We start from the raw sequence: 52,692 nt of genomic DNA on the forward strand, positions 1-52,692 counted from the left end.
TATGTTTTATGATTTCAGCCCAGACAAAGTTATGTTTCTGGATTATCATCTCACTGAGGACAGCTTAACTCATCTGATCACTACCAAGAACTAAAATGTGGCAGCTTAAGTACAGGTCTGTGCAATAATGATATTACTATACTGGTGATTCTCTTCAGTCCCCCTTTTGAACACCACTTACTTTAATATATGTTCAGAGTGAAAAGGGTTAATGTGAACTTTGGGGGGGGGCTGAGCAAAAATCTGTCAGTTTTTCAGATTGACAAAATTTCATGTATACCTTTTGATGCCTGTGCACTGTATGTGTGTGTCTGTGGTAGTAATAATTTTGTTTCCGTTGTACACCGGTGTAACAACGTTCGAAATGTTTTAATCCGTATCTTGTGAATAGAAGGGGGCGGACAAACAATGGAGGGCCGTATAAATCCCTTCAAAATTCGAACGCACAAACACAATAGCTTAGGTGGAATAACACAATACTTAAGACAAGTGAACCCCATGACACCGGTTTCTGTGGTCCAGCGCGACAAGACAATCCGCTGTAACTAGGTGTAATTAACAGCAGGATACATCAGCCAGAAGGTCCCCATTGTCTGTTGCGGCGATAGGATTATAGCTTTAAGAGGTTAGAACCTATGCTAACGCGTGCCACGCGTAGCGAACTGTCCTTTTGTTCACTAGTTTGGCACGCGCAGCTGATTATGATTTTTGTGTTGCTTACAATTTGCTAGTTAAATTTGTTAACAGTTATTTCATCCAATATGAAATTTCCGCAGTCAAAAATTGAACTAAGTATTGTTTGTTTGATTGACATGCATGAGCGTCAGCATCAATCTGTCTCAAAAAATTCTTATTGCATTAATTTATAAATGTATAATTTATTTATAAACGTACTGCATTCAACTATTTATAAAACATGAATGATAATGAACGAGGAATAAGGAAAGAATATATTACTTATACTATACTTGTATTATAAAATTGAAATTAAATGAGGTGCATTGACAGAGGTGCAAGGACAATCTACAGTTACAGGATTAATTTCGAGGACACTTTAATAGCCTTGGTTTATAATCCTTATGGTAGTTAAACGACTATTATCGGTTCGTTAATTATAGGGATTTAAACCTTAAGCCGTTGGGACCCAGCAGCGATAAATACTACTCTAACTCGGCCTAAATTTACTCAGCTTGCTTTTAGCCACCCACTGTGAGCAGGACACCATCATCAATAGAAAAGTACTCCTGCACTTTCATTAAGATAAACAGGGTGATAAACCCGATGGGGTGAGCGGGGTGAAAATACCGGCCTTTGTGAGTCAGAACAATAGCAGCCCGCGGATTGCGTCGCGTATTTCTCGAGTTAAATGCTCTCAAATTGCCTTATACTGTTGAATAACCACGAAGAAAAAGATAATAACTGAAAGTCCTTGAATAATCCCACCTTTTTATAATACTTTTTTTACATTTCAAATGACGAACATTTTGCTGTTGCGAAACACGCTAGTAAAAATCACGCACTATCTTTCCTGACTCGTGTTTATTCAATTTGATGCACTATAAAATTAAGAAATTTAACAGTTATAATTACATCATTGTCAAGGTATTTAATTTCAATTTTGAAATAAATAGTGTATGTATCAAAACTGCATAAATTTTCATAATTTGTCTAGTCGTACACCATGATACACCGCAGTAGGGTTATAAGATTGCAGTCATTTTAATTATTCGTATGAGCGAAACGATAATGCAATTCTCATATCCGTTCAATAGCTTCCATTTGCGGAAGATCGTCAGCCGGAGATCGTTCTCCATCTAAGCGAGACGAAAAGGCAATTTTCATATTCATTCATGGGAATTGGTTCGCAAAAGAGTGTCAGCGATTGTTATTAACCTTCCCTTCCCATTGAAATTTATTATTTTATAAAATATTTTTTCACTTTATTACACTCCCACCCCATTTTGGACAGCCTGTATCCCAATCCTAGAAAAAAGGCTTGGTTCTGGGTGAAATGATGTAATGGAACTTAATTGAATAGCTGCAATGTATTTAATTTTAACTGATGATTTTATTACTGGTGAAAACTGAGCTATGATATTTGGCGAATTTATTTTATTCTTAATTTACATTTAACTGTACCTGGGAATTTTGAAAATCTGTGCTTACAGTTCTAAAAGGTCAGGTTACGCCCCTGATCCTTAACCTACCCCTCGCTGGTTAATTACTAGTTTACTTAACATCACAAAATGCAGTAGATGACTTTCCTGAAACCGCACTAATACGTGTACCAACAGATTTGCTCGCGGGGTTTATGTAAAGGGTGGTTGATTTTAACTTGTGTATAGGCATAGATTAGGTTTTGTGTAGCTCGTGAAGTTTATATGCACTTTTTCTCAAAAATGTGTTAACATGCGTGTGTTGCTAGACTTTGTTTTGATTATTTTCAGCGACACAAGTTGATAGAAGTCGTAGCCGCCCTGACGCGTAAACAAGAGTTGCAGCTCTTTGTTAGTAACGAGCTAATTGCACTCTTAACCAACCACTCACTGGTTAATTACTAGTTTAGTAAACAGTACAAAACGCAGTACAAAACTAAGATCACTTTCCTAAAACAGAAATAAGCTCTGCATCAGTTCATATATGCTATCTCAGCCATCTTCACTACACAAATATGAGTGGTAGCTGCTGTGTGTACAGGGTAAGGGGGTGGCAGTGAAACATTTGTTATAAATATAGATACAAAGAATGTTCGCATCCTTCACCCCCTTGTAAATAATTACAAAATTGTTTTGATATGTATTGTAAGGGTGGCGTTTCGTAATTGTTTTTATAATCTTGTCATTTCCTTTTGTGTGAACGTTCTTTGTCATGAAGTGCGTTAAGTTAGGTGGTTTTATCCTCGAATAGTTGAACAATTCACTGTCCATCTCATGCGTGTGACAGTTGCATTTTATATATATATTTGTTATAGATTTGTTCACAATGTATGTATATTATTTGGTATACGTTGCGGTGTACAGAATGTGGTCACAGACGTAAATATTTGCATCGTTATAGACTGGGCATCGAGATCTAGGTGGAGAAGGCAAATTAGGTTAATAACGAAGTTTCTGGCCACAGTAATTGGTGGTCGATTTCTCACCTCATTCTCTTCAACCAGAGGTAGTTACAGATAACCATTGCCTGTCTTTAATTCAGGGACAATAGTGCTGGCTCATGACAGCATTGATAGTTTCCTACTCTTTTGTCACTTCCTCTTCCATTGTCTGCTTTTATGTATGTCCGATGAATACCGATAATGACAGAGACATCAGCACGCATATAACAATACTGCTGTAAGGCTCAAAATTATCACAGTTTATGTAATTTTATTTCAAAGATCAACTTAAAGATTGAAAGCATTTACTACCAACACTCGAAATTTGTACAAATCCTTTTTTTGAAATGAACTTTCTCAAACGGAATGTTGAAATGTTGGTATGTGCTTTGTGGGCTGTTGATTGAGATCGGGTTCAGTCCCGTCCTAAGAAAAAATATGTTATAGTGATCCCTTCACAAAACTATGCGATATTATACTCATTTTTGCTTTATTCTTATTTAAGAGATATTATAATAACACCTGTAGGTGAAATAAGAATGTAGTGATGAAAAAAAAAGTAGGAGAGAAAATCAGAGGACTAGCGGACTCCTTATATAAAATAATGACAGGGAAAAAAACCTGATGTGAGAGTGGCCTTTGTCTTCTGTCTTTCTTTCAAATTTTACTGCATTGCAGATACTATTGTTTCTAACTTTTTTGTTGAAGAATACTGATACTGGTACGTGTTACTTTGGAACGCTTGACCCACGTAGCATCCTAGGGGTATTTAAGTTTTCACTGAGACAGGAAAAAAACAGAAGAAAAAAGTGAAGTGTTTCCTTTTATTCATACTGATGAATCTGTTATCTGTTTGCCAAAAATCATTTTTGGTTTGACCACATTCTCTATTGTGTCTGTCTGAAGAGAAAAAAGGATACAGGGTATATATTAGAAGCGTTTTACATGGGAGGAGGGTCTACATATTCAATTTACAATGTGTATGAGTACATGAAGAACAATTGCATTATTTTAAAGAAAGTTTAATAAAGTTTTGTTTAAATTAATACAAACGCTGGATAATTTTTACAGAAAGTTAATTGTCCTTAAATTGTCCTATATTTTATCAAATTTTCAGCAAGCAATAATCTGTAAAATGAAGCAAATAAAAACAAACAATTTAAACACTGAAAATTCTTATGAAAATTAGGCTATTTAATGGCCCTTTTATTACTTTATACATGGACATAATAAGTCCATGTTATGTCCATGCTTTATATGAAAAACGGACCTCTCGAACAAGCTTAAACGATGCCTATACAATTACTGTGATCATTGTCACTGTTTAGCTACCCGCCTATAATGCGTGCTGAACGACAGACAACTTATAAATATTATCTGTGTTACTGTGTAAATGAACACATTTAGTTAAATTATAACGAAGTCGGTGATTTAATCCATCCAACATATTTATATTTGTTCTTTCAAAACCAGTGTCAGGTTAACGCTAAATCAAAGCAAGCCTTGCAGACTGGTTTTGTTTAAACTGTCGTATATTAAGTAAAGCTAAGTAAAGCCTGTTTCTACTTCGCAGTGTTCATCCAGTCAGGTTAACGCCAAATCAAAGCAAGCCTTGCAGACTGGTTTTGTTTAAACTGTCGTATGTTAAAGGGACAAAAAATAGGATTAAAAACGCCTTTTTAGTGCATGGATTGCTTCTTATTTAACTTATCTGAGAACAATTGCTATGGGTAAAGCATAAAATGGCAGGTAAATGGCCTTAATCAATATCGAAAAAAAAAGAATCATATTCACCGTCCACTTTCGAACCCCGGGCGTCAGCCATCTTGACACAGTTTGAAATAACGCGGCATCTCGACTCAGATACGAGATGTAAACAATGCAGACAGCATGTCTCACTCGACTGCGAAGGTGAGCGTGGGCGAGAAGAAGAGGAATTGTTCACAGAATCTTTGCAGGTAAGCGGGTTATAGTCACTATATGTGTTTTAAAATGGGAAGGTGGCAGGAAATAAAAATATCTAGCAGTGGAAGTTTAAAAGCGTAAATAACTGCTACATTTCCTCGGATAACGCACTCGCAGTCCCCAAACCACTCGCACTGCGTACTACGTAGTTACATGAAGCGTGGTAGTGCACTTTGACCCTGAGGTATATAGTTCTGTAAACCAGGAGGAATACCGTTTTCTGCTCAATGTGGTCATCTACCAGTACTTGCAGACGAACCTCACACCATATTCCCGCAGGGGAATCCCATGAGATATACAATGTAACTCGAGTACTGTACTAGTTGGGATAGAGGGTGTTCTTTGTACAACACGTAACTCATTTGTAAATGTATTAATATTGTCAGATAAGATAAGATAAGAGTTTATTTAGCCAATTATAAAAATCGGAAATCATTTTAATTTTGGAGCAATATAAAGAGTAAAATAATAGAATAATACAATAAATAAATAAATAAATAAATATGAATATGATTATAAGGAATGAATATGATTACAAGGAATGAATTTTTTAGCCTTTCCTTAGGAGGAACTGGTTGATACACCCCTTCAAGCACGAAGGAGAGAACAGGTATGTTAATAATTTTAGCAATACACCAGGTAACAGGGGCGGATCCAGGATAATTTGAAGTGGGGGGGGTCCGCGGATGCAAAGCCGACCCTCTAGTTGCCGTGGGGTTCTGGGTCCGCTTAAAATTTTTGCTATTTTAGAGGGCGAACAGTGCCATTTGGTATGGTTTAGTACTATCGATTAGCTTGTCAAAATTCTAATTGCAAATGGGGAATATTAGTGTGATTTTTTTTTTACATCAGTTCTTTAAAACCATGTGTGATTATGTTATTTCTTCTTGTGGCCTTTATGATCTAATGCAGCTATAGCTATTTAAATTTAATTATTTTGTGCCATAATCTTCTTTATCAAAAGCTGGTTATCATGTAGTGATCATGCCCTCTAATTTGTTAATTTTTGTTAAAGAATAGTGCTGTTATGATAATATCAATACATTTTTTCTTTATAACCATTTTATGTAATTTTACTATTACAGTGCCTCAAGTTATATCTGGAAAACTCACACCAGGAAGCACTCCAATCTTACAATACTGCTTCACTTCAATGTCCGCGTGACAAGTTGTGCAAAAGACTGCTACAAAAAATATGCACTAATGACCACATAATCCACCACCTTTTACCAAAACTGAGTGAACAGTTTTATATTGTAATGCCCACGTATTTTAAGTGCCAAGACTGAGATCACAGAGAGCCTCAAGGACTTTTATTTTCTGGGCATTGTCAACTCTTCAATAATTTAAGAATTTTGCCAAATACATCCAAAGATTCAATTCTCATGCAATTCTTGAAAACTTTTTTAGAATATATTTTAATGTCGAACATGTTTTTCTAAGAACTAGGCCTTTAGTAAATTAACAACATGTACTATCCAACTGTTATTATTATTAACATATTGTTATGTACAAAGCATAAGCTGCAGTATCAATGTAACATTAACTGGGTAGAGATTATGAATGAAATAAAAGTTTAAATATTGAAACATCTTTTATTTATATTTCAAATATTTGGCAAAAATACAAGAATAAAGTTTGCTACATAAGTTTGGAATTTGGCCAAATCATCTTTATTATTACCTGTCACATGTAATGAATAAGATGTACACAGATTTTGTAAGCTAGAATGCATAATTATTTTCGTACTTATTAATGCTTTCTTCATAAATAAGCCTTCCATTCAAGCATTCACAAACTTTCACATTGTGCAGTACACTATAGTATGGTAACATTTTTGAGAGAGACTTATTAACAGCTGGGCTATCATGTTAAGAGTCTGATGTACATGCAGACCCATGAGGATTGCAGATCAACAAATTATCCCCCTCTCTGTCAGTGTATTGACTCATGTGAGCTGACACAAAAATCTCCATGCAAAGGGATGTGTCATGAGAAAGGACTTACCCCACTTACACAAACATAAATTGTTTCATCAGAAGATATTCACACATACTTTTCCAAGATGTGCAGGGAATAAATAGAAAGGTATAAATATTTCTTTAAAAAATACAGGCATGGCTTCCCTGCATGAATTCTAAATAATGGCTTTGTGGAGAATTGAATACAGGCACAAGTGTTCACTCAAACCATTTTTGTAGGTCTTAAAAGAAATGACATACAGTCACTTGCCAAATACAGAATTTTATGCTGGAACAAAGTCACAAAACTGCAACTGGTGATCTTACAAAATCTGACAACACACTGGTTTAAAATCAAGTTGAAGTCACAATATGCCACCAGTACCATATTCCATAATACATTTGATGTCATCTAGATTTAAGAAGTAAATGCTGGACCAAAATGGTTTATTCTCAATATCAGGCATATGACTTAGTTTTGGGAGGAAAGACCACCTTGATTTCCAATCTGTCTGCATTATAGCATACATGTCAGTGCTAGATGGTTTGAAGTCAGCAGATTATGCTTTGTCACATTGGCAAGATGAGTTCACTGAATATATCCTGTAAGCAGCACTCGAAAGTCAGGAAAAGTCTCTCACTATCCAACTCGTCCCCACTTTGGACCCTCAAGAAAAATTCCTCTTTTTTTGGTGGAGAGCCATGGAGTTCCTCTTCCATGTAAAAAACTCTTCTTCAGGACATCATACTGGCAGTTGTTCATAACCTTAAGGTCTAAAAAAGCAAATCAAAATAATAATAATAATAATAATAATTTATTAAGATTGCAACCCAGTGGGTTGAAGTTGTACATAGTGTTAAGAAAATTATAATGAAAATAAAGAATATTTGCTTGAATAAAAGTTAAAAGAGTTAAAAGACTGCTAATTGAACTTTAAAATTATTATACTTAGGATAAAAGACAACATAATACTATTGGAAATTTAAAAGTGCATATGGAATAAAAGAGCATCGGAATCTGTCGGTCTTAAATTGTGGCACTTTGTTACTATTGTTTGATCTTAAAAGACGATTGGATTGCTCAATAAAGATGTGATTCAGTTTGTCAGAGGATTCAGTTATTTTGTAAAAGAAAGTTTTGAACAGATCTCTTCATTTATATAAAGTACACATATTTGCCAAGTTCAGGGTTTCATCATAGTGTAGGTCAGGGAAAATAATCTTCAAAGCACGAGTTTGGTCAGTCTCTAAGAGTTTGCATTGCTCTATAGTTAGTCCTGGATGCCACACATGGCAGGCATATTCTAGAATTGAGTGCACAATACTTTGGTAAAGCTTAGCTCGTTTCAGTTGATGGAAGAAATAGAGTCTTGCATTATGTTTACATTATGTGTTGCCAATTTGGAAAAAAAAAATTGATAAAAGAGAAATCATGCACCTATAATGCCTAATATATGATGAGTGAATATCAGCTTATTAAAATTCTGCTTACTCTAAAGACATGTTTTAGTCCCATGTTGGATCATCAGGATCCTTTAATTCCCTCTTCTTCAGCATCTTCCTCTTCTTCCATCTGCACTTCTTCCAGTTCAGGCATCCCATAGGAAAAAGTTACCTTGATACTGCAACCAAAAAAAAGCAACAGTACATAAAATTAAGATAATCAAGTTTGAGAAAAATCATGTAAAAACATAACTGAAATAAGTATAAAATTCAACTGAAATAAGTATAAATGCCATTTTTCTCAATATGATCACCTTAAATTATCTAGACTGTCATCTTCAACTGCACTAGTATTAACTACAACTTAATTTTGAAGTTTCTTGATCACTTCATATTGGTTTAATCTCCGAAATACTGGTTGGACTCTAAAGTTAAAATTGTATGATCTAAATTATTACTCTGGACTATTTATCCATTTACAGATGTACTAAACATAAACATGCAAAATCCCCTTTCTGATTTATTTATTTATTTCTAATGTAAAAAGGAAACTTAATTGCCTTTAGAATATAAAATCAAAATACTATTCAAAGATATTTTCAATTATAGTTGACATGCCATTTAAAACTGAGTTAAACTTATATACAATAACAGCTTCTGCACAATCATTTTGGGATTAAGATGCCTAAAGAAATAGCATCTTGGTCATACGTCTTAATTACTGTGTTTTGTATGCCCAGATGTAAGAGGCACAAGAAATGTGCCCTTGGTAAGTCAACAATTCGCCCCGGCCATGGTAATGTACATGTAATGAAACCAGTATCTCCCACCATGTCCATTTCCATTTAAACTTTCTTTGCTGTATAAACTTACCCAAACCCTGTCAGAGTTGACATATGAGCAACACTTGTAATTCCTGTTATCGATACCACTCATATTGATTAGTTACAATTTCATGGCATATTTTGACAGACGAGCCTGACAATCGTTAAGAAATACAACGAACACACGTAAATAAACATTAATATCTGTGCTTAATAAATATTTTTACTGGTGTCTTATCTCAAACATAATTGTAAATTGTACTCACAAATCCAGTAAATACTTTGCGGCCAGGCGATCCTTCGTATCCATGGCCATCCATGCAAGCAGGTTAATTTTCATCTGCCTTCTTCCTCGCCGGTGTTTATTGTTTGCCTGTCGTACATTTGCTGATACACTGTTTTACGCGCATTTTATTTTTCTGGTGTTGACTTTTGTAACGAGTGTTTCCTTTTTCTTTTTGTTATCTTTCTTCCCTTCTTCGATGGAGTCTCAACTAATTCAGCCTCCTGTTCCATGTGCTTTCCCGGCAGCTTGAACTAGTTTTAACTAGGTCGCAATACGAGAATCTCGCGATATCCGGAAGTCTAGAGAGCTCAATAATGAAAATGGAGGTAGTTGTTGGTAAACCTCCGCTTAAGCGGAGGTTTTCTTTTTATTGTATTTTCCAAAAATGTTACAGAGCGATGGCAAGTGCTGGGAATGATAGATTAAAGGTTGGTAAATCGCGGAAAAGTACTGTTAACCTCAGGATAAATCGGGATAAATCAATTTTGGCGCGAAAATCCTCTTTTGTGTCCTTTTAAGTAAAGCTAAGTAAAGCCTGTTTCTACTTCCGGTGTTCATCCCAGCTATCATGTATAAAACTGCATGAAGGATAACAAGACTCCGTAGCGAATTAAGTTTCACAATGCCCTGTGCTTCAGGTTTCCAGAAGTCCCGTGTAACACGATAATATCGAAGAGTATGGCCTGAGAGTAATTCAAATATGAGGCCGTGTATGAAAGATTTTAAAAATTAGAAATTCAAGAATTTAAACATTTCACAAAAATCGCATCTAATTGTTTAGATTAACCTCTACTTTTATCGATCTCATCGCCTTGTCTCAACCACCTAAAAGAAATATAGTGCACATGAGGAAAAGTAACACGTTTACATGCAGGCGAAGGAGGTATACTTCAATATTAATCGCGAACAATATCAACAGCGACTAAAGACTGTTGCCTAGTCTTGTCTTTCACACTTTTACAGAAACACATGAAGGTTTAATAAAGGGAGTCGCGGCGCAATATCTATCTCTTTCTTTCGAACAAGCAAGGGGCTGACCCGAAGTAAGCTTTCTAAACTTATTTCCTTTTTATTGTATATTGTAATTATTCCGCTTGCTCGCCTCCATTGTCTTGTAAAAGCGACAAAGAATGTGTTGTATTCATACACAAATTGAAAGAACTTCGCATAACTCCTTTGCCTTGTTGCATAATGTCTTTCTCAAGGTTATAATCAGTGTGAAGAGGGTGTCTTGCCTCATTTAAAAAGGGAGTTGTTCTTCATACTGGTTGTTGCTTAACTTATGCTAACCTACTCTGTACAAATATGGTTTCAATAAATCGCCAAAATTATGACATTAATGAACATTGTGTATCAAACGTTAAATGATCGCTATCTCTGCTCCTTTTCCTTTGACAGCAACGTAAAAAGTGTTTAGGGAGAAAGTCACACAGAGACCCGACGTTGTTTTGTCTTTAGCATTTCCTCTTCCTTGTTTACTGCAATTACTGTCGTCAATTAATGAAATCGAGAAAGCAATTAAGTGACGGCACATTGAATATAGTTACTAGGTGCATTTCGCTGAGTGTTTACACGATCTAGCGATACATTTTAATGGCCACGCTGTAGTGTTCACAAATATAATTCCCAGACATGTAAATCAATTTGATTAGAGTCGATTGCTTGTGCACTCGACTCGTTTTATGGCCTTACCTGAAGTCATGTAACTTAAGTGGACGTGTGCAATTTGAATAATTAAAATTAGTATGTACCGCCAAATACTACAGCACAGAATCCACCTAAAGATAAGAAATAGGTATAAAAGACGTATAGAATTAATATCGGGGGACAGACTGAAGAAGACTCGAAGGTGACCGCTCGACGGAGCTATGGGAGACGGCCTAGAGCTTGGAGGCTTCACGTAGAACATGTAGTTAGGGGTCTAACTGTGGGTTTTCCTGTTGTCTGGGATGATAGGTGGTGTTTTTCCTCTTCATATTAGCCCTGATTGACTTTGTTTATTATCAATATTATTATTGTGGCGAGCTTGTGATTGGAATTGTTTCCCTAGAATTAATGCTTATACGGTATATGCATATAAAAAAAAAAAAAAAAAAAAAAAAAAAAAAAAAAAAAAGAAGTAATGGCAGATGTATGTTGAACGTAGATACAACCGAAGGGAGGTTTAAGTATGAAAAAAAAAAAAAAAAAAAAAAAAAAAAAAAAAGACGATGAAACTTTATTATAACGAAGAAAGTTTATTCTCCCTTGTGTCTTGTTTCAGGTGACAGTGAATGGTCCCTGGATCGCCGTGCCTGTGTCATCGCCTCCGACCCACCGCCTGCCGCGTATCCAAGGCTGAGGGTTTCCAGCGCTTCGATCCATTAGACCTATCCGTCCTGCGTCCTGGAACCCAAGTAACTATACAGCGGAGAGGGGTGGACCCCGCTGTTTTGCCGATGATGCCATTGAAAGACTAAACACTAAAAGACTCAAATGAATTTTAAAGACTTTAAAATATAAGGCGCTCATTTGCCCGGTTTCCAGAGCTATTTTTCCCTAAATTGATAAAGAAAGATATGAATTAAAGGGTTTTATCTCTGGTTTTCCTCCGGGCCTGTCTGTAACGTGTTCTTTTATTAACGTGCTTCGCTTTGTGTATATGTTGTAAATATAATGTAGAGTGAATGTCTCCAACGTGATAAATGAAAAAAAAAAATGTATTTTTTTTTTTCTGGTAAAAAGGGAAGGCGTGTAGTGTTCACAAATATAATTCCCAGACATGTAAATCAATTTGATTAGAGTCGATTGCTTGTGCACTCGACTCGTTTTATGGCCTTACCTGAAGTCATGTAACTTAAGTGGACGTGTGCAATTTGAATAATTAAAATTAGTATGTACCGCCAAATACTGCAGCACAGAATCCACCTAAAGATAAGAAATAGGTATAAAAGACGTATAGAATTAATATCGGGGGACAGACTGAAGAAGACTCGAAGGTGACCGCTCGACGGAGCTATGGGAGACGGCCTAGAGCTTGGAGGCTTCACGTAGAACATGTAGTTAGGGATCATCAACTAATAAACCATTAAACTGGTCATTATGTGGACTTGGGTTTTCTTAGCGCGACATTACGTAAATCTGACACGAACCGTGGAATTTTGAATAGCGTTATCCACTGAGTAAGTCTAAAACGTAATGTCCTATTTCGAGCCCACGCTTGAATTAAGCGTTCTAAATTATATAAGTTTAGGACATTCATCTCATACCTATATGTCAAGGTACATAATAACGCGTTCTAGTCTGATTGTTTAGGGGGGGGGGGGGCAGTTAGTGGTATTTGTATGTGTAGTTGGATAAAATAAAATAGTCCAGAATGGTGTGTACAGGTTTGAGAAGTTAAACATGAAAACGTTTTCGACTGATAATAAAAAACATTAGGAAAAAAACGAAATAGAATGTTTGGAAATTTAAACAGTTACTCTGGCGGCTTTGCGTCATGGCTATGAATCTGACATCGAATTTAGGCCAAAATATTAGTAAATTCAGAATTATTAGCTAAAATGTAAATTGCCCTTAAATGCCAGTGATCCAAGCGAAGGGTACGCTTTCCTGAAGGTAGCGGCGACGAACAGCGACAATATTTTTCTGAACAGTGAACTTTTATTAGTTACGTAAAGCCCCCTTTTCAACAGGTGTGTTTTATTAATTACTTCATGTTACAAAGTAAATTTATACAGGCAAAACTTTATTCAAGGAAATAGTTTCACGAAATGAACGAGAGTAAAATATAAGTCGGCACAAATATAAGTCATACAACAATGAGTCTGTATTTAAAGTATAATCCCTCCTGTTATGGGCCATGTCGGATTATAATGGCATACCTTGATGCAAAACAGTCTATCGTTTCTTCCACCACGAGTCCCTTTATTTAATGTATTGTATTACTCATTACCCATTTCATTTGACACTCTCTCTTTTTCTCTCCCTTCCCCTTTCTCTTGTTAGAAGGAGGGTAAATAATTAAGCACTCAAAATCTGCATCACCAATCTTCAGAAAAAAATAAAACAACGAACCATTGGGCTGATCCACAACATCTGACCCAGCAGAATGAATCATATAACTGCTAGCACAAATTTATATGCAGATAGCTATAGTGCCACTAAATACATAATCAGCTGCACGCGCGAAGCTGTTGAACAAAAGGATAGTTCGCTACGGGAGACCGTTTGTTTACATAAGTACTCTAAGGGGGCATGCCTACCCAGGCGACCAGGGGGATTATAAGGCTATAGTTACTATATGCCATCAACAATCGTTTAGTGACCCTATCATTATACACTCCCTCTATTGTATTTTCCACCCCATTAATCGCAGTGTAATCTTCAAATGGTCCACAGGGTAAATGTACACATTCTCAATACTAGTACGGTATGTCTGTTTTATCGCTATATGCGTTTATCATAATATAATAATATATTTTGATCACTGTGTGATATCTGTGTTGTAACTAATGTATGTGTCTCCATATATTCTTTATTTATGATATGTTTTGTGATTGTAGCACAGATGAAGGTGTGTTTTCTGGATTATCATCTCACTGAGGACAGCTGAACTCATGTGATCACTATCAAGAACTACAACATATGGCAGTTTCAGCACAGGTCAGTGCAACAATGATATTACTGTACTGGTGATTCTCTTCAGTCCCCCTTTTGAACACCACCACTATATATATATAGTATCTGGAATATTATCATTTTGTAAAAGTGTCACTTACTAGATCCCACTTAGTTTTATATGTGTTCAAAGTGAAAAGGGCTAATGTGAACTCATATATGGAATGAGGGGGGTGCTTGTGAAAAATCTCCGTCAGTCTTTTTAAGTCTTTATATAAACAAATTTTCATTGTTACATTCTAATGCCAGTGCACTAGCTGTCTGTTGTGACACAGTATGTGTATGTATATATTCTGATAACTGTGTATGTCTGTTTTGTTGCTGCAGTGTCTGTGTTTATCATAAAATAATAATATATTTTGATCACTGTGCTATATCTGTGTTGTTACTACTGTATGTGTGTGCATTTATTTTCATTAATGATATGTTTTCTGATTTCAGCCCAGATGAAAGTGTGTTTTCTGGATTATCATCTCACTAAGGACAGCTGAACTCATCTGATCACTGTCAAGAACTACAACATAAGGCAGTTTCAGCACAGGTCAGTGCAACAATGATGTTACTATATTGGTGATTCTCTTCAGTCCCCATTTGAACATAGTTATGTTTCTGGATTATCATCTCACTGAGGACAGCTAAACTCATCTGATCACTACCAAGAACTAAAATGTGGCAGCTTAAGTACAGGTCAGTGTAATAATGATATTACTATAGTGGTGATTCTCTTCAGTCCCCCTTTTGAACACCACTCACTTAAATATATGTTCAGATAGAAAAGGGTTAATGTGAAATTGAGGTGGGGGGGGTTGGAGCTGAGCAAAAATCTGTCAGTTTTTCAGATTGACAAAATTTCATGTATACCTTTTGATGCCTGTGCACTGTATGTGTGTGTCTGATATTCTGATCACTGTGTATGTCTGTTTTATCGCTATATGCGTTTATCATAATATAATAATATATTTTGATCACTGTGTGATATCTGTGTTGTAAGTAATGTATGTGTCTGCATATATTCATTATTAATGATATGTTTTCTGATTTCAGCCCAGATGAAGTTATATTTCTGGATTATTATCTCACTGAGGACTGCGAAACTCATCTGATCACCTTCCAGATTGAACTACAACATGGCAGCTTCAGCACAGGTCAGTGCAACAATGATATAACTATACTGGTGATTCTCTTCAGTCCCCCTTTTTACACCACCACTATACATATGTGACCCATCATGACAAAATCAGGGATAATTTTGATATTTATATATCTTTAAAAACTAAAAGATGTCCTCTGTAAAATGATGTAAATAATATTTCTGTACCTTTTAAATTGTTTAAGTTATTGAGGTTTATAATCGAAGGTATTAGTGGTAGCCATTTTGAGAGAACGGCCATTAAAAATCCACTTGTTTCTTTAACTCATTGTCCCCTACCGCCGTCATTTGCCGACAATGTTTTCTTATTTCTATCCCGAGCGTCGTCATTTGACGTCGTAATATTAATAGTACCCATTCCCGACTGCCGTCATATGACGGCATCCAATATGGCGGGCCCCTTGCCTAGCGACTTCATATGACGGCATGAGAAAGAAACTTTGATAGGTAGGTTTTAAATAGCTCATTTTCTGATTGGTTGTTGCTTTTCTTTTGGCCAATCAAAAGGAGAGTACTATAGAACAAAATGTAAACATTTTGAGGGTTGCGGGAAATCTACATATGGAGGAAATACAGAGTATTTTTCATGAGAGCTCTGGGTCTGAATTTTCGGGATTTGTTAGTGACAGTGAGTCTGACAGCAATAATTTGAGCTATATTTCTTTTGAATAACACTTTACAGACATAGTCTGAAAGTGAATTAGGCAGCATTAGTGAAGATTTTAGAAGAAGTCAGTGGGAAAACGATCTGTGGGAGGTGGACAAGGAGCTTTTCTGTGGTGAACTACCTGGATTCACACATGAACTGCCGGGTGACAAAGACGAACTAGACTTTAAAAACTGTTCTTTACTGATAAAATACTGAACAATTTGTTGGAAAATATAAATGCATATGCAACATACAATGACTCTAAGTGGAAAGAACAACTAAAAGCATGTCTAGGTGTCAGGGTTCATGTAGTATTTTTAAGTTGATGCTTATCTTATCACAACTGCATAATATAGATAATAAATATACTTTTTTGTAATCTGATGCTCATCTTTTAATTATATTTTGTAGAATTTTGTCTTTTTTTGTACCTGTTGATATAATCTAAAGAAGTATTATGATGTATATTTTATATACCGTATTTATAAACAGTTGTTGAACTTATATTCATTGTTCAATTTTTATAGACCAAATAATTCGGACTTGATCTTCCCCATTCAATAAATAACAATATTTTGAATATGTCCAGTTATAAAGAATTTCATATTATACCAATTTCATGCCTTAAGAACCCTGAAAATTTGGAACAAACAAAACAACAGACCTAGAAAAAGGCCATATTGAATTTCCTCAGGGATATAGGAGAGTGCTGACAGTGGCGCCACCACATGGTGGTGGCCAGATTTGGTGTTAATGGCTGTAGGGGATCGTGCAGCAGTCACTGCAGGGGACAATGAGTTAAATAATTTTCCTTAGCAACCATCCTTTTTATAAGGTAAAAATCTCACACAGAGTTTTTTTCCTTTTGGAGAAATGATACTAAGACAATTTATATCCACAAGACAAAAGCACCATTTTATTTCTATATGTGTGGTGATATGGGGGGGAGGGGGTCTTGAATTTAAACCATTCAGTGGAGAGAGATGGGTAACATGCATAATTTAAGCAATACCTCAGTAAACATATTCTTTATTACAATATTTTAAAAATCAGATACATTTTATGTGAAACAAACACTCTGATAACAAAATTACATGTGATCATACCTACATTTTCACTTAATACATAATCTTGTCTCTTTGAAATCCAAGTTGAATTTGCTATCAAAAACTGTCACTTACAGATAAATGCACTACACTTCATTTCATTACAAATCATAGATTTAGTGAATTTCGTTTGCTTCAAAGAGCTGTCAATGACAAAAACAGAGTATTTATTTTAAGAACAGTTGAAATATTTTCACACAAGTGTGCAACAAATGCAAAACATTTAAAAATGCTCAGGTCGGGTGACAGGCTGTAAACAAGATGACACAATTTCTTGGTTTAAAGCTAAGAGTAAAATACAACACATTAGCAACAGTTCAGATCAACACTGTCCTAATTTACTTGAGCCACATAAAATATGGAATTATGTCATACATGTACCCTTTCAGTTAGGGTTTGGGCAAACAACATCCTTTTGGTACTCCCTGACAAATTGCCTGATATTCTGATACAGATAAAGTTTACGTTCATAAGAAAGTCCAGGGGGTTCAATTCTCTCTGGCATATTTTGCAGCTGCGCATGTTGTTCTACTGATGTCAAGTCCACATGAAGTTCATCTTCAGCCAAAGATGATTTGTAAAAGACGCGGCCTGGGTTAGTGGCTGAAAACCGCATATGTGATATTTTTTTATCCCCGTCAGCTGCTTACACACAGGGTTAAAGTATGCCTGCCAATTGTACGTGGGAACATGTACAATGCCATTCTCCTGTCCAACAAGCTGAGGAATGTTCACTTTAGACACTGGTGTACTTTCTCTCACCACTGAACACAAATCATTCAAACATGACACTTCAGATCTTCGAAAACATTTCTTTAAGAGACCAAAACACCAATCTGGGGCAAATTTTGTGTGGCCTGGAGGCATAAAGTTAAGTGTAACCTCTGTGTGCATGCCTCTCATAACTCGCCAACAAAAATAATATAAAACATATCTGTTTTTGTTTTGACCTGAACAATTATCACAATGCAGGTGGACACTCTTCTCTCCCAGGCCAAATGTCTCAAAAAAGTGATGCAAAAAACTAATAACAGCATTTGAACCTTTAGAGCAATTGACACTTTCATCAATTAGATAATTAACCTGTTGAGGCAGTGCCTCACAACAGATACCGAATATGGCACATTTCCTTGGTGTTAAAAAATAAATTGGTCCTGGTTGTGCAGCATTGCTGGGATAATGCAACTGTTGGGCAAAATCAAAAGAATAGTGCGTAGTGAAATCTTGAGCATTTGGAGGAGTATGCTGCAGCTGACGGATACCTTGTTGTGCCACAGTATCCTTAGACTGCTGTACTTGGTTCCTGTAGTGCTGCCTTTCTGCATCAACCTGGCTAAGGTGCAGCTATTGCAGTTGTACCAATTAGCCTTTTTCATCTTTTCCGGAAATGGAAATTGCATTGTGGGTAGGGGAGCCCTGCTACGTCGAAACACTTACAGCGGTGCTTAAAACCATATGGCTGGGTTTAGGTGCTTTTTGTCCCGCTACTACAATAACAGTAAGCGAGATCGACACGTGAGGTTTAATAAGTTCCCAACAAACCCGTTAAAATGAAAAATCTGGTAGAAAGAAAGGAAAATATAGCAAGTTTGGATCAAAAGCAGGGCACTGCGTTTGCGCTGAACATTTCGAAGGCGGGAAGAAAAACTATAATATTAGGAGATCAACGGTGCTTTAATAAAAAACAGAAATGCTTAGTTAAACAACGGATATAACGAACTATCGGCAAATAGAACTCGGGGGTAAAAAATGCGAGAAAAAAAACATTATAAAGATTTGAAGAAAAAATTGAAGAATAGGCCGGGGCCTAAAAATTAAGAAAAGACTTCAAGCATGAGATTATGGAAAAAGAAAGTAAAAGCTTTGAAGTTTTACACGGGGATTCTACTTACAAAAAATTCAAGAACTTTCACGACTTTTTGTGTAACAACAAAGAAAAGTTTTGTATGTAATATCCTTTTTGTGTGTGTTTTATTGATAAGTGATCATTTTAAATGTTGTAGGCCCATCACAGGTTTTAGTCTCTAATAACCCTTAGCAGGGTGGGTTCAATTTTTTTTTAACGTGAGACGTTAATAAAATTTTCATTAGTATGTATTCAGTCCCGTATACGTATTACTGATTTGTACAAACGGGGCTCATATTATCAAGATCAACAGAGACATACGAAGAAGAAAGTACATCGGCTCTTGTTGAACGCGTTATCGGCGAAATAAAAAGTTATTTATTTCTGAACTCAATGACAAGAGAATTGGAAAATTCAATGATCATATTTTTACAAAAAATGCAGAAAAGCCTTTCTGTAAGCTACACGTACATAATACATGTATGGTAAAGACAAAATGGATAATAAACATAATCCAACAACGTATTTGTAAAGTAATACAAATATGCTTAGTATTAAAGTAGGCCTACGTATACTTAACTGTCTTAGGTAGTTGAAAAGTATGAAATGTGTGGGAAACACTTTATTTGAATGTTTTAATTGTCTGTGATTGAAAACGATGAAAAAACGCATAAAAACGTTTAAAAATCAAATAATTTGGGCTCTTGCTATAATTTTGTTTTTGTTTCAGATTGACAAAATTTTCATACTTGTCAGACCGAAAGGCTGACTTTTTTTACCTGTCGTAAATTTTGTACATATACTAGAGTAAGACACGGTAAACTTTAATTATCGTCTGGGAAAGAGTCGAGAATTCCTGTCTCACCTATTTAACACTTAAAAGGTTTTAATTACAGAGGAAAGGTCGTAGTTGTGGCCGCCCGCCTTACCGAACAATTGAACAAGTAACACCTGATGCCTTATCAGGTACCAAACGATTTAATCAGTTCACCGACGAACGATCTGCGTGTCAGTTTTACCTGTATACACAGTAGTTACCAGTCAAACAATGCAGGAAATCTTTTCATTTTATCACTTTAAAAATCTCTTAAGATATCCTTCAAACAAGACATAAAAATCGTAATGAATTGACACTGCCGGTACATGAGGTGATATCGCCACAGCTTGCATACAACATGTACAAAATTGTGAAGACGTAGGCCTGCGCACCTGTCCACACTCTTGAAAGCGGTGTACGAGTCTACTGGCTATTTTGATTTTATATATAAAAAATTAACGAGTCTCTTTCGCATAGGCCTATCTTTATTATCGGAAGCATTTAAAAGAACTCCGTAGCTTTAGTTCGTCATCACTATTGAAAGTGCAGCCAAGGCTCGGACGCTTAGGTGAAGTCTAGTTGTAAAGCGCATCGTATTTAAACAGAGAAAGAAAATATTTAATTGCTTGATTCTCCGTCCTAATAGCTGTTTCTTGCCTACAGTTTACGCATTTCTGTACTTCAGCCACCTTTTCAGTTTGACAGAAAGCAATGCACGCTTCATACGACCTTTTTATATGCGCACATTGTACATCATCTACACCTAGCATTGCAATGATGGAACCAGCAGAGGACCACCATGACCCCTGGGGCGCGCGGTTCCTGTCATGCGCACTTCGTATTTCCGCAAAAGATGAAAAAGGTTAATAGAAACTTTTCCTCCAATGGGAGGTTAGCACTTCTAAATATACGTGTATTGTTACTCTGACATTTCCAGCATAAATCTGTCATGGGCCGTGCTACAACAACATACGGGCAGAGCTATAGCCATAATGTGCAGAAGGTTGAACATGCGGCTTTCCGGTGTCCTGCAATATATAGAATATAATATACAAATATGGTAGACCTACTTAAGATGGTAATGCTATCAAACCAGCTGGCAATTGAGAGAACTTTTAAAATTTCACTTTCATTTTTCCCTTATAAAAATGCTGAAAAAATATTTTAAACACCTCTTGGCTGAAACATAACAGAATTTTATCAAATTCATCACAACTTGATAGTTTTCCACATTATAAAAATTATAAAGTTTATGATTGACTTGTTTTTTTTTTACAAATCAATGACTCTAATGAAAAACATTTGATTTATAAAATGAATTATATAAAAATGATATGTCAAAGTCTCAAAATACCTGCTCTGTTTGCACTTTCTACATAATCCCTGTACACTCTACTCTTTGGATGACTGGAGGGCAAGAGTAGGATGTCATCTCTTTTAAAACCTGGCCCCGTATGCACAAAAAATCCTTATCTTAAGTGAAAAATTCTCCTTAACTTCATAAGAAAATTCTTAGCTGAGGAAACCCCTTAAGTGGTATGCACAAAGTACCTTAAGAATTCCCTAAGCCAAGAATTTTCTCAAATAATAGGAATTTACTCAACTCTGTAGGATTTCTCTTATGTGTTGAGCTATGTTTAGCCTGTGCATTGACCAATAGAATTACCTGTTACAATAGCTCACACTGGGGAATTCCTGGGGAATCCATGTTTGAAGGAATCCTTTACTTGGATATGATAGGCCTATCAGTTATTATTAGAAGAGTTGAGGTATCAATTGTGTAGGCCAAGAAGTTGTAACTTCTTGTGTAGGCCTAGTATTCTTCATACTCTGACAGAAAAAGAGGCATGTCATCCAATCCCCAGACCCAACACTAATAATAATAATCCAGTGACATAATTACATTTTAATAAAAAGGTTTTATCTCTATTGGCTGATACATGTGCACCCATCTCCCCTATCGGCGATAATTCTGTAAAAAGGCCCCATAAAAAATATTAGTTTACCATCATTGTCACCTGCAAGAAGTGATTCAGTAGGGCGTATTTTTTGCTCATACAAAAACACATTGGATTTAACCAACGATGCCCTCCGGACCGTCATTACATACACTAAAACATGGAACGTGCCATGAGCAAAGCTAGTAGTAACATAAATTGCAGTGAGAGGCACTCCTAGAACAGGGAGAGTGTTTTTGTGCATGAGGTGCACATTTGATGGGGAAAATTTACATTATAATTTTTTTATGTGAGCAGAAAAAGTAATGCGGCCGGGGATGATAAAGTAACATTTTTTCATGGGCCCTAAAAAAGTACTCTTCCTGGTAAGCTTACTGCATGGTCTTCTGCATACTGAGCAATGAAGTGCTTTACATGGTCAGTATCAGCATGGGACAGGGAGGCCGTATTGGACTTACGTCCACCAGATTTCAGACTCCTTGGTACCAGACCATTTTGTTTGATGTGATTCTGAAGTGCCTGTAGGTGGTCCTTGCTCATCCTAGGAAAAAAATTGTCAAATGTTAAACAGTTTATCTTGTCACTTTAAACACATATTAAACACACTTGCGGCATGGAATGAAATTGATCTAAGCACTGCCACTAAATACAGATTGAAGTTTAATTCATTTATTGTGTGAAATGGCTTTCTTGTCCTGTTTTGTATACTGTTAATCTTCACATATCACATGAAGAAAGATACAACACTGTTTTATGAAAGGACAAATTCTAGGAGTTTTAAGACTTATGAATGAATGAAAAAAAATCCACGTTATCTTTGAACAGGCATGATGCAAAATAATTAACTGTGCTTATAACACTTAACAAAATTAAAAGAATATACTTATCAAGTAAACAATACTTACTAAAACTTACAAAACAAAACTGGATGCAAAATTTTCAAAAACAGTTACTCTGTAATATAACAGACAAAAACATCATTCTGCAAAGTTATTAAAAACATGAAACATAAATCTGCAAATTTAAGTTCAAACTAAGGATTAATAATGGTTTTAATACCAACAAACAATTTATGTAGAACAAACTCACTGATTGAAAGCAAAGCAAAAAAAACTTCAGCAAATTATGTAACATCCAAGCATTATTCAAACTTTTCTTTAGTTTAACTTACCTTCCAAGTAAATATCTAAATGCCACTGTAGAAACTTGTCTACCCATATAACTATATTTACATCTTGACCTCTGTCGAACTTTTTGTTCCTTCCTTCTTCTACAAACAGTAGTTGGCCCATCCTCAGGCCTACCCAACTACCAGACTCGGCACCTAAGGATCCTGAATTAACCGGTATATCGGACCACGCTACCCGTTTTCAAGGTGTGTGTCAGATCGCATTTCGGAGTATCATCCCCCAGAGCAAATTTTGTAGCACGACTGCGGGCTCATCCACGCTCGGCTGAACAACCTTAAACTGTACTCTTACTTTAGAGTACTCTATTTTATTGTCTCTATGGGGATATATGGGGACTTTACGACATTCGGTTTGAATGTTTTAACCACTTTTGACAGGGCTTTTTTGCATTGTATTAGATTAATGTGGCAGTCTAAGGTTCATCTAGGTGGCTTTCAAAATTATGCACCCGGTTTTAAAATCATATAGCGATTTTACGACAATCGTTTACTATCCAATCAAGGTGACAGCCGAGCATGTCAGGGCTCATCCTGTCGGTGTTCTGGCTGATACTCCGAAATGCGATCTGACACACACCTTGAAAACGGGTAGTGTGGTCCGATATACCGGTTAATTCAGGATCCTTAGGTGCCGAGTCTGGTAGTTGGGTAGGCCTGATCCTGAATAGAGGCACTTATCAGGCCCAAGATCAACATGTCCCTTGCATCAGTAATATTGACCCCATTATCTTCAACAACAATTTGAAACATTACATGAAAACAATCGATAAGAGTAATTCACCAACCCGATCTAACTCCAAACCGTCACCCCCTGGGCCTAAATTTAAAGCCAAATCTCAATGAGGTGGTGCCAACAATCGATAGGTGACTGTACAACTATGAAAACTACCCACAACAAAAAAATAATACACATTACCATCTCATTTGCCGCCCTCATTTGATTAAAAAGTTTTTATGTGCCTACCTCTGTCCATGTCTTGAAGAGACAAATGAATCGCTTCAATTTCTTCTAACGAAAATTGAGTTATACACCCACGTCTTCTATCCTCCCCCTCTGCCACACCAACTTTAAGGTTGCAATTACATGAAAATTGCAAGCGCATGTCTGCCTGATGCTCACAGTCTACACTTCCCTCCACGTGTACTATCTCGCCATTTTCCGAGTCACTGTCAGTATCTGAACATTCATGTGAATCGTCATGTGAATTTATTGGTTTAAACTTAAATTTGTTTACTGCCGAACTGTTGTTGCTGGCGGAAGTGGAGACATCTTTATGGAATATTAATTAACATATTGTGCTAGTTGAGATTCAGAGCTTTTTAATGATATGCGACACAATCGGGACCGAAGTGTAGTAAATACGATCTTGTATGACTGAAATTGAACAATTCAGGCAAAGAAATGGGTCACAAACATGGTGTATGTTACAAAAAAGCACAATATTTATCACTTTCTGAGCTGTTCTGGATAAAATGCTTCTAGCACATGCTAAATTAATGTTTTATAAACCAGTTTCTACCAAAAATGCAAAATCACCAAAATTGACCCTGTGCGTGATTTTCACCTGTATTGAAAAAAGGCCAGCTGCCACTTATCCCTGATTTTGTCATGACGGGTCACATATGTCATGTATGTGTCTGGAATATTATCATTTTGTAAAAGTGTCACTTAGATCCCACTTAGTTTAATATACCTGTATGTTCAAAGTGAAAAGGGTAAATGTGAACTCATAGATGGAATGAGGGGAGTGCTGGTGAAAAATCTCTGTCAGTCCTTATAAATCTTTATATAAACAAATTTTCATTGTTACATTCTAATGCCAGTGCACTAGCTGTCTGTTGTGACACAGTATGTGTATGTATATATTCTAATTACTGTGTGTGTCTGTTTTGTAGCTGCAATGTATGTTTTTATCATAAAATTATAATATATTTTGATCATTGTGTTATATCTGTGTTGTAACTACTGTATGTGTCTGCATATATTCATTATTAATGATACATTTTCTGATTTCAGCCCAGATGAAGTTGTTTCTGGATTATCATCTCACTGAGGACAGCAAAATTCATCTGATCACCTTAGAGAACTACAACATGGCAGCTTCAGCACAGGTCAGTGCAACAATGATATTACTATACTGGTGATTCTCTTCAGTCCCCCTTTTGAACACCACCACTATATATATATATATATATATATATATATATATATATATATATATTATCTGGAATATTATCATTTTGTAAAAGGGTCACTTACACCCCATTTCCATAGATTTTTAGATCGATCTATCCCTGTGGGGAGTCTCACTAGATTACTGTCAGCTTGGCCGGCTTAAGCGTCTGTCCCGCCTACTAAAAGCTGTAAGGGGGTAATTTACTATGGTGCCCACTCGGTTGACTGCAATTTAGCGTGAACCCCCAGGGGGTTAGGTCGATCTAAATCTTAATCTTTAGATCGATCTAAATCTCTGGGAAAGCACCCTAAGATCCCACTTAGTTTAATATATATTCAAACTGAAAAGGGTTAATGTCGAAATTTAAGGGTGAAACGGCGTTGGACGGAGACTTTGCTGCCTTGGCGGAGGACTGCGCTCTCTAAGTGCTTTTCTAGTTAGGTCATGTAATAAATAAAAATGAAATAAGACCAGATGAGAAAAAGGACGTGTTAATGTCACCACCAATATTGGTATATCCAGATATGTTTTGCAAGTTAACATTAACAACGGAAGCACCTACTTCTGCTATATGTTATATTTTAGGTCAAAAGAATGACAATAATCATGATAGGGTTATTGTGTTTGGAGGGAGATCTTTAAACAATGTGGAAAAGAACTACACAATTCACGAGTTAGAATATTTATCAGTAATTGAAGGGATAAAGCAATTTCTTGGTTGCAAAAGGTTAAACATACATCTGGCAGGCTTATCAGATGGTCATTAAAATTACAAGGCCTAGATTTTGAAATAATTCACAAACCTATTAATAAGACGTTACAAGGAAGACAAAAAAAAAACGTAGAAATTAAAGATGAGGATGCTATAATCTATTAAGAGAAGAGTTTACGTATAAAATTTCAAATGACTAGAGATAACAGACACAATAAATAAAATGAAAAAGGTATGCCAAAAAAAAAAAAAAAGGAAAATGTATAATTTTGGGAATACCAGCCATGCAGCTTAACTGAACCCTAAATGATATCCGGATATCTGTTTTGCCTATCTATTCTATCTCTTATGTTTCTTCTCTTTTTCTTAGATGAGGATAAGTTGAGCAGCATGCATTGTAAACCAAGGGTATTGACCTTCAGAAGAATGGCTCTATGGTTTCTCGCGACCATTAGCGTTGTGACAGCTTCTACAACAAAGACGGAGCAGTGCATAAATTATGGTGTTGAGTTCATACCGTTCTCTGATGTATTGTTTAATGTAGGCAATTGGTCTCATTCCTTTGAGTTAAAATTAAATTGATGTAATACCAACAAGGTTGACGCTTTGTCCAGATGGACAGATTGGTGACAATAAGATAATTAATCCACTTTGTAAAATATGCATGGATAGATGATGCAATACGCACTTTATCGACATTAAAGAATCAAACAATACGTGACTTAAGATTCACCCTCAAGACAATATTATATATGATGCCACGAATTAAGTTGCGAAGTATTAAATCGAAAACCAGAAGTAAAAGATCATTGTTACCAACAGGGAATTTATTTAAAATGCTGTTTGGAGTTTCTAGTGAGTCAGATGTTATGAATTTAAGAAATTATGTTGACAGTTTAAAGAAGGAGACAGTTAATCTGTTTACTAAGCAAGAGCATCAAATGTCCTTGTTTATCACCACAGTAGACAGTAGAATATATGGAAAACATGAAATCTGCCATTGCAGAAAACCATCAAATTGCAAAGAAATTAAGTTTTGATTTGAACATTTATGCTAAAAATAGTGAATTAGCAGTGGTTATGTCAAGATTATTTGCACATAAGGAGATGGCGAATTTTCAATTATTATTTTAATTTCAAAATTTATTAATAGCATGCATTCAGCTGACAAAAGGACAATAGTCATCATTTTAGTTCCACCAGAAGAATTAGGTAGGGTGCTTACCAGAATTAAAGACAAGTTACGTAAGATGCCAATCCCAATGAAGCTTATTCACTCTAATCCGAGATCTTATTTCCATCATGCTCAATTCACATACGGTTTGTACAAACGTTCATTGTATATAACTCTTCAAATCCCCGTAGCATCTAATCCACATGTTTTGAAAGTGTATGAAGTAATTACATATCCAGTTCCGCTTAATCAATCCACAAATCACGCATCTCAAATCCTCTACCTTCCCAAATATTTTGCAATTACAAAAGATAGGCAACATTATGCTATTCCTGCGTAATTTACTTGGAGACATTGCAAAGGTAGCCATTTTAAACTTTGCGTTATAATATCCCACTAATGTCTGCAACTCAGCCAGACTGTACTCTTACACTGTTTTTTAGAGATTTCAGATGAAATTCATCTGCTTTGCAATTTTCGATTCATTCACAATGCAATCAAAACACAGATAAGAGATGTTTTGATGAGTCAGTTACTTTTAGTTAACATAACTGACATTACCCTGAAATGCCCTAAAACGTCAACCTCTTTAAGTGGCTGTCATTATTGTGTCATTCAAATTCCTTGCTTTTGCAGTTTGAACTTAGACGGTTTTTATCTCCCAACCCGAGTGGCAAGTTGTCAAAACAACACTGAGATAACAAAGCTACATCCTATTAATTTAGGTTTGTTGCAATACTTTTATTCACCAATGCAAGTTGCCAAAATCGGAAGCAACAATTTATTTAGTGAACTTTTAGGTTTGAAATTGAATGTTCTTCAGTTATTTCAACATAATTTTTCCCATTTCCTTGCAAAAGATTCAGTTGATCATTTGAGCTTACAAAAAATGGCTCAAGCAGCAAAAAGTCAGGAGCAAATCTATTCTATGGCAGATGCTATTCTAGCAGACGAAATATTTCATTCGGATGATTCTTCTCAAATACTGGTTTGGATTTCAATAGGGTTGTCAGGCTTATTGCTCGTGATAATAATTGGCCTAGGTATCAGGGTCAGGCAATTGGCATTAATAGTGGCTTTGCTGAAAAAAGCACGTGGAAATGATATAGTTCCTACTATGCCGTATTGGTTATTAGATAGCACAACAAAAACAAATGATAAGCTGAAGGAACTGGTTATCATGGATTCAATGAAATTTCCTATTTTAATAATGCAAATTGTAATTACCATTATCTTTTTGATTTTCCTTGTGGAACAAATCAAGAGAAATTTTTTTAAATCTAAGAGAAATACTCTGGCTTTAGAGATTTCCAACAATGAACAATGTATATCATTGCCTATCAGAAAGCTGTCACTATGTCCAAAGTACTGGGTTTTTCAAAGTCACCAATCATACTTTGATATTTTAAAGGTTGAAGGTACCTACAGTCCACACCTAACAATAGATTGGCATTGTCTGCAAATTACAAACATTATAACTAATGAAATCGTTATTTTGGAACGAGCTATCCCATTGTCCATGTTCACAGCTTTTAAACTCAAAAAATTACTCAAGAGTGTATAATATGCATTTTTGCGCATTAAACAAGCTAATGCACTTGTCTATATTCAGTTTGAACCATTTGATCACAATGCAGATTAATTTTGTATCCAAGTTGAATTTGACTTGACTTGCTACATGTCTATAATTAACAAAATGCATTGATCTTTGCGAGGGGACTTTTGGTGTAAGAGGGTGTGTGTACTATCACAGCATTTTAATGACTCTATGATTGAGTTTTTCTCATTATTACTTCAATGATTTAAGAAACTGATCTATGCACATGTATTATTATTATTGAGAGTGTGCCAGACACACAGAACTAACAGGTTACCTAAGTCCTGATTTTTTTTGTAATCATTATGTACTATTTTATGAATTATGATAACATGATTATTTATCTCTTACATATGACTTATTAATAATCATTATATTTTGTGTTAATCATGATCATTATTATTAGCATGATGTATTTTACTTACTTTACAATGTTATGAATAATAATGTTTTTTAAACAATTATGATTTTGTAAATATGTATCTTATGATTTTTTAAAAAAATTATTTGATTTTGCAGAATCTGGCGAACTTGTTCATCACATTTACATTGATGACAGAACTGTAACCTTGTCATTTAAGCTTTTTTAGAACTTACGTAAGCATTCTGTATGTATAAATGAATTATACTTCAAACAACAAAGAGAACCGAATTTTCAGATAAGTTTTCATCTGATTTGATAAATTGTGTATTTTGTGGAAGGTTTGATTACCTAGACGAGAAGTTGGACTTTATGAAGTTAATTAGTTGTGCTCATTATTTGAAGATTATATGGAATATGTGTTGCATCAAATACCATTAGAATTTGGTAATTGGAATTTTAAATACATTGAGCATTAATGCATGCAGCATAGATTTTTGTAATGGATCTCTTAATACATCGCGAAAGCATGATTAGTTTTGTTAATGTACGAATTGGATATTATTTAGTTTTTGCTTAAAAAAATGAAAAAAAGGAGTGTATGTTGTAAAGTTTACGAATTCGAGGACAAATTCTTTTGAAGAAGGGGTGTATGTTGTAAAGTGAATGACTTAGACTTTCGCTAATTACAGTTAACAATTAAAACAGAATCATATGTGTAAAGGGATAGGCAGTTATTGAGTGCAAGTTAAATTTCTTTAAGTGTCAACAAGTGTAGAGATTGTTCTCAAAGTATAAAAGGATGGAACATTTCAAAGTCACATATAGTTTGATTTGATTGGTTAATTTTTCAATAGATTTGCACATTTCTAACACGAGTAAAACACATGCAAACTCGAGATGGACAAGGTCCAAGCTTGAGTAATTCGAATAATATTTTAAATATTTAAACTTGTCTCTCTGAAATTACCTAATAAAGAAATATTGAATGGTGTTTTGTAACATGAGAATAGAAAATTCTTTGGAAAATAGAGTATAAGTACTGGTGAAATTGTGTGAAAAATTGAAACGGTGAATAAATGTTTGAAAGCTCCAGATTGTCGTTATTGTCACTATAATATTACTGCTGATGTAACGTGAGGAAGCAAATACAACTCAGATATTATCTTTCTTATTATTTATTTAACTACTGTCCAGTTGTTCTCCCCATTTACATTATGCGCAGTTGTATAAATATCATAAGAGCATGTCAATCAACTAAAGTTACTCTACTAAGCACTTCCCATTCTTATTCACTGCATGCTGTCACTAACTAAGGATGTATTCCCAGAGATTTAGATCGATCCAGAGATTAAGATTTAGATCGACCTAACTCCCAGGGGGTTCACGCTAAATTGCAGTCAGCCGAGCGCGCACCATAGTTAATTACCCCCTTACAGTTTTCAATAGGCAGGACAGACGCTTAAGCTGGCTAAGCTGACAGTAATCTAGTGAGACTCCCCACAGGGATAGATCAATCTAAAATCTATGGAAATGAGGTCTAACATTCTAATGAGGCTTTGCGTGGCCACTGCAGCATGATCCACATTGTGTGACGCTGGTTGTGAGATGATGAAGAATGATGAAGAATCTGCATGAGTGCTATACTCTGGTAGTTGACACACTCCAAGGACCGATATGGTGATATGAACAGTACTGCCCTCTCTATCCAACTCGTTAATGTATGGGCAGGGGATGGACAAGGCTCTCTCTCTCTCTCTCAGTCCATAGGCAGAACACTGTAGACCCATACCTGCGTGCAGAGTATTCATATGCCATACACTTTAATTAAGATATGCCCAAGTCTCATTCACCTGAACTTCTTTTTTTAGAGTCACTTACATGTAGGTTATCTGTACCGGGCAGGTGTGTTATACAGTATAATTTATGTGCAACGCGTATGTTTTAACATCAGACACTTTTCTACATTTTATTTTTTATTTAACACTAAAACAAGGCAGCAAAGCTTCCAAATGTACAGACAAAAAGCTGATAATAATAATAATGCACAAATACAGTCAATTCTGATGCAATAATACATTATGCTTAACTGCAAAGTCAACATCGAATTATAATTATACACAACGGGTAGAAAGGATGAAAGTAAAAGCATAAGGCTTAAAAGGTTTCTCGTCAGATCTTCGGAATGGCCTGAATGGAGCATATTCTTCAATAAACATGTCCAACTAACGATATCTTTATCCAAATTCACAGATTAAAAGCTCATTTTGTTAATTTTTGACTTTAAAAAACGTCCTTTTTGCTTAGCCTGTGAGTTAATGAGCTACGTGGTCACGTGGCCCGATGATGACAATCATGCCACGAGAGGAGAGAGAGACAAGCAACGTGTTTAGCTGTCAAACTGAGCTGCATTGTCCACCTGTAAGATGACTTTTCTGGCTTCTGATGAAAGTCCATACTCATTCAAATCTCTTACCCGAGGGGTGTTAATCCTCGTGAAGCTGTGTAAAGTCATTTCCCGTCTATTCATTTCTTTTACTAGCATTTAATTATGGTTATCCCAAGTTGTATAAAACACTGCATTCGAATGACTTGAGAGTACTGTTGATCATTCCATATGAGGTCCATGTTATTTGTGAAATTCAATTCATTTTATTAAACCGTTGCACCCTATGGCTCATCGGAATGAAATGCAATAAAAATATAAAGTCATAAAAACAACAACAATACAAAGTTCTACTAGTAGTAATGATATAAACTCATCAGACTGTCGTTAATCTTAGCTTCGTTGCACATTTTAAGTACTTTCATAGATTGTTTAATTGTGAAACATAGTTATAATGGATAACAATTTCATTAGCTTGAAACCACTTTAATTGCTTTGTTCAAGAAATTTTTGATGTATTTCTGCCTAATAGTTCTATAGCAAAAACATTTTTAAATTCTTAAAGGAATAAAATGAACTTCATCCTCAATGTCATCTAAAATACATAGTTTACAGGTTCTTAATTTTTGTCTGTTTACCTTCCAGTTTCTATAGCTAGATTATGCACTGGCATAACTACAGTAGGCATATGCACGGATGCACTGTGCTCACAGTTTTTTTTTTTTTTTTTTTTTTTTTTTTTTTTTTTTTTTTTTTTTGCTACCATGATATTATTTTATATAAATTTAGTGTATTTTTCACGGAATATAAAATCCTCTGCGAGTTTAAGTCACCTGTATGTACAAACCTTCTTTATCTGCATATAGTTAGATTGCCAGTATATAGTTTCCTATTCAAGTTCAATAATAACTATGGCCATATTCTGCCAGTTTTGGGGATATAAGGGAAGAAAACCTTGCTTCAGTTTATAGTGAAAGGTAGGTCAAAGGTCAAAATCAAGGTCACAGATTGCCAGTTTATGACTTCCTATTCAAGTTCAATAGTTACTATGGGCATATCTGTCAGTTTTGGAGATATTCTTGCAGTTGGATAGCCCACGTGACACCTATGTGTGCGCGCAGAAAAAAAAACGCATGGGGGCTAACTTCTTAGCAACCGTTATCAGTCTGTGTATAAGACGTGAAGCAAGAGATAAAGATGCCAAAAACTTGCTGTATAGTTGGCTGTTCTTCGTAAAGTTTTTTGTAATACCTAATGAGAAATTCAGAACGGAAAAATGGCTGGCAGCAATAAACAGGGCAAGGATAAATAGCAACGGCAGTGTTGACAGATCAAAACTATGGTCGCTGTGAGGAAGTTCCTCTTATGTCTGCTCTTTGCACTTTTTAACAGGTTAGATGGGTTTTGAATTCTTTTTAAAGTAGCATATCATATTAATACTACATCTGTGGTAATGGCACCTGCTGACATGGATAAATCAACGATTTTATCATTGTTCAACTTCAAATAATTCGAGACTGTCGTAAGATTGTGCAGAGTTTTATTTATTTTTGTTTTCTTTATGAAAATTTACAAATCTTGCCAAGCTGACACTAACAGCTGTTGAAAGCTGTTTCTGTCAGATCGACCAGCTTCCAGTTAATTATTGCAAAGAAAGGTGTTCAGGTGCGCACCTGTGTGGTAATGAATACTGCTACCGTACTGTCTAGTTATAGATCAGTTAAGCTGTTAGTGTAAGGTCAATCAGTTTCCTATGAATTAGGGCAAGGAAAGGTGTTTTAATTAATGTTCACCTGTGTGATAATGATCAGTGTGAAATAATTTTGGGTTGACACCTTGATGACACAATTACAGACCAGAGCTGTGCGTTAAATAAGTCTATATCTGGTTCTTTTAAATTTGGAGTTTTTTTATGTCAAATCAAAACAAAGCTGGTGCCAAACACTTGAAATCTTTAGGACAAGTACAAGTTTTGTCATAATGAAAAGGCCAAATAATGACGAAGTTCACAAATTTTAACTGTTATGAAAAATGCAAATAAAAGTACAAAAAAGTTAGTAACAATTCTTTTTGTTTTTCTTTAGGTCTCAGAGTCAATGATCCTATACACCCTGATTACGTGCCAAATGTATTTCCTATCACGTGCTCGGGTGATCCAAAAGGCAGAGATGAAAGTGGATCGATATGAAAGGATTGTAAATCGCTCACAAACCAATGGTGAGTGTCTTTGTCACGAATATTACTTTAACAAGTATCTAGTAAGCTGTCTGCTGAAAAAAATGGTCACAAAGTGTATGAAACACATCAGCATGTTCACATATTGCTCCCTAGAATTAGCATCCAAAGTTTCCTAGAAAATTTTGATTAAACCCATATTGTCAGTATTCTATTGAAAGATTATATTGAAAGAATGTGGAATGTTTCTTTTAGTGCTTAATTCTTTGTACATTTTGAAATTGATTTTTTTTTAAAAATATCACACAAATTGCTTTCATCAATTCTAATGTCTGCTTTCCAGTTTAAATCCTTATTCTTCCATTACAGTTCATGATCCTCCAGCAAAGAAGAGATTGATGATGTCTGATCCCACAAAATGTACCATCACACCTGAAACTGCAGACTCCCCCAGCCTAGTAGAATCCTCAGATGATGTTACTGGCCACCCTTACAGTGTAGAAGATCTGTCAACCTGTGAAAATCTTGCCAACAGTAGAGATGAAACTAGGTGTAAGTAATATTGAATTTAAACGAACAACTTCATAGTTCATTTGTTGCAGATGTTATGGTTTTGGCCCTAAACCAACAAACCTATCCTTAAACTCTTTGAACAGACTTATGCCAACACATGATCCAGATGAAGCTAGTGACTTCAAAATTCCATTTGCACTTCTGGGGAGTCTGGTTCCAGAACACGCCTGGGCTTCTTACTATGTGTTAAAGGACAATAGTCATATAAAAATCCATTTCTCGAATTTTGAAGATTCAGCACTCAATCTATACACTAGAGGTATGTTTTAATCGATCCCCGCCATTTAAAAATTATAAAAACAATCTATTAGTAGTAAAAAAGCGTTTTAGTAAACCTCACCTCAATATGCATAAATGAAGCAACAGATCTGGGTCACGTGGTACTGTGACGACAATCACGATAAAGGTCTATGAGACTCAACTGAGCTGCATGGTGCATACAGACGGAGAAGTTAAGGAAAGTTGTGTTGAACGGAGCTGAGGAATTTTCGTTATGCCTCGGTGTGTTGCCGTGGGATTCACCAAAATTTGCAGCTCTTGTTGACAATCTTTCTTTGTCTGTGACGGTCTTCCGTGACTTACTTACTAACTTCGGTGACAATAGTTGCGATGCTCTAGATCATGGTCACCTCAGGTGGTTTAGATCATATCAAGAGCTGGTAGTCTTTCAGATTAACTGTCATCAGTTGGCAAACTTACTGATTGCTGATGCATTTTAAATGCATTGTAGTTGACCAAAAGCTCGTTTACAACAAACCTGTTAATTATGCACCGCTGCAATTCCCAAGCCAGGTAATAACAGGTATGAAACTCGTCTTGGTGGGCTTTCGTATTTTTCAATATATCTCATTTATTTCATGGGCTTATTTTATTGGTATTTGTAAATGACGTTAAATATCAATACTTAAACAATTAAGTTCAAACACGGTCGCGAACATTAATAAAAGAAATTGCTCTCTTGAAGCTTCCGTGGAAGAAAACGTGTTCAGGAAAAACAGGAAAAAGAGCGTTAAAGAAAAAAATGGGAACTGCTGTAATAAAATGGTTCGTTATCCTAATTTGTTTATGCTTTGAGGATTTGTTTCTGAAGATTATTTCATCTGAAATATTAAATAATTTAAAAGATTGTTTATTTTATAACTTGAAACGCAAATTCTGCGTCAGTACGCAATTTTGTTTTTTGCAAATTTGTAAGCTTATAACACCGTGCTATAAAGATCTACTCAAGAAAAAAATTTGCTTGGGTAAAATTGAGTACGGAATGAACTGGAGACACTTGGCTTGTCATTAAGTTTACACAAAAATATGTCAGGTAACTTTATACTGTCTTTGAAAGAGTAAAGATTGAAAGATAATTTTAGACAAACTTTGATGGGGGAAATACCTACAAAGAGTAATGGGCTATTTCGTCAACATCTTGTTGAAAATTTTACACTGCAATTCTATTCAAATAAGCTAAGGAACTAATTGCCAAATTTATACTCTCATCACATAACAGGGGGGTAACCAGACCTGCAAAAATTGTACGCACATATTTAAAAAAATTACAAGCACATACAGCAAAATGTAGACTTACACAAAACATGAAGGACAGCGTAATCACAGCAAATGTACCTCATATAGTAGCTTAATTTCCATTAATAATAAAATCATCATTTAAGTCAAAAATATTCTCGCGATTTAATAACTATTTTAATTTACCCAGAACGGTATATTTATTTTAAAGGCGGTTAACTGAAATATAGTTTTATGATTTGTTTGTGAAAATTGCCCATGTCACCCTGTTAGTTTGGAGGTCTAAGCTGGATCAAGTCCGTGTTAAAATTCCTATGAAGTTGTGCAGGAAAAATTCTTCCTTTCTTTCTCTAGCTCCTCGATAGACCTGGTGTTCAGATTTTATCTAGTACCCCCAGGTCTACGGGAGCTGGGCTTTGTAACTAACGCACAGGTAGATTTTTACCTGAGATAACTGGAGTAAAGCTTAGATAGAGAGTGCGTTCGATACAAGCAAGACAAATTGAATGCCATTTAACCCTCTAATTAAGAGGTAAAGGAAGTTCCTGTTAGATGGATGATTAAGATAGGACTTGTAAAGGTAACGGGCATTGTTTACCTCAGTTTAATAAAAGTATGCAAGACGGAGTGTCAGCGGTTTAATAAAATAAATTGAATTTCACAAATAACATGGACCTCATATGCAATAATCAACATTTCCCTTTACTCATTGAAATGCAGTGTTTTATACAACTTGGGATAACCATAATGAAATGCTTGTTAAAGAAATGACTAGACGGGAAATGGTTTTACACAGCTTCACGAGGATTTAGACCCCTCGGGTAAGAGATTTGTATGAGTAAAAACTTTTATCAGAAGCCAGAGAAGTCATCTTACAGGTAGACAATGCAGCTCAGTTTGACAGCTAAGCACGCTCTGTTTTCCAGTGGCTCGATTGTCGTCATCGGACCACGTGACCACGTAGCTCATTAACTCCCAGGCCGAGCAAATAGGACGTTTTTTAAAGCCAAAAATTTACAAAATGAGCTTTTAATTTGTGTATTTGGATAAAGATATCGTTAGTTGGGCATGTTTTCTGAAGAATATGTTCCGTTGAAGCCATTCTGACGGTATGAAGCAAATCCTTTAACTTCTCTTTGGCCTGAGATGTATAAAACCTGATATCTGCAACCTTCGCTGGCTCTATATTTTCTACAAAGCAGTTGTTCCACTGACACGCTGTATCTGTACATGCTGTAGCTGTGATTTCAAGCCTGACTGCTGCCTCTATCTTAAACAGGAGAGCTCCAGCATGGTAACATGTCTACCCTAAGCTGAAAAGTACAAATGAAATTCATGAGAGATGCCAAAGCAGCCAATTACATACAATAATAGTATCTTACTCCAATGCAAGTTGATAATTAATATCTAGCTTTCTAGCATAATTCACTCAATTTCTATCTAAATATGTATAGCAGTCTTTATTGAACTTACAGTGTTTTTTTTCTCTCAATGCAGCAAGTCACACTTTACATTTAGGATGATCACAATCCTAATGATATTTTATTTGTACATTAAGAAATTTGTATTGAACCAATATAACCAATATACGTAAATGTATGAAATAAAGATCATTGGTACTAGTATATGACCAGCAATTGTCCAAAGATTGTCACTCCAGCAAGTACTGTGAAGACATGAATTATGAAAATTTAAGTAATGACTTACCCAGCCATGCAGTCACAGTGGGCTGTAATAACAGCTCCAGTGCTTTTCACAGCCACCCAGGGATGATGAGGAGTTTTTGTAACTCTGTATGATGGCCTTACATCAGCTTTAAATATGAAATTTCCACTCTTTGTCACAAGATGGTACACTGTCTGGACCCAACCAGATGTGAAAAAGGTGTGTGCTTCCAGAGAACGGTAGTTGACCATGGCTTCTAGTGAGTACAACCCTGAAAGAAATTCCAAAATTTGTCAGTTTTTAAGGACAGGTTATTTAATGCTGTTTTATGAAAAGACACACACTCACTAATATACAAGTGCACAGGTTATTTGCAATCTGCCTCTGTGTTGCAGATTAATCTTGATGCAACAAAAAATACGTCTACATGTAGTCACCAACAACAAAGGGACAGCCAATAAATTTAAAAGTACTAACTAACTATACAAGTGCCTAATATCACTGATCAGGCAAGAGGATTACTTACTTTATAAATACTACTTAGGAATGTATAATTTAATTAAGCACTGTTCTATCTTTCTCCTCATCAGTTCTTTCTTACGATAGGTTGAATTAAAATGTATAGACAGTATTATTAATGCTTCACACGTTTGTTCATTCATCTCACTAAAACGCAGGCATGTTAACAGTCTCATTATTCAACTAATAAGATACATAAAAGTGTTTGTTTGACATTTCTTGCATCTTTATAACATTGTTAGTTGATTAAGTAAAAAAGTTGGTAAACTTGTTATCGTGTATTGTGTAATAAAGTGTCAAAAATGGAAATAAACTCATATCATTGCAGATTGTCAGATTCAATCATCCACTATGTTCAGAATCTCAGAATGGAGGAAATTGGACATTTAACACTGTTCTATTGATATTTTTCCCATCTCATCAATTTTATTAGTTGATCTAATAAAAATGGCAGTAAAACGTTTATTTTGTTTTATGTTAAAAATGTGTTAAAAATGGAAATAAACCCATTGCAGAACAGTGCTGTCTTGTTTACATTTTGGCATTTTCAAGGTGTGACTTTGAAGTTCCATGTGCCTGAAGCCTTATGCTTGTTACACATTTTATATACATTGGTATTACCTGTTGAGCATAATTAAAATTTGATGTTGAATTTGCAGTTAAGCATAATGTACTTTTGCACCAGATTTGACAGTAGCCTATTTTGTGCATTGTTATTTCCTGCTTTTTGTCTGTACATTTGACAGCTTTGCTGCCTTGTTTTTAAAGAGCCTTTATGTCACGTCTCCATTGCAGTACAAAGCGAGATAGCGCCTAACGACCGATGTAGCCCCCACGTGCACGCGGTTGTTTGTTAGGGACTATTTCTGGTTGTGACGTCATTCTGAGGGATAGAAAAGTTGCAAAGTTCAGTTCATGGTGAAAAGTAGATCAAAGGTCAATTTGAAGGTTACAGTAAGATTGCCAGTATATATCTTTCTATTCAAGTTCAGTACGTAGTAACTATGAAAGTATCCCTGCCAGTTTTGGAGATATAAGGGATAGAAAAGTTGCAAAGTTCAGTTCAAGGTGAAAAGGAGGCCGAAGGTCAATTTTAAGGTCACAGTTAGAATGCCAGTATATGACTTCCTATTTTAGGTCAATATTAACTTTGGTTGTATCTCTGCCAGTTTTGGAGATATAAATAAAGACAAAATGCTGCAAAGTTCAGTTCGTGTTTAAAAGTAAAAGGTCAATTTCAAGGTCACATTTAGATTTCCAGTATATGACTTCCAATTCAACTTCAATAGTAACTATCCCAGTGGGCAAAATATGTTGTTTTAACATTGAAACAATGTTGAACCATAACGTTGATAAGACGTTGGATAAACATATTGGATTTGAAAGTTGACTCAACCTCAGATAACAATTAACGTTGTATATCAACGTCAGATAACAACATTGTATCAACCCCAGTTGTTAGACAACATTCTTGCATGAAAAGACATTGAAATGACATGAGGGTAGGGTATAAAAGTATGGCCTTTAAGTTAAAATTTGACCTGTTCCTTCAGTGTTATATTTTCAGTTCTGAGTGTCGCTTCAATTAAATAACTCCTGTCATACACTGGATTTCAGTCTCCTGATGTTCAGATCCTGTCTCCTCAGCCGGTCACAAAGATGTAGGAATATTTTTTGCTGCTTCTACCTTGTGTGTCATCTAGCTGCCTTTTGTACCTGTCATCAAAAACTTCGTTTTTTATATATATATATATATATATATATATATATATATATATATATATATATATATATATATATATATATAATTTACTTGCACCCAATCAGTGTGGCTTGGTGGGAAAATGCCTGATCAATTTCCTAAATGTAAATTAATAGAAGATAATAATAGTGATTTTTATTCATATTGTAACTTACAACATTACAGTTGAAAGGAGCAGAATTTAACATTTTTACAGAGGAAAGTGCAAATTCATTTCATGAGGTTGTATGTCAATTACATCTGAGGTAGAATTTACTTGCAAAATAAAATTACTCTTAACACAACACCAAATCGAAAATTAATCAACTAACTTCCAAATACACTTCATACAGGTAATTGATTTAATTGGCCCAGCTCAGCTGTGTACAGTACAAATGTAGCCTTGACACTAATTGACAATAATGCTAACCAGGTATTAAAGAGGCAGGTGACAGCCAATAAAATCCGGAGAGCACTGTAATTGATAACAAATTACACCCAAGGCAATAGGTGAGTCTTCATTATAAAAGTCGAAACCCTGCCTGGGTATTTTCACACGTTTTAACAAATTAACACACTCTCCACCCAAACTTTTTGGGCACTACTTTAAATATATATGCAGTGTACATGCGCCCCAAACGTACACACCTAGGTCTTTGGTTTTCTACTGTTTTTTCTTTTATGGTAAAATCTGCACAGCTGGGTCTTCATTCTTTGCTGTAAAATAAATAAGTTTTATCCTTTACTTGTCCGATGAGTCTTGATTCAAAGCCAACTTGCCGTCTCTCCTCCCTTTAGGGTTTTTGTTCCTTCACCATGGATTGTTACCACTGCAGGCAGTCTGTGAACACTTGTAAAGTTATAGTTATCTTCTCTCGATCAAATACCCTGCAGTGATTCATCATTTTGCTCGGTTAAATATCAAAGAAAATACAGAAAACGAAATCTTAACTACAGACATGGCTTGTTCATGCGCAGCAGACGATTCCAGTTTCCCTCCAGTATGGCTGCTGTTTGTTTTGATGACACAGGCTCTAATGGGTCAATACTTCCCTTTTAGCCAACAAAGAAACAAGGATACAGAATGCAATCACTGTTTAGTCTCTTCATTTCTTATAAGACTGTGATCAGTTGCTCATCAAAATGTTTCTACAAATGCAGTTGAATCTCAAGAAAAACATACGTTTCATTTAATTTTTGGTTTGTGGTTTATTAAATATTATCTATATAATTTTATCTGTCTCTTACTGTGTTACTTGAACAAATGGATATTTGTTGAATAATTGTTTAATTCAGGTGATCCTAAAGAGTAGACAACATACGGAACCTGGCATGACAAGACTGGAACGGACAGACTTTGCTGTGAATATCTATAGTTGGTAGGTCATTGAAACACTCTCAAAGTGTACTAAAAAGTCAAGTACCTTTAATTTGTGATAAAGAAGTTACTAGAGAGTTTTTTCAGCCCACAAGAACTGTCAGCAACAGTTTCTTTTGTGAAGGATTCTCTAGTTGAAAGAGCTGTGCACAGTAAGACCCCATTCCCAGAGATTAGATTGATCCAAACTAGATCGACCTAACTCCCTGGGGGTTCACGCTAAATAGATGTCAGCCGAGTGGGCACGAAAGTTAATTACCCCCTTACAGCTTGTAGTAGGCGGGTCGGACATTAAAGCTGGATTATCTGACAGTAATCGAGTGAGACTCGATCCCCACTGGGATAGATCAATCTAAATGTCTGGGAATATGCCCTAAGTTTCAAAAGAGAACAAAACTAACTGCAAGGTGATTATATCAGTTATGAATAAGTGAATACCCAGATAGCAAGCATACGTTGGGCCAACGTTGGCCCAACGTTGCCTTGGTTGACCGTGCAACGTTGGCCCAACGTTGGGTTTCCATCTAAGTGCTCACTTTGGCCAACGGTTGGCTGAACGTCTTTTTAATGCCAACGCATTGCCAACGTATTCCCAACCAAACTGCGTTGGCCCTACATTGGGCCAACTAATAACCAACATTGGTTCAACAATTACCCAACCTGTAACCAACAGTGTATTTACGTTGGTTCTACTAATAGCCAACGTCAGTCCAACAATTACCCAACCAAACTGCGTTGGCCCTACATTGGGCAAACTAATCACCAACATTGGTCCAACAATTTCCCAACCTGTAATCAACAGTGCATTTACATTGGTTCTACTAAAAAACCAACATCAGTCCAACAATAACCCAACAAATAATACAAAAAGACAACAAAGAAAATTTTTATAAAATGTTATAATATTGTATTTAAACATTAATAAGTGTGTCTTATATCAATTGTTACATGATTCACATCAAGAAAAAATATCAACAGTCCTATGACTTTTCACTTATTCCTGGAGTCAAGGCATTTTTCTACCAGTAAAGTCTTTTTTTGCCTCATTTCAATTTTTAAAAATATTTTCATTAAATTAAATTTTAAACCAGAAACCCCTGTTAATGTCAGGTAAGATGCTTTTCATAAGTTACATGTCAAGTCTATAAAATCACAGTCTCTTCCTTCAGGCAAAATCTCAGACATTGTCTCTTTAAAAATCAAGTCAGTGGTCATATGAGTTCAATCTTTGTGTTTTTTCTCTCTTTCCTGTTCTGCACCTGGGTGATCTTTGGCAAAGCACAATTAGTTGGATGTATCCTCAATATATTTGTCTAACCAGTCACAGAAGAGTGTGCTGCACCTACAAATTTAAATATTAAAAACACTTGAAATATAATGCTAGAATTGGTATGGTACATAACATGACTGTACCTCTTCCCCCATCACTGTTTTCATATACAAACTAGTACTAGTAGGTGTGTATTATATGATAATGTCCCCACCTTTTCTAAGTTAGGCAACAGCCAATATCTTAACTATAAATGTGTGTGTCTTGTGTGCAGTAATTTATGGTGATTTATTTAAATTAGTTCTTACGTGTACACTGACAATGAATTCAGTTTTTAGACAACTGTAATGTACCACTAAATTCCACATCATTTAATCATTCCAACAACTCTATCACATAATTTACTGGCCAGCATTCTACAGACACATAAGAACAATGGCTTCCAAGGACTTTTAAGGCTCTAATTCAAATCATTTTCAATGATTTTTAACTAATGAGGGCAAGTTATACATGAATACAGTTATTTTAAAGTGTACATACCAAAGGAAAAAGGACTCATTTCATTTGAACTTTGTCTTTGTAACACATTGATGATGAAAAGTTGAAAATAAAAGTACAAGTAATGATGTATTAAAACGTTAGGTATACCCCAATCTGTGAATCATTGTCTGTATTCATGTCAATAAACTACAAAGTTTTAAATAATATTTTTACAAAGACAAAATGCTGAAATGCAAACCTTTTTCAAGCCTAATAGCATTTTCAAGTACTTTTCAAAGTTACATTTAAACTAGTCCAAAGTGCTGGACTAAATTTGAACATTTTTCACGGCTGTATGGATCCTGGTGCATCAGTAAATAATGGGAAAATACACAATTAAAAAGTCACTTACCAGTACATGCTCACTTCTTATCCTGTCTCTTTATCTCTTCATTTTCTAATTTCCAAAAAGATGTCTTCTTTTTATATCCAGAAATCAATGCTTTCAGTCGTAATTCTTGCCTCTTCCTTAGAACATTTCTGACCTTCTGGCTTAGATTTTTGAATTGGCTCAACTGACCGCGCGCGCTTAAGACTGTGCTATGTATAGTTATTTGACCTGTTTGAGCAGGCAGTAGGCAAACTGTTTATATCAAACTGACATTTAAGATAAACACCTGGCTTGTAATGAATCTGGTCCATTGAAAGTTACCGGTTTACTTAAATCAAAAGTCAATTGATGCTAACTATAAAGTTTAAAATTTATATATTGTACAATTGTACATTATAATAAGATTTCAATCATTTGTCTGATTTCAATAACAATAATAATAATAGCAATAATAAAAAATGTTTCACAGCATTATTTAAAAATATAAATCTGTTCACTCAGTTGTTTTTTTATAGGTGAAGTCTATGTACTACATATGAGAGTATATAGCTTGGAAGACAAATAAAAGCAGAAAACTGTTTTTTAACCCAAGGAATTTGACAAACTCTTCATAAAAAAAAAAAAAAATTAATCCTAAAAACTATATGTTACTGATCAATAGATAAGCACATGTGATTCTCAGTTGTGAACAGAAACATTTTTATTATAACAGAAACATTATTCATTTCTATTGAGTTAATTGTTTTAACAACTCAATAGAAATGAATAATGTTTCTGTACTAATTAAAATTGGATACGTTGGCCCAACGTTAGGCCAACGTATGCAATAAATATACACACGTTGGCCCAACGTTGGGCCAACGTGAGCATATTGCAGTTTTGTTGTGCATATTATGATGTGGTTGGGCCAACGTTGGGCCAACGTATTACTACCAACGCCAACTATGTGCCAACAAACCAACGATTCCCCTACGTTGGCCCAACGTATGCTTGCTATCTGGGTAAGTGAATGCAGCTATAAGCCTTCAGATTTCAACATCATGGGGATGTGTGAGGAATGTATATAAAGTATTTTTTAAAGCAGTTTTAGCACTGTTTTTTCTTAAATATCCAAGACATTTTTTCTGCCTACCTTTCTACCTTTTTTTATATGAACAATATAAACACTTGAACTTGATTTTAGGACTTATCAAACAGTTATATGTATATTGACATGATGTTTTTTGTGGATGTTTAAGTTTTGGATGTTTAGCATTGTGCACAGTGTGGTGAATTTGTAGGACTTTACGGTATACTCTTTTTTTTAGATAGACGGAGCAGGACAGGATGAGTAAAGAAGAGAAATGTGGACATGGCTTGGATTTTACTGATTTTGTTCAATTTTTTAATTTGATTAATAAAGCACAATATATGACTGTAATTTCTTGTTTGTTGTTGATAAACAGATTTAACAATATTTCTGTTCAGTGATAGTACAGCTTCTAAAGGATAATTTTAACTTTTTTAATGTGCTTAATAAAATTTTAAGATGCTGGCACATGTCTTCAAATGTAACTCAAAACCTGCCTTTGTAGAATTAATATAAACTGACTGAAAAACAAGTGAGTAAAATTTAAATTGTGTTATAAAATATTTAAATTAGTGTGCAGGAAGCATACAAGAAGGTATGCAAAAAGTACACAGCAGGTGTGCAAGAAGTACGCAGGAGGTGTGCAAAAAGTATGCAGAAGGTGTGCAAGAAGTACATAGGAGGTGTGCAAGAAGTGAGCAGGAGGTGTGCAAATAGTATGCAGAAGGTGTGCAAGAAATATGCAGAAGGTGTACAAGAATTAAGTGTGCTGGTTGTGGTGTTGGGGGTGTGCAGGAAGTGTACAGGAGATGTGCAAGGAGTGTGCAGAAGGTGCATATTTTACCATGAAAATGAGGCGTGCTGCGCATGCGCAGAAACCCTTACTGTGAATGTGCTGCGCATACACTAAGGGCGCATTCCCATAGATTTTAGATCGATCTATCCCCTTGGGGAGTCTCACTAGATTACTGTCAGATAATCCAGATTAAATGTCCCTCCCGCCTACTACAAGCTGTAAGGGGGTAATTAACTTCCGTGCGCAGTCGGCTGACTGCAATTTAGCGTGAACCCCCAGGGTGTTAGGTCGATCTAAATCTCTGGTAATGCCCTGTTAAACAGTGTGCGGGAAGCTTAAAATTTTGCTAAGGGAAGTGTATGAAATAATTAATGTTGTCATCTTTTTGTGTAATTGTATTTATCAGCACCTTTGCAATTTGAATGGGAATTACTATTTGATATGTCACCATTTAGGGTCTGGGGGAGCCAGATAGCAACCATGTTTCACTGGCTCCTTACTGGGTTATATTACAAATTAAAGTAACTGATTGCAAATTAAGATATGGGCAGATATTGAATGACCATGAAATCTTGTTTTAAAAATTCACCTATGTGGCGTCATTGGCATATCAGTAACTACAGAAATTGAACCTCTTTACCAAGTACTAACTGATAAAGAGGGGTCAAAATGAAGGCCAGTATAATGAATGTATAAGTGATTGGGTGTTGCAATTTAATTATCCAATTGTATCATATTAAGTTGCTCTTTCCAGACTGATGGAAACAGAAAATTTAGGTCTAACATTTGCCTAATTAGTTTTTGTTTATTTTCATTATTCACAGTTTGGCATATTTAAGTTGTGATTTAATTTGCATTTACATGGGCCTCTAGTCCTGTGCTGATGTAACTACATTTTCTAATATCCACAACACATTTACTTAATTTCATTTATTAGAAACAGGTTATCATGTTGTTGTTAAACATTGGGTAACAATACAATCTGAATGATGATGATGATGAAATAAACATTGATACATTGTACTGTTATGGTTCCTAATGATGAATATTGCAGCTTTCAGTAACTAGGGTTACAGACAAATACTATCGGTCAAGCTTCTAGTGACCCCAACCCTCTGCCAGCAGTTGTCCATTAAAAAGCACTAGCTCTCACTAGTGTAGTGTAAACAAGCTTGACAGCAGTGATCCTTTTGATCACTTCCCAGCAGACACACATTGTATATATTTCAGCACACTTAGAAATAAAGTTAGTTGTTGTAGTTAAGTTTTTCTTGGAGTTGTTCTATGCGATTCTCCTCTCACACTGGTGTTATAATTAACATCTATATTGAAGAACACAGAAACTATTTCATGGTGTCAGAAGTACGTGACTGTGTTTAATAACAATACAGTGAGCCAACGCTGATAACCAGTTGATTAGAAGACTTTCCACATGGAGCTGGGAGCTTTACTAGTACCTGCCATGAACTGGCATGCTACCGATGCAGTTCAGGAGTACAAGAAGTTCAAACAGATATGCGAGTTATAATTTGACGATCCACTAAAGAACAAATCTAAGTCTGAAAAGATTGCGTACCTCCAGATATAGGCTGGAGAGACTGGATGAGACCTAGTAAGCACATGGAACTTGACTGCCATGGGGATGAATCTAAGGAATTAAAAACCTACTTTGACAAATTTGAAGAATTTGTTAAGCCTAAAAGCAATTTTAGACTAGCCAGATTTAATCTGTGGACCCTTACGCAAGGTAATGGGGAAACTGTAGATCAATTCTTTAAGTGAATTTGTTCTCTGGTCAGCGAGTGCAAGTTTACCTAACCAGATGAACAAATACTTGACACGATCATTTTTGGATGCAAATCAGCCCGCACACAGTCCAAATTACTGGAATTGGGTGAAACTCTGTCATTGGACAAGGCGATCGACATTGCAAGAACTCAGGAAGCAACCTCGCAGCAACTCACAGACATCAGTCCACACGCCCAGGTCCATGCAGTCAAGCACAACAAACCATTTCGCCCTAAACCTACATTTAAAGGGACACATAAGAAGAGAGAAACTTCTACCATGGCCTCAAAGTGCCACCCCACAATGGATAATCAGTGCAATAGCTGTGGAACAAAACATGATAGTAGTAAAAGAAAGCACAGGCCCAGCATACGGGTCCACATGCTTTGCCTGTGGGAAACTTAACCACTGGAGGAAGTGCTGCCGCTCCGAGCACAAGCAGTCCACAATTCATCGTGGAAACAGGCCACACAGACACATCGTCACCCTCAAGCAGCAAATGCATAGAGTGCATGCCTGCCGCGAAGACGACTGTGAGCCACAAGAGAGCAATGAGCTATATTTAAGCCCAATAAACATGGGCAGCATTGAAAGCAAGTGTGCTTTCATTAACCTGAAAATCAGCTCTGAGCAAAATAGTATGACTTTTCCGTGAAAAGTTGATACTGGCGCGCAGCTCAGCGTCATTGCGCCGTTTCTCAGCAAAGCAAACGCGGAATTACAAGCTGCATGAAATTAATATTTCTGCAGTGTTTTAAGTTTTTTGAGTGTTTAAGCATGTCTGCTGACATACTGTTAATACAGTGATCAGTGGTTAAACACCCATTTATGCAATTTATCGCAATAAATGCACGAATTCGTGCTAGCTACTGTACTCGTGTGTTGGGAGTAGCGTTTACAGGCTGTTACAGGCACTGTTCTGTGGCTGCATCTGCGCACATTGTTACTGCGCTTCAATTAATATGCGCAAAAGTGTACTGCGCAGTAAAAGTATATTAAGCGTGGTAAAAGTTTTATACAGTGACACCGACAAACATGGCGGATAAAAATTCCGAATGTAATAATCAGCCCGAAAATTCGGGTTCAAAAAGTAGTAAGGTTATCGTTAGAGAGTCAAAACCAAAACAAAAAAACTGACAAGGAACTTATCAGAGACGTTTGTTCACCGGACTCCCCCATTACTGATTGGTTATTTGGCGATGATTTTGCCGGGGTTGTGAAAGGTATCAATGAAACCAACAAGGTAGCCACAAAAGTGGGAAACCGTAAAGATTACCATGGGCGTAATCGCGCAGCATATAGGCCAAGAGGTTTTCAAAAGTACACACCTTCAAAAAACGGCTACAGAAATTTCAAGAAATCAAGGCCAAATCACGCAGGCAAATCCAAGCGGGATTAGAGAGAAAAAATGAAGCACCTAAAGAGGTCACTATTAATTGGTCATTATATATTGATGCTTTAAAAGATAAATTGGCCACTGAGATAGCAAATTTTACTGCAGCTAGTTTACAAAAGTGCAGAAAGTTTTGGCCAAATCTTACATCAGATAAGTATATACTGAATACTGTTTCATATGGTATCAGTGTTGAAATAGACGAATCAACAGAACAATCAAGAATTCCTCAGACTTATGCTTTCAATAAAGCAGAATCTGATATAATTCGTACTGAAATCCATCAACTTTTAGAGAAAAAAGTGATACAAAAGGTCAAACATTGTGCAGGTGAATTTATTTCCAATATTTTCTTAAGAGAGAAAAAAGATGGAAAGTTCAGATTGATTTTAAATCTGAGGAAACTTAATGCTTCTGTTGTATATCATCACTTTAAGATGACTAGTTTGCAGTCAGCCATTAATCTTATGACACCTCAGTGTTTTATGTCAACCATTGATTGGAAAGATGCTTATTATTGTATAACACGTATATATATAACACATATCTTTATTCCTCAGACTGGTGTACACAGCTCAAGCCCAGTTCTTATTTTGCTTGAGTTTGGGATACAAGGTATACTTTTATATAGAAATACTACCATCACCACTGTCTCCATATGATAGGCTTTGGACTATACACCACATACATGTATAAACCCAGTACAGCTACACATAGGGAGAAAGTTTATATAATTTTATGCATGTAGTTCTAAATCTAGTTCCATGAATTTTGATTTCCCCCCATCGCAAACCAAACACGAAAGGGAAGACACCTCTGGCCACCTGTGCCAGGTCACTATTGTCCACCCACCTCGTTGGAATCTTATTTTTATCTCCCCAGATCTAGCTACCTATAACCTATATGAAAATGTATGCCAGAAAAGGCATGGGGGGGGGGGGATTAGTAAAAGAAAGGTTCTGGTTATGATACACCTTTAGGGCTCGTTTAAATTCGTGCCCCGAATTTAATGTAAGATAAAAATGCATTAAAACCATGACCATAATTTGCCAATATGCCTTATAATAATTACTGGTCAAGAAAACACCTGTCAAGTTACTCTATAAACTCAGTCATTCTGTTAATTTTTTTAATTACAGGTTATTTAAAACACTTCTCATTATTATTCAAAAATTAAGTTTAATCTTGAGATACACACATGTAAGCATACTTGAACCATAAGATAACCTTACATGTAAGATAAGTGAAGCGTCATAATGTGAGTTACAATATATATAATTACAAATAAGTTATTCTACTTTTATAGGTTCTATTTCATTTATCATTATTACTTTAATACATCCTCTAGTTCTAAATGGAAGCTTATAAAAATTGTAACAAACACATTAAATACCAAATCTTGTATTTCAATCAAAATGATAAAACGTGTACATGCATATAGTTACCTGTAATAATAATATCAAACTGGGTATTAATATAATTCTACCACAAATATCTGCGTATAGTGTTCCTTGTCTTAAAACAAATTCACACACACACACACACTCAAAAGCAAACTCAAACTTTCCGCAAGTAGACACTGCTAGTCATTGTTTTGCACATAATTTATCTTTTTGCATATTTGACCTGGGTCATTATCCCCTCTTTGCGTAATATGGCAGCTTGACTACAAAATTTTCCCACATATATCTACTTTAGATACATAAGCCTGTTGTGATGGAGAATTATTAAATGTGCGTCAAAGGGTGTTTTTATTATCTTGTGAAGCTTTATGTACTGCCAGAAAGAGATTTCAATAGTTGTTGGTAGTTTAAGTAACAAATTAGGATTAGCATGATTTTGTGTGACAGTTACATCTCCCCACTCAATGGTAACTTTGGGCCACAATGACTTAATAATGATCAAATTCCGTACTACAAGTCTACCTTCCATGCTGATTTCTTTTGGACATGATTTTACCTTGGATAGAGGGAGCAGGAGACTCCCCTTGGTACTTGAAACTTCTTGAAACTACTGTTCTACAGTAACTGCTGCCGTAGCCTGTTGTTCTTCCTCCCTTGTAGGAGTTTGTAGTACTACTCCTTGGGCCTGAGGTGCAGTCTCCTGCATCAATGGTGTTCCTGTGCTTCCTGTCTCTCTCCCTGTACTTTCTGCTGCTGCTCTATTTCTCGGGGATACTCTTTTCATCATTTTTTTTTTTTTTTTTTTTTTTGCTGCCCTTGTGGTTCTCCGCCAATATAACAGGTATATATATATAATACGTATCTTTATTCCTCAGACTGGTGTACACAGCTCAAGCCCAGTTCTTATTTTGCTTGAGTTTGGGATACAAGGTATACTTTTATATAGAAATACTACCACCACCACTGTCTCCATAGGATAGGCTTTGGACTATACACCACATATAAACCCAGTACAGCTACACATAGGGAGAAAGTTTATGTAATTTTATGCATGTAGTTCTAAATCTAGTTCCATGAATTTTGATATCCCCCCATCGCAAACCAAACACGAAAGGGAAGACACCTCTGGCCACCTGTGCCAGCTGGTCACTATTGCCCACCCACCTCGTTGGAATCTTATTTTTATCTCCCCAGATCTACATGTAGCTACCTATAACCTATATGAAAATGTATGCCAGAAAAGGCATGGGGGGGGGGGGGGGGAGATTGGTAAAAGAAAGGTTCTGGTTATGATAATTGTCTGGCAGTTTGTGATGAACACAAAAAACTGTTAAGATTTCAATTTGATGGAAACTTGTATGAATATCAGGTTTTACCAAATGGCTTGGCGAGTGGACCACGTGTTTTTACTAAAGTTACTAAACCAATTTTTTCCTATTTGAGAAAATTAGATAACATGAATTGTCCATACATTGATGACAGTCTCTTGGTTAGGGAATCTTTGCAAGATTGCAGAGAGAATGTGATGCAAACAGTTAAAGTTTCTGCTCAAGCAGGGTTTACTGTGCATCCAACTAAGTCTGTTTTAGAACCAACGCAAAAGTTGGATTTTTTAGGCTTTACATTGGATTCTGTAAAAATGAGAGTGTCCTCAAACAAGAGACAAGCAGATAAAATATTTTCTGCATGCACCGACCTCTTACAACAGGACTGTATTACTATTCTGCAACTGGCAAAAGTAGTAGGATTATTGGTAGCATCTTTTCCTGGTGTACTGTAGAATATGGGCCTCTTTATTATAGGTCACTGGATATGAGAAAAAATCAAGCTTTAAAAGCTAGTAAAGGAGATTTTCAAGCAAAATTGCAGATTAACAGTGATGATGCCTTGAAACTAGACTTGACTTGGTGGATAGAAAATATCCATTCAAGTTTTAAGTTGATTTCACATGGAAACCCTTCATTAGTTATTCTTCCTCCCTTGTAGGAGTTTGTAGTACTACTCCTTGGGCCTGAGGTGCAGTCTCCTGCATCAGTGGTGTTCCTGTGCTTCCTGTCTCTCTCCCTGTACTTTCTGCTGCTGCTCTATTTCTCGGGGATACTCTTTTCATCATTTTTTTTTTTTTTTTTTTTTTTTGCTGCCCTTGAAACAGAAATTTGCATCTCCTCATGGATTGGGCCAGAAAAATAGGCATCCACTTCAATCCAGATAAAATGCGCATCAGATGCAGCGAAATTTCATTCTTTGGAAACATACTCAGTTCAGAGGGTCTACAACCTGATCCGAAGAAAGTGGAATCCATCCACAGCATGGATCCGTCCAGCAACCTTGCCGATCATCAAACGTTTCTTGGCCTAACCCAGTACCTCAGCAGGTTCATACCCAACCTGGCTTCCATTTCAGCAGTACTGTGGGACTTAACTAAGAGCAAGAATGAGTTGGTTTGGAGCCCAGAGCATCACACTGCAGTAGATAAAATCAAATCTGTCATCACCTCACCAGAAACATTGCAACATTTTGACAGTAGCAAACCTGTAACGATTCATGCAGGTTGACGCATCGCAGCGTGGCCTCGGCGCCACTTTGATGCAGAACAATCGCCCTGTCGTATACAGGAGCAAATTACTAACAGAAACCGAGATGCGGTATTCAAACATAGCGCGTGAAATGCTTGCAGTTGTACATGGATTAGAGAAGTTCCATTAATATGCTTAGTAGTAAAGTCACTGCTGAAAGTGATCATAAGCCTCTCCAATCCATATTCCAGAAACATGTGATGCTCTTTCCAGACTGTCAAAATGCGAAGGTGACACCATTCAAGGTGTAGATGTGACAGTGCATGAGATCGACATGCAGCTAAATGCAAGCCCCACCAGACTAAAGCAGATCCGAGAAAAACGTCCAAGGACAAGACGCTTCACTCTCTTCGAAACTTCATCACAAACAGATGGCCAAACCCTAGGTCAGAGTATCCATCGCACCTCCACGACTATTGGAATTACCGTGATGGATTGTCAGTATTTGATGACCTTATTCTAAAAGGAACTAGAATCCTGATCCCAACAACGCTTCAAGCAGCGGTGTTAGAGCAGTTACACTATGCTCATCAAGGAGCTGAAAAGTGCAAACTTCGTGCCAAAGGATCTGTATTTTGGGTCAACATTAATCGAGACATCGAA

General features: G+C 35.9%; 2 protein-coding genes, 3 long non-coding RNA genes and 1 pseudogene across 7 annotated transcripts; 2 read left to right on the forward strand and 4 right to left on the reverse strand.

Annotated features, from left to right (window-relative positions):
* Window positions 1–241: 241 nt before the first annotated feature.
* On the forward strand, window positions 242–12,653 carry LOC147763577 (uncharacterized). The gene is made up of 2 exons (XR_015332727.1): window positions 242–5,672; window positions 6,148–12,653. It is a non-coding gene; the product is annotated as an uncharacterized LOC147763577 (long non-coding RNA).
* On the reverse strand, window positions 6,644–8,645 carry LOC147763578 (uncharacterized). Its single transcript, XR_015332726.1, has 2 exons — window positions 8,516–8,645; window positions 6,644–7,797 (listed from the first exon to the last, which is right to left on the reverse strand). It is a non-coding gene; the product is annotated as an uncharacterized LOC147763578 (long non-coding RNA).
* Window positions 12,654–12,884: 231 nt separating the features above from the next.
* Window positions 12,885–44,484, forward strand: LOC106162084 (uncharacterized). Of its 2 annotated transcripts, XM_087003549.1 has the most exons (9): window positions 12,885–13,987; window positions 14,121–14,220; window positions 14,677–14,922; window positions 15,280–15,380; window positions 24,968–25,062; window positions 33,442–33,574; window positions 33,902–34,084; window positions 40,842–40,924; window positions 44,372–44,484. In XM_087003549.1, exons 3-8 carry the CDS (start codon window positions 14,903–14,905, stop codon window positions 40,856–40,858), a joined length of 549 nt encoding a protein of 182 aa, XP_086859675.1. In that variant the 5' UTR covers window positions 12,885–13,987; window positions 14,121–14,220; window positions 14,677–14,902; the 3' UTR covers window positions 40,859–40,924; window positions 44,372–44,484. The 2 variants fall into 2 exon arrangements, with proteins under 2 accessions (XP_086859675.1, XP_086859673.1); XM_087003547.1 differs by lacking the exon at window positions 12,885–13,987 and having other exon boundaries at window positions 14,043–14,220.
* LOC106162085 (uncharacterized) lies at window positions 17,097–18,595 on the reverse strand (annotated as a pseudogene).
* Window positions 20,698–24,047, reverse strand: LOC147763579 (uncharacterized). Of its 2 annotated transcripts, XM_087003550.1 has the most exons (4): window positions 23,915–24,006; window positions 22,667–22,715; window positions 22,137–22,302; window positions 20,698–20,831 (listed from the first exon to the last, which is right to left on the reverse strand). In XM_087003550.1, exons 3-4 carry the CDS (start codon window positions 22,299–22,301, stop codon window positions 20,763–20,765), a joined length of 234 nt encoding a protein of 77 aa, XP_086859676.1. In that variant the 5' UTR covers window position 22,302; window positions 22,667–22,715; window positions 23,915–24,006; the 3' UTR covers window positions 20,698–20,762. The 2 variants fall into 2 exon arrangements, with proteins under 2 accessions (XP_086859676.1, XP_086859677.1); XM_087003551.1 differs by lacking the exon at window positions 22,667–22,715 and having other exon boundaries at window positions 23,915–24,047.
* Window positions 34,084–50,704, reverse strand: LOC147763580 (uncharacterized). The gene is made up of 3 exons (XR_015332728.1): window positions 50,070–50,704; window positions 37,328–37,556; window positions 34,084–36,933 (listed from the first exon to the last, which is right to left on the reverse strand). It is a non-coding gene; the product is annotated as an uncharacterized LOC147763580 (long non-coding RNA).
* Between the last annotated feature and the right edge of the window lie 1,988 nt (window positions 50,705–52,692).

This window comes from Lingula anatina, chromosome 2 (assembly GCF_051362555.1).
Source record: "Lingula anatina isolate TDL-2025a chromosome 2, LinAna3.0, whole genome shotgun sequence".
NCBI classification, from domain to species: Eukaryota; Metazoa; Brachiopoda; class Lingulata; order Lingulida; family Lingulidae; genus Lingula; species Lingula anatina.

Excerpts from the sequence above, each read along its gene's own strand:
- LOC106162084 (XM_087003549.1), top strand. The coding sequence starts at position 14,903 with ATGTGGCAGCTTAAGTACAG. Across the intron at positions 15,381-24,967 it reads ACATGGCAGCTTCAGCACAG|CCCAGATGAAGTTGTTTCTG; the intron begins GTCAGTGCAACA and ends TTCTGATTTCAG. Across the intron at positions 33,575-33,901 it reads AAATCGCTCACAAACCAATG|TTCATGATCCTCCAGCAAAG; the intron begins GTGAGTGTCTTT and ends CTTCCATTACAG.
- LOC147763579 (XM_087003551.1), bottom strand. The coding sequence starts at position 22,301 with ATGAGCAAGGACCACCTACAGGCACTTCAGAATCACATCAAACAAAAT. Across the intron at positions 20,832-22,136 it reads AGTATGCAGAAGACCATGCA|GACACCGGAAAGCCGCATGT; the intron begins GTAAGCTTACCA and ends TATATATTGCAG.